The sequence below is a fragment of the Beta vulgaris genome, chromosome 8, assembly GCF_026745355.1.
Source record: "Beta vulgaris subsp. vulgaris cultivar EL10 chromosome 8, EL10.2, whole genome shotgun sequence".
Classification (NCBI taxonomy): domain Eukaryota; kingdom Viridiplantae; phylum Streptophyta; class Magnoliopsida; order Caryophyllales; family Amaranthaceae; genus Beta; species Beta vulgaris.
In genome coordinates, this window is record NC_079209.1 from 5,700,408 (window position 1) to 5,754,689 (window position 54,282).

The following is a 54,282-nucleotide window of genomic DNA, read 5'->3' on the forward strand; positions in this document are numbered from 1 at the left end:
ATTATTCTTAAATCACCACCACCACTCACCTCCTGCTAGCTGTCACCACCACCACTCACCTTCTGCTAGTTGTTGCCACCACCACCCACCCACCTCACTCTACCACCCTCACCTTCATTGAAATCACCCCTCATTCTCCTTCTTCAACACCATATGCGTATTACCACCCACCCACCTCACTACACCACCCTCACCTCCACTTCCTTCATCGCACACAACCACCACCACTTCCTTTGTCGTGCGTCACCCTTCCTGTAACCGCCACCACCTCCACGCAAAAGTTGCTGATTTTTTTTAAAAACGTGAACGTCCGGTCAGGACGTTCGAACCATGGGGCGAACGTCCTAGTCGGACGTCGTTGTTTAAAAAAAATTCAGCAGCTTTTGTGTGGGTGGATGTAGTGGCCAGGACATCGCGTGAGGTAGGTGATGACGGTGGAGGTCGCAAGTGGCAGTGGGAAGGTAGGTGGTGGTGGTGGTGGTGGTGGGGTGGTGGGTGGGGTGGAAAAAGGAGAGGGTGAAATGGTTTGGGAACTGGGAAGGTAGGTGGTGGGGGTGGTGGGTGGTGTGGAAAAGAGGAGAGGGTGAAAGGGCAGTGTGGAGGTAGGTGGTGGTGGTGGGTGGTGAAAAAGAGGAAAGGGTAAAATTGTCTATAAAAATAAATTTGGGGTAATTTTAAGTAATTTCAGTGAGATGTTTAACAATCACCTTTGTCATATGAGTGTGTGGGATTGCCTATTCTTTGCAATTTATTTTTTTTATTTAAATTTTATTTTAATTTATTAGACCTTATTTATAAATATATTAAATTTTATTTTTTCGTTGAATTGAACGTTGTAAATCTTATTAGTTCTTATTAGACCTATTTCTTAAAAGGTTTGGAATTACGATCAAAAGAACAAACATGTGTATGTAGCATGAAGGGAGAGGAAAAGACACGAGTACTCAGATTCTGAATTTAAATTGATTATTTTGCTTAATTGAACTGATTTTTGAACGTTGTAGCTATTTGAAGTTGAAATCTCCGCATTAGACATATCACTTGCCCATGCGTGTTGTAAATGTGAGTTCAAGCTCATGAAGTTTGGGTCTGTTTGGTAAAAGTAGTTGTTGTGGTAACTGTTAGTGATAGCAATTGTTGTTAGTTGTTAATGTTATTAGTTGTCATATATTAGTTAATTGTTAGAGTTTGACTGTGAAAATTGTTTTTATGATACTCTCTCCGTCTCAAAATATAGTTCCCATTTTCATTATCGAGTATAAACAAACTTTATAAATCAATGACATTTTTCATAATAAAGGATGAAACATTATGCAGTTGAAATGATTAAACATCCCGTTTGTAAGTTAGAATTCTCCTTTTTTATAAAAGAGTATTTTCATAAGTTCAAATATATATACATCATACTTCCTCCATCCTAAAATATAGTTCTCATTTCCCTTTTTTCGCGGTAATTTTTGCAAGTAGAATCTAAGAGAGATAGTAAAGATTTTTTGTTTATTTAAATAAATGTTGTATGGGAAAAGATGATTTTAGGAGAGAGAGTCGAGAATAATTAGTGAAAGAGCATTAATTGTAACATTTTGGTTGAATAAACAAAGGAAAAAAATAAAATTCAAGGAGCAAATAAATGATGGGACACGATTTTTCTAGACAAATTACGTAAAAACGTGGAACTAAATATGGAAATGGGAACTATATTTTGGAACGGAAGGAATAGTTGTTTAATAGTATATACTAGTAAATGTTGAATGCAATGATATTTTTGTGATATGTTTTACTTGAGGGTTGTTTGCTTGATATATAAATATATGAAAAGTACTAGAACTTTCGAGAAAGTAAAATAAGGTGATTATTTTGTTGGCAAAAATATAATAGTTGGACTTTTTAAGAAGTTATATTTCTCACAAAATAAAGAAAATTGCTTATACCTAATGAGACCTAGTTTAGTAAAACTTTTCATGAGAAGTTTTACTTCCCAGGAATAATCGAAAATTTTCATCACTTCCTAAGAATTGAAATTTCAAGAGAAAAGCAATTTTCTATATAATGCTACTTTTTACCTTCAATCAAACAACTGGTATATCTAGGGGATTAACTAGGCAACTCTCCTTAGGAATCCAAAGAAAAGCCAATATATGAAACTTGAGTAGAACACTCTCGCCTTATCTTTCCAATATTTTTCTTAAGATAAGATGAATATCGCTTGCACAAGTAGGGGGAAAATTGAGGATCTTATTTCGCAAGCATAAAGAATTGAATCTTTATCACATATGTAAAAGGAGGGATTCCAACCAACTAGGTCAACCTTGATTCTTCTTTACCTTTCCATATATAATAAAGGATCTCAAATTCCCATAGATTTACGCCTTTAACATATGCAAAAGTATAAAAAGTTTACTCCCAGTAAAACCTTGCATCACTAACACTATAACCATTTTAATTAACTCTAACATTATGGTAGAAGTCTTTGTCTTTTCCGGACTTCCTATAATGTCATATAACTATTCATATTCTATATAATGTGCTAACTATACTTTAATTTGATTCCTACCCTAAACAGATATTAAAAATGGATAAACACAGAGAAGCAATAAGTCCATAATAATGCAAATTTACACTGGGCTTTGGATTCGATATGGTCAAACAACAAACTAAACATAAGACTCAAGTATTTGCTGCTGAATTATTGTTTTTACACAAGTATTATATTTGTCTGCTAGATCTGCCATTCTGTTCCTTGTCAATTATCATCATTTTTGGGGGTATAATAAGAATTTAACTAACATTAGTGGCTGGTCTCTTCATGCATGTTCTTCAGAATCTATAAACTGACGCATCTGTAATGCAAATGTTGCATGTGGACCCATTGAATAAAGCATAATGGGCATCAACTAACAATAACAGACAAAATACTACAAAGGATATGCATATGATGTGTATGTAATCCTGCAAAGGATGATGCATGTTTTGAAGGTAGAAATTGACTCATCTTTTCTTTTGAGTTGAGTAATATTCATCCATGATTCTTCTTTCAGACAGTGACAAATTTAGAAATTTTCTTTCAATTGTCAAATTAAACAGACTAAAAGTGAAAAGAGGATAAATTTATATTATTAGATGTGGTAAAAAAGTATTATTTGGAGTTTAAACTCTACAAGAAGACTTGAACTTTGTTACGTTCAAGTTACAATTATATTGTAATAAATACTACTTCCTTTCTGTTTCTTTTTAATTTACTCACTTTATTTTGGGGGAAAACCAAAGAAGAAGTACAAAAGTATGAGAGAGAAACTGGAAAGGTGGAGACATAATCTTAAAAGTGTGAGAGAGAAACAAAAGAATGGGTTAAAATATTAAAAAATGAATGATATAGGTGGAAAAAGAGGAGAAAGTAGATGTGATATGTTACCAAAAATAGAAAAAGCAACAGTGTGTAGATTAAAAAGAAACGGACTAAAAAGGAAAGTTTGTAGATTAAAAAGAAACGGAGGAAATAAGTCATTAGCCATCAATGTAATTACTAAAAACTGTTATGTATGATAAATTATACTACCTCCGTTTCATTTTAATCTACACACTTTGATATTTTAAACTATTCATAAATTTCACTTTGACCATCATTTGTGGTTTATACACAGATGAAAATATAGTCATGTGAGATCTTGTTAGATTCATTATAACATATATTTTATTAATATGTACTTTTTATAATTTTTACAAATACAAAACTAAAAATATATATCCTCAAAATTTTACATTGACATGCATGAAAAGTATAAGTGTGTAAATTAAAATAAAACGTAGTAGTACATACTTTTATAATCAGTCAAATAGGGGCGCCAATTACATAAAAGCCATGGCTTAGTTAGCCAGCAACGGTTGAATTATGCTCTACAATATCACAATATATATTTCATAGGCCATTAGGCATCCACTAAACTTGGTACAATTAGAAGAAAAAATATAGTAGGAACAATGGTCTAGTCATATATATATCTAATTATCTACTAGTGAATCTTCTTTTGTTCTAGTCCATCGTATGTTCCAAAGAAAAAAAAAAACACCTAAGAATAAGTTTATGGCAAGTCTTAAAAGGAGTCTTGACTTGAAACTTTTGTGGATTTTGTACAATAAACTACTTTAAGACTCCATAAAGTCTTAAAGTGAGTTTTGATTTCCAAAACTCAACTCAGGGCTCCTCTTATGAGTTCACTCATGGTACACCCGGGTGTACCATGAGCATGGTACACCCAGAGGTATTTTTGTAATAAATTAGAACTTCGGTGCTCATTTGACACCAAATTTGCTCATATGGGCATTTTGCTCAATTACTCATTTGCTCATTTTGCTCATTTTGTAATAACAGTTTTCGCTCATTTTCTTAAATGAGTAGAAATGTTTGCTCATTTGCTCATTTGTTCATTTTGCTCATTTGCGCATTCGCTCATATTGCTCATTTGGAGAAAATAGTCTTGGGTGTACCATGAGCATGGTACACCCAGGTGTACTATAAATATTCTCCTCCTCTTATCACATGTCTCAATTCTATTAGAATTTTTTTAAGTGATATTGATGATAAACGGACGAAAAAAAAAGGAGTGGAGTATGAGGGAAGAAAAGTGAATTATAAGTTGTTACATGATCACCATAAGTTATGGTATAATAGTTACAACATAAGTTATAATGGTGTAATAGTTATACAATAAATTATAATGGTGCAATAGTTACATCAAAGAATTTATGTTTATTATATCAATAATACCTATATAATCACGACTAAATTTCAAATTTCCAACCATAAAATGTACCTTGGCTTTATTTTTTTTATTGCTTAATACTTACCTTCTAAACATCAGGTGCATTTGTTAATTAAGAATGCTCATGTTGAACTATATGCTATTAATTTAAATGTATGTCATCCTTAATGGTCAAAACTTATTATACTTTGTTTGTCCCACATTAGTCGCACCATGTGCATGCTTTGGAGTATATATACTAAATGAAGCTTGCTAGTTGCTATTTAATTTTATTTTAACCTTATCTTTACCTTGTTTACTGAAACATTCAGACAAACAATCTGACTTATGTGGACCCGGTTCACGTTAACATTAGTGTGTCTCAGGCAAAACAACATATCATTACTGACAATATATTATGCGAAAACTCATTATATTATGCAGAAATCCACTATATCATTCAGACCCACACTATATCTTGCAGAAAGTAACTATATTATTCAGACATACTCACTTACTATATCATACAGAAACTCATTATATGATTTAGACACACACTATATCATACAGAAGCTCACTATATCATTCAGAAACACACTATATCATTCAAACACACACTATGTCAAGCAGAAACTCACTATATCATTCAGACACTCATTATATCATGGAGAAACTAAATCATTCCATATGTTAGAACACGTGTCATGATATATACTACGCAACTTAGATCTTCCTGTATGTTAAAACATTTTAATTAATTTCTCTATTATATTGCATATAATTTCACATTATGTTTTCCGTTAATGAAATATACTATGTTGTATATAAGTTTACTATATTTCTGTAGAATTCATTATATGAAGTTGATATCTTACCAACCCAGTGCACACTAAGTTAGTTAGTGTGCACCAGGTCCATTTGAGTTTTTTTATCAGACAAAATTCAAAAAAAAAAATAGATGAGAAAATATTTCAAAACTTACCTGATATTTCCTTTGTTTTTCTAAGTTTACTAGTGTTAATTAATGGGATGTTTTATTGTTTACTTATTACTTTTTTTTTCTTTTGAAGACATGAACTCCGCCTCTTAAATCTTCTCTTTTATTTTCTCTTCTGGTCTCTCATCTACTTTCTATATTTGTTGTGGTTCAAGTGAAAGTATCTATCACAAATTAATAGAATAACAAAAATAAACACATTTGCATTTTTTCTCACTTTTCACACAGAAAAGACTTTTCACGTAAATTTCTTTTGAATCTCTTCGTAAAATATTTTTCATTTACTTATTTGGATTTCAGTAATTGTTTTTTTTTTTGATACATTGAATTTCACTAATTGTCATTGTTTAATATTTATTTATTTATCGGTAGAATTGTTATGTTTATTGTATTTTATTTGAGGGGAAAATTGTCATGTTTATTTGATGTAGGTAGATGACTCTCATAATCTCATTAGTCATTAGAATAGAAACTGCCAAAAAGTGAACAAAGATTTTTTCAAAAATTGAAGCTAGCTCTTACATATGTGGTCCCTTTATAATGTATATATCCTCATCAATGGGTTGTGTCTCATGTTAGATGAGTTTCTTAAATTGGTTGCATAAAGGAGCGCTTCATTTTGTGCGTGGGTGCGCGTCGAAGAGAAAAGGAGGAGCGCTACTACACGTCTACACCGCTCATCTCCGTCTTGCTTCATCTCACTTTCGCCATCTCTAAACCCAATGGTTGAACTGAAAAGGACAAATATAAATGAAAGAGAAAAGTCTTCTTGTTACTATGGTAAATTGATTAGGCATTTTCGAAATGGGATAATTAAGGCTCGGTTATACTCCCTCCGTTCCATAATATAAGTCCTGATTCTGTTTTTACATGGGAATTAAGGTAAACTGGAATCTTGGTTTTATTTAAATAAAAAGATTCATTTTTATTGGAAAACACTTACATTGTTTTTTTCTTTTTGACAAAAAATAAAAACTTAACATTAATATTGCATTGTTTAATGTGTAGAGGAGTTTAATGGGTTATGAGATTCTATTTTATCATTAATAATGGTGCATTGGAAACTGAAATTATGAGGACTTTTTGGGAGTTAAATTATTTTCATGAGGGTATTTTGGGTATAATTATTGATTGAAAATAGAAACAAGACTTATATTTTGGGACACTTTAAAAGGAAAGGGGACTTATATTATGGGACGGAGGGAGTATTGAACTGAGAGAAATTGAATTACATTGAACTGAAATTAACTGAGACAAACTGAACTGAAAATAAGTCCAAAAGAACAGGGCCTAAATTTGTCACATTTTCTAATATGCAAACAACATGAAATGACATATAACTGTTGAAATACTAGAATCTACACTATTATCTAAAGCAAAATAAAAACTCCTATGTGGCAAACTCACAATCACCCAACAATTCTGGAGCACAACCAAATCAAGCCAATCAAATAAGGTGTTCACGTGGCCTTGAAGTTTTATTGCACCCCGAAATTTTAAAGTTTAAGGGAAAAAACTTAATGTGTGTTAATTATGGTATAAATTAGTCAATTAATATGATGATCCCCAATCCCCATATAGATTTGGCCGGAAATCAATCAACCCCATATTGATTAATATTCATATTTCTTAACAAGTCAAATATGGTAATGCAAATAATTTACCAATCATCCATGATTTATGCCTATGTAAATGTTAATTGTCAATCAATCATAATTTCGGGTTTTGAAATTGTCCATTAACATAAATATCTTAATATAAAAATTATTTTGCAAAGCATTTTTTAAGTATATAAATATTAGTTTGACTTTGGGCATAATTATAGGATCAACCATAGAGGTAATTTTTTTGGAAATAATAATTTTTTTCCACATTACTTAGGAAATCATTTTATGGACTATTAAATCACAATAACTGAAAATAATGAAAATCTTAAATCACGATAACTGATTAGAAAATAAGTTTATAGTAAGAAGTCAATAATATTCAATTAGATTGATTTACCTTGCACTAAATACCTTTAATAAATCACTAAATTATAGGCACTAATTATGGAATTCTTCTAAAACAACATGTCAAAAATCGTACATGACCTAAATTTATAAGCCTTCACCCACCTCTTATAAAACTGATCAGCACCTACCCTGGTATATCCCCACATAATGCTCTTTATATATAGATTCATGAAAAACACGTGTATGGTGTATTAGCGTTCTTGAATAGCTCATGTTTATAGATACTTCTTCCATTTAGAAATAGTTGTACCATTTCATGTTTTCACACTTGTCGATGTATGGTTTCAAATATTAATAATATCTTCAATTACCAATGAGTAAAAATTATAAAAAGTTAGTATTAAAAAAAATATACATTAAGACGAATCGAACAAGATCGCATATGATTATGTTTTTCTTAAAATATAAATCACCAAAGATAATCAAATGGTAGGATGTGAATAGTAAATAAATACTATGCAAATGGTGCAACTATTTCTAAATAGAGGAAGTATATATGAACACCTAACTAATCTTTATTCATTGTTTTTCCATAAAAAAACACCTTATTCATGAATAATAACTTTTTTTATAAGAATTTGTCTTGATCAATAAACGATTAGAACACGAGCTGAATGTGAAGGCACCAAGTTTTAAATGAAATTAATCGATATATTTCTTTGTTTTTTCAAAAAAAAAATGAAATATAAACAATGGATTAACTAAGACTTTTTGAGTTCTAACTTAATTAAGAGTAAGAACGAAAAATCTCATATATATATGAATACTAAACTATTTATTGTAATTTCGTAAAATCCAATTGCAAGCACTGATCAAGTTTGAATAGGCTTTTTAGCCAATTAATAGCTCGACTTCGACTACATTAAAAGAATTAGAATATATAAATAAAAGAAAATTGCTCTAGCTATTTACTTCTACTAAATTATACTTGTGGCCATGAAATGACTGACATAGTTAGGAGTTGTAAATTTTCCAGTTTGCTTAATCAGAATAAGTTTTTATAAAGAAAATATATATCTTTTGAAAATATAGTACATGTTAATTTGACTTTTAAAGTTCAGATTTTATCAACCCACCCCACCCTAGTAGGTGATGGTGCTATCAGCCATGGTGGATGTTCTCATTCTTTCCCTAACTTGATGAACCATGGTCACCTTTTAAAACATGCAAGATATATAAGCGCTACTAATTTGTAGGGAAAGATTACAAGATATAAATAATTATTAGTTAAAGTTTAATTAATTACACTTCTAATCTACTCTAAACTAGAGTTATGAAATAGGATGAGAGGTTGAGTGATGATGTATTTATTTCTTTCCGCAACCAACAGGGCAACATGTATCATGTATCTATGTCAATTGTCACATGCAAACCCAAATTGGCATGATCTGGTGAGATTTATGACAAAGATAACTTGTGTATAAAGACCAGTCAAACAATAATAACACTGTCTGAAAGGGAACCTGAACCTCCTCAGCTACCAACCACTATAATGGCTTCTGTGTGCTATATTATCATTCCTCATTTCGTTTTCTTCATGCCTTCATGGTCCTGCAATCGTGCATTCTGTATCCTTTTCTGTACAGCTTCGGAATAAAACTTGTCAGCCAACATATTAGTATATCCTCGCATGCATGTTCACACAATTAACGTAATAAAAATTACGGTTTTTTCACCAAATACCCCTGAGTTTTCGATTTATTCACAAGGTACCCTCACACTTTCCAAAATACACGGAGTACCCCTCAACTTCATAACAATACATCCAAATACCCTTAATGACTAACGATGGTTAACTCCTAAGTCCTAACCCCTAACCTTAATCCTAACTCCTACCCTTAAACCTAACTCTAGCTAAACTCACAACCCTACCTAACACCAATACACCACCCCTCCCCCACCCTCCCACCACCCCCGCAGTCCCCTCTCCCTCCCACGCAGCCCCCTCCCCTACCCCCGTCGATTTCCAAAGCCTTCCCCTCACCCCCATCGACTTCCGCAGCAAAACCCCCACCCCGCCGATTTTCGCAGCCCACAACAGGTGGGTGAATCGACTTCCACAGCACACAGCTGGTGGCTGCATTTTAGAACCGAGTTCTGCATTGTGCATAAAGGAGAGAGAGAAGAAATTTGCGACAACCGCCGCTGGTCGAGGGGAGGGGATCAAAAATATGGGAAGCGTTTTAGAATTGATTTCTGCAGCGTGAGTAGAGGAGAGAGAGAAGAAAGCAGTGCCAACCAACGAGGGTCGAGGGGAGGGGATCGAAAATCGACGAGGGTCGGGGGAAGGGAGCGAAATTCGACGGAGTTGGGGGAAATCGATTGGGGTTGCGAGGGGGTGAGGGGAGGGGAGGGGGTTGGAGTGTTGTGGTTGGGAAGGAGGTGGGGGAGGAGGCAGGGGTAGTGGGAGGGTGGCGGAGGAGGCAGGGGTAATAGGAGAATGGGTTAGGGTTAGGGTTAGGGGTAGGAGTTATTATTAGGGTTAGGATTATGGATTAATTAGGATTTAAAGTACAAAATTAGAGTTAATGACTAACGACGGTTAAGCAATTAGTCATTAAGAGCATTTGGGTGTATTATTGTGAAACTGGGGGAATACCTCATGTGTTTTAAAAGTGTGAGGGTACCTCGTGAATAAACCGAAAACTCGGGGGTATTTAGTGAAAAAACGTAAAAATTAAATAGCCAATTGCGGTAGATGTATAATACTTCCTTCGACCACTAAGGCCTTGTACTTTTGAATTTATTTTGAATGAAATGAAATTAATTAATTGAATTGAACTTAAATTAACTGCAATTTAAATGAATTAAACTATGAGAAACTAAAGTGAATTGTATATTTAATTTTGTAAAATAATAATAATCAATAAGTTTTTTCACCAACTACCCCCGACAAATTAAAAAATTTACCATATACCCTCAATGTTCCGAAAATTCACTATATACCCTTGAGTTTTCGAAAACGTTCACCAAATCCCCTTTTTCTAACTTCCGTTAACTTACCGTTAGCGTTATTTATGATTTTGCCATCATTAAGTCCTAACCCTAACATGTAAACCCTAACCCACCCTAACCCTAAACCACCCAAACCCTAACCCCTTGCCAGCCCAACACCCACCCTCCCCCCCACCCCACCCTACCCTACCCTTCCTTAGTCCAACCTCAAACCGCCACCACCGCATCACCTACCGCCAGACCAAACCGCCACCTCCGCAGTAGACCAAACCACCACAACATCATCATCTACCGCCAGACTAAATCGCCACCACCGCACCACACTTCTTCTCTGTCATTTTCCCCAACCTCACCCTCTTCTCCACTCCATCGTCGTAATCCTTCTCTCACCCGACCCCCTCCACCGCCGCTGCCCGTCCCCCACTCCCTGCCCATCGATTTCCCCATCCCTTTCAGCCAACAACAACAACAATGATAACAGTCCCAGCACCACCCTCGAAAAACAGAGGAGAGAGAGAGCGTGAAAATGGGCGTAGTTGCCTTGATTTCGGCGGAGGGAGGGGTTGGTGGTGCGGTGGTGCACCGACTTAGTTGACTCTATTTCGGCGGAGGGAGGGCGAGGGGTTGGTGGTGCGGTGGTGAGGTGCACGATTTCTTTGGGGAAAAAAAAGGAGGGGAAAGATTGCGAAAATGGGGGCAGCATTTTTCCGGCGAAATGACTAGGCGGTGGAGGGGGAGGGATGCTGTGCGGTAGAGGAGGGGAGGAGGAGGGTGGTGCGTTGGCCTGAGGTGGAGGGGAGGAGGAAGGGTTGGGGTTTTGGCTTGAGGTGGAGGGGAGGGGAGGAGGGAGGGTTGGGGCGTTGACCTGAAGTGGAGGGGGAGGGGTGTCAGGGGGGGGGCTGGGGCTGGGGCTGGGTGGGGTGGAGGGTTAGGGGTTAGATTAGGATTAAGGTTAGAGTTAGATTAAGGTTAGGGTTAGATTAAATTTAGGGTTTAGGTTAATAATGGTAAAATGGTAAATAAAGCTAACATTGAGTTAACGGAAGTTAGAAAAAGGGCATCTGGTGCACGTTTTCGAAAAGTCAAGGGTATATGGTGAATTTTGTATATGGTGAATTTTTTAATTTGTCGGAGTATTTGGTGAAAAAAATGTTATTATTATTGTTAATAATAATAATAATAATGACAATAGAAAAATTAAAAAATAAATATTACTGTTATTAAAATTATAATATTGATAATAATAATAATAATATTAATAGTAATATTAAGAACAAAAATAATAATTAAAATATTAGATAAGATTTAACTGAAACGAAATAAACAGAAATTAACTGAACTGAAATTTAATTACTGAATTACATTGAAATTAACTGAACTAAATTAAAATTTAAATTAACTGAACTAAATTGAAATTTAAATTAACTGAATTGAACTGAAATTAACTGAAAATAAATCCAAAAAAAAACAGGATCTAAGTCACTAACAGGTTTCTATATTTTTGCATGCATAGTATTTTTTTTTTTTTTTGGATACAAGCTAGATACATAATACATGCATAATTTTCAAAACACATCTTTGATTGTTCATATCTTCAACCTTATATTAGTAACAAGTCGATATCTTATGACTGAGATACAAATTATTACATTAGACCAAGCAATACTTAGTTGTAACTTGTAAATCAAAAGATATACAATTTGCTTTTTTGATATATATACAAAGAGTCATAATTAAGGGCAATAGTCCAAAGTCAATCACATATTTAGCTATATACTATCCCAAATTTTGCGATTCTTTATTAATTAATATCCATGGATAGTGGTGGATCCATGAATATATGGACGGTGGCTCGGTACTGAAGACTATCGTTCACTTTGTAACCAATCCATGAATTTTGGAAAAAAAACAAACAAACATAAAAAATCATTTTTTATATCAAATACTTCATCCGTTGTTTAATAATCGCAGCATGTAGGGGTTGCACATTTTTTCAGGAGATGAGAGAGATAGAGAGATGAAAAAAGGGATCCATGTGATAAGGAGGAAGATAAAAAAAGGAATTCGTGCGAGAAGGAGAGAGATAAAGAGAAAATATAGTCAAATTTAGTAATGTTGCAATTAATATGAAACTTCCAAATAAGGAGAATGTTGCAATAATAAAAGAATGACGGAAGTAATATACTAATTATTGTCAATTGATACTAAGAAACAAATGATGCATAATTAAAACAACAATTCTCAATTGGCAAATGAAGTAGTTTGAATTCAGAATGTTAATATGTACAACTAACTTATCAATTCTCAATTGGCAAATGATTTCAATTGAAAACTTAATTAAGTACAACTAGCTATCAATTCTAAAATATTAGAACTTGATAAATTAAAATAAGATAAAATTAGCAATCAACTAATACAAACAACTTAGCAACAAGTAATTAACATTAGGATTAGGTATTTAGGTTAAAATTAAATTACTCAAATTCAAATTTTGGACTTGCTATGAAGAGAGGTGGGTGGTGGAGTCCAGCCTCCAACAGTCAATGTACATAGGCAAAACAACAATGTGCAGTGCCACAATGGTAGCTTTCATGACGGCGAGTCTGCGACGCGTGGTCCTTCAGCCCTTCACTTGCTTAGTGGCTGCTAGAACTGGTGGTGGCTCACTCGTACAACAGCTTAGTATATCCAAGTCTTCAGCATTGAGGCCGTTCGGAAATACAAACAATAGGAAAACTTGAGAAAGGAGATAATTGATTTTCTTATTTGATAACCCTTTTGTATACAAGTAACGTGTGTATTGTTTTGATAAGTGTTTATTTTAAAGAGCTTCATTTTCTTCGAAGAATGTGATATCTCAGTAATTTTGATGCGCATATATGTCATATCTGTATAATTATAGAATGCAAACACAAACATTCTAAATAATTGTATGCTGCGAAACGTTCCAACATGTGACATGGAAAAACCTCTGAAATTATTTCAATATTACTACTCATACGTCAAGGAGTATAATTGAGATTATGAAAAGAAATGTTGGAAGATGATGACCCACTTCATGTGTTTTAACATAGAGATGCTGCATATGCATTTGGTCCAATCAAAATAACCCTACCACTACCATCATAGGATTTCATGGCAAAACTAATGGTAATGTCTATATGCATAACTAAAGTCTACTTCTCATTCTCTATTGTGGTATCAAGCTTACTTATAAGTTCTAACAAACTAGTATCAGATTCAGAGTCATAATATAATTTGAACATGCTAATTTCTTAATATCCTTATATCTGCAACATATGATGGGAAATAGTAATACAAATTTGTGGTTATACAAGTCAGAATTTTATCACAAGTTTGTATATCAACAAAAGTTTATTGATTGTCATGATTGAATTTTTTACCCTCATCTAACCACAAACTGACAGTAATACAACCCTTCTTGTGAACCCCATTTACCACAAAAACTTCATTTTAGCAACTACTCAACCAACACCATCATCACAAAAGGGAAGATTTATCCAAACCCACCCAGCATATTCAACATTTATTTAGAACATGCAATAGATTCGACTCTTACTGCAAATACTCATCCTATATAAACTTTTGGGCGTCAAATCGACCAACATAACCTCGATTTACATGGCTGTCAAATTAGACCACCAAAAGCTCAGAAAAAAGTCTTAATTCTTTGTACTCCTACCTCTGACAAATTTTTCCTAGCAGGGGGGGGGGGGGAGAGAAAACTCTAACCAACATTCTTGTAATAGAATTCCAGTCCTAGTCCTAGAAAATCGTCCATTAAGAGCTACCCACAACCACCACCCATTCAAAGACATTGCTACAACGTCGCAGTAGTTGTTTCAGGTGAGAAAATCAGAGTAGAAGGATCACCTTCTGCTTGCAAACTGTTTCTCGAGAAACATACTTGGGCACTAAAAAGTAAAAACTGGGTAAAAACTTGGAAATCAATTACCAAGGCAAGGGACCCAAGTCACCCAACTAGGACTACTATATGGAACATTTTGCACTTCAAAGAAGATAAATAGCTTCAAGTCCTCCACTTCATCAAACACTCCACGGTATGATATAGCAGATATTGGTAATAGGACCCATGTTTGTATCATTCCTGCGTTGTTCCATTCGGAGGATGAAGAAGAAGACCAAGCCTGCTTTTGTATCTTTCAATTCGTTGCAATCTTTCTTCCCTCAATCTGCAAAAGGACTCGTGTCATTTCCAAATAAAACTTAAATACGTTCCTCCATACTGCACATGCATGTCTCCAAACATATTTGTAAGCATTGGACAGCTGGAAACTCTAACCAGATAGTCGTGATAAGCTCAAAGTACAAATGCTTATAAACATTAAAACAGAGCAAAGCGACGTCTTTAAAATGGAGGAGAAGACTAATAATTACTACTTATTGAGAGTTGGGCCTTGGGTGCCTATGTGTGTGCTGTAATATGTTGTTAGCAAGTCCAGTCTAGAGCAAACTTTATTGCTTAGTCCTTTTCTAGTTTTCCCGAAAGTACTTGGTTGTTACCTACAGATAGTGGGCTGTCACTATTTTGTCCTTTGTAGGAATATTGGTGGAAATTTCCTAGGATCTAGGTTTGGCTGCTGTCGCCCTATCAAAGGAAGCCTTGTTTATTGCACATCAGAATGACAATGAATGAATGAGAGGCTACAAAAGTTGAGAGAAATGTGCAAACTAAAAATCAGACATTGTTACAGACTTGCATATTTACAGTATGATTAAGTAGCTCTCAGCTGTGTGCTTAGTAAAAACAAAGTCTTGATTTTTCAGTATAGATTTAAGCTTTAAAAATCGTCTGTAGTCTCTTGTTTGGTGATAAAATGACAACAATAGAAGAGACAAGTCCTCTCTATTTACATCCATCTGATGGGAGTAAATCTATGAGTGTAGAGAAGCTCCAAGGACCAGGAAATTGAAATCAGCTTAGCTTCCAAGAGATAGCTAGGGTTTATGACAGATGCTGTTAAAGGAAATACATCAGATAAAGTAAAACAAGAAGCATGGGATACATGTAACAACAGTGTTGAAATCCTCTAGAGTTTCAAAATAACTCTACACGGTAGAGTTCGTTAAATATCAGGCTTTGATTAAAAAAATCAAAGGCTTGTATTTTCTTTCCCAAAAATCCCCCTATTTTCCCCCGAATATCCTATCCATATCTTTTCCTTTCCCACTAATCATGAGCTCTTGATTTTATAATACATGGTCAGGATTCAACTCTACTTTGTAGAGTTTTCATAAAACTCTAGAGGATCCGGACCCGTAACAACATGGTTATCTCATGGATACTTGGAAGTGTAAGTGAACTTATAAAAAAGTCTCTGATGTTTGTTGAAAATTGCTGAAATTTGGAAATTATTGAGCAAAAGATAATTACTCACTAATGGGTCGAGAAAGTGTAACATAAACAAGGAAATATATGAAACTAAACAGGGAGGCAGGAGTATAAGTGATTACTATACTGAGTTAAGAGGACTATGGGAAGAACTGCATTAATAGATGCTTTGAACCTTCAAAAGGAGGAACTGGAACTCTTTCGATCCCTTCATGGGTTGGATGAAAACTACAACTCTCAGAAGACTAACCTGTTAATGATGAGAAGATTACCTACTGTTGAAGAGGCATGTTCAAGCCTTCATCAATCAGAATCTCATATAGAAGTGCTCAAACCTGTAAAAGAGGTTGAATCTCTTGTGATGTTCATAAAGGGAGAGGCAAGCTGCATAGCGTGTGGGAAAGTAGGACATACAAAAGGGAACTATTGGTTTATTGTAGGATTCCCACCTAAGGGTCAAAAGGACCAAAGAGGAAAAGGGAAAGATTACAGCAATGCCAAGTCTCAGAAGTGGCAGAGGAGGAAAATCTGGTAGAGGAAGAATGGTTGCAAATGCTCACAATGTGAGTGAAGTTGGGAGCTCTGCTATCACAGCTCGTGGTGCAATCACACCTCAACAATTTAAACAGCTAATGAAGCTGTTGCCAACACCATCAAGGGATGGTGGGTCTAAAACTGAAGATGAAATGGACTTTACATATGCAGGAATGGTGAGTTGCTGCTATGCAGACACTTTGAACACACCATGGATTATTGACTCTGGCGCCCCCTCACCACGACAGGGAGTGGAAATGTACTGATTGATGCTGTAAAGAGCAATGATAACCCCACAACCAACCTACCTACAGGTGATGCATCTGTAATCTCACATTATGGGAATGTAGGTGATACATCTGTCATCTCACATTATGGGAATGTATTCTGAAGAATAACCTGCTACCAAAGAATGTGTTGTGTGTGCCTACCCGCAAAAACTTGCTGAAGACGTTAAATGCAAGGTGAGCTTTGAAGCTCGAATTTGTCTCCTACAAGACATTGAAACCTCAAAGATTAGAGCTATTGGAAAGGCCTCAAATGGGTTGTACTATCTTGTGAATGAAGAGGTAGGGAAGATCATAGATAGGCTTCACAAGAAGAAGTGTTAATGCTGAGACAAGAGTGAATCTACCAGAGATCATTACTGATGTTCCTCAAGTAAAGATCAAAACATTATGGCATCAACGGCTTGGTCGTGCACCTCAGACCAAGCTTAGCAAAATTCAGAAATTCAATGGGTTCAAGAAGGAGGAACTGATGTTTGCCTAACTTGCCCAATGGCAAATTTACGAAGCTACCATATAAAACAAGCAGCAGCAGAGCTGGTGATGTGTTTGAATTGATTCACATAGACATTTGGGCCCATATAAGACTGCAACAAGAAATAACCACAAATACTTTTTGACAATAGTGGATGATCACTCAAGAGTGACATGGGTGCACCTGTTGAAACACAAGTCTGTTGCGTTTGATGCTATTGGAAATTTTGTGAACTTCGGAAAGAATCAGTAGACAGTGAAAGTGATTAGATCTGACACTGCATTAGAGTTCGATGACAAAAAAATGCATGCATTGGGAATTGTGCATCGAACTTCTTGTGTAGAAAGACCACAACAGAGTGGCAGGGTTGAGAGGAAGCATAGAAACGTTCTTGAAATGGAGAGAGCATTAAGGATTCAATCGCCACTGCATCATTGGGGAGATTGCATTCTCGCTGGAGTTCACATAATCAACAGGCTTTGTGTGCCTCTACTTGGAAACTAAAGCCCCTATCAGGTACTATTTCATACTAAACCTAAATATTGGGGGTGAAAGTTCGGTGTGGGGTGAAAGTGCTTACGAAATTATGTAAATCTTAGTGGTACAATGACTATTATACTAGTAATCATACTACTCCTACCACTATTCATTCCCTAGCCAACACTCCTGCAAAGCCTGAATTCACCTCCTTCCTATCTCACGTCACTAAAGAAAGTGAGCCTAAACACTTTAAAGATGTTGTAAAAAACAAAGAGTGGGTTAGTGCTATGAATGAAGAACTTAATGCCTTACAAAGCAATAAAACACGGCAAATCACCACCTTACCCCGGAAAAGCATGCTATAGGGTGTAAATAGTTATAAAATTAAATAAAATCCAAATGGAAGCATACAGAGGTATAAATCTAGACTAGCTGTGATGGGAAATAGACAAAAACAAGGAATGGACTATGAGGAGACATTTGCTCCTGTGGCTAAAATGGCCACTGTTAGGTCGCTACTTGTTGCTTCAATAGAACAATGAATAGTGCATCAAATGGATGTTAAAAATGCCTTTTTGCATGGTGATTTGCAAGAAACTTTGTACACGACTCTCCCACGTGCCTTTGTGGGTTTACTGGTGAAGTAGAATAGAAGTCTAAGGCTGAAGGAGAGCACACTGTTGTCAAGTCACTCTATGGACATAAGCGAGCTCCCAGACAATGGTTTGCAATACTCAACACAACTTTAAAAGAGTTTGGCTTCGTTCAACCAAATTTAGACTACCATCCTTGTATATGTGGATGATTTGGTGATCACTAGGAATGACATGGCAAAGATTGCTTAAACCAGAGCTTTCCTTTCTGGTCACTTTCACATGAAAAATATGGAAGAGCTCAGACTTCCTTGGGATTGAGGTGGATAGGCAAGCAAACGGGATATTTTTATCTCAAAAGAAATATGTGCTTGACCTGATCGAAGACTTTGGAATGAAACATTGCAGAAAACTCAAGCTACCTATGGAGACTCACTTAAATCTTACCTCATAAGTTGGCACTCCTATTCCTAACCCTGATATTGCTTACACTGTGCATGTTCGCATGTTCTTAGCAAATTCATGCACAATCCTATTGCAAACTGCAAAGAGGTTGATTAGATACCTTGCAGTGTGTCTCAGACAAGCTATACTTCTTGAAACAAGTCAAGAGCTCATACTCATATTGGGCTGGCTGCCCCTTTACCAGGAGATCTTAGGATGTGTCCTTGGTCACTCTCCTATATCATGGAAATCTAAGAGACAAACTGTTGTTGCAAGGAGCTCTGCTGCGTGATCATTTGAGAAATCACGTGACTTAAACAACTCCTCAAAGATTTGGGAGTCAACTCAGTCAAGCACCTAGGGTCTACATCTTGTGTACTTTGACAACCAAGTTGCCTTGCCATAGCCGCCAATCCAGTTCACCATGAAAAAACTAAGCATGAGAATATAGACTGCCATTTTATCAGAGACAAGCCAAGATGGTGTGATCTCACCTAAATATGTTCCATGAACACAACAACTTGTTGATATCTTCACCAAACAACTTCCTGTCAATCCTTCTTCTAGTTTTTCTTAATGTATTAGGTTGTTACCTAGGGATTAGTGAGCTGCCAATATTTTGTCCTTTGTAGGAATGTTGGTGGAAATTTCCTAGGATCTAGGTTTGGCTGATGTCACCCTATAAAAGGGAAGCTTTGTTTTATTGCAAATTAGAATGACAATGAATTAATTAAACGGCTACAAAAGTAATTCTTTCAAGTATTGTACGCATTGGAAAGTTGGAATCTCAAACTAGATTAGCTATGGTACAGTAAAAGTACATATGCCCATAAACACAAATTGGAACAGAGGGAAGATGTCTCTATATGATCAATGAAAAGACTTACATTTACTACCATTTCTTGACATTCCACTGAAATGTAATTTTCCTTAAAAATTATATTTTTAAGGAAAAAGGATCGCCATGTAATTAGAGGTTTACATTTACTCAAAAAAGGATCACTATTTCATTATCCTCACGTTCTAAAGACCTGAACTTGTAACATATATATCTACATAAGGGTGGTTTATGTATATATATGGGTGTGCATGCGTGTGAGTGTGCGCATGCGCGTAGTACAGTACACAGATGTAGACCCTATTATAATTATTAACCCCATGGTAAATGCCTTAATCCCGTAGATGTTACCCCTTAGAATTTGTCTGGCCCTTTACACTCAAATTCAGGCAGGGCCTAAGAAAAAGTGCTGATGAACATTTCTATGAGATGCAAATTTCACGGTGGATATTAGATAAGGTAGAAGAAAGAAATGTGGCAGCACAACTTAGTCCCTGTTCATTTAACCTGAATTTTACTGATTAAAACATACTTTTGCTGATCTATACTCACTATTTTTGCTGATTCTCTAGTATTTTTAAATTCTACTTTTGTCCATTTAGCTCGCTGGTCTTTTCAGCGTCTAATATGCCATGAATACTAGATTGAATATTAACCATTGGATAGAAGATCTAAGGGTTTGTAAGTCATAATCCTTCTCATCATTCTCGCCTTATCTCTATATATCTACATATATATTCTTCGATCCAAATTTGTTGCAACTAGGGGGAGGAACAAGTTTTATGGAGGGCATGTGAAGAGAAGGGGGATTGAGAGAAATAAATGGTGGGGACTGTGTGATGAGGAGAGCGATAGAGCGAAGTCATTACCAAATAAAGTAACGTCGCAACTAATTTGCAACGGAGGAAGCATATATCAAGTACAAAATGTGTATGAAATCCCAGGATGGCATCCAACATATTTTAGGCTCTGTTTCGTACCTTAGTACGCACCTTCCATAGAATTCTACAGAGAAACTAGCAGACTAAATAATAATGTAACATGCAGACTTTTTCTCTCTTTCCCAGCTCTCTTTGTCAAAAGCTCTCGCTAGACCATATCACTAATAAAACCTCCAGTTTGCCATTGATTGCAAACTCAAGAGTTATCTCAAGAGAGGGGGGGGGGGGGGGGGGGTGTTAAAACCTAGAGCTGTCAAAAGTTGACACGATAAGAAAACACGACACGAACCGGATACGAAAAAAATGGCTTACTATCAAGGATTTTCAAGATGTTTATATAAACGGGTCATCACATACTTTACCGTTTAATAAATGGGTTGAGTCAGTGTTAGAGATTTTCAAACCAAAACTGACATAACTTTCCATTTTTTACTTAAACATATGGGAAAACTTTACATTTTAGCATCATTTACGGTGTAAGTTGGCCAAATATTAAGCAAGTTATTACCTAAATAAACATGGATAATACATATTGGACATAAAAAATCAGATAGGTTAAAAGAGTCGACAAGGATAACCGCTTAATTAAGCGTGTCGGGCTAGTGTCAAGGGGTTTCGAAATGATTAGTTAAAATAGGTGATCAAGACGCGGTCCGGCTTCGGACCGGGCCACCACTAAGGGCCGGCAAAATTTCGAGCAAGACCGATTTTTGTTTGCCAAAGCTAGTTTTTCCAAAAATAGTGGGCTTTTCAAGCCAAAATCAAACTAACAAGTACCGAAAGCCCTTCCCAAACCAATTAAGGGTCGGGCCTAACAAATCTGCCCAAGCCCAGGAATTTTTCGGGTCGAGCTACCTTAGATGAGCTCACAGTTAAATAGGACGGGTTAGTGTCGAGACTTTTTAAGACGCTTAGTAAATGACACGAACTAGACACGCTACGGCTTAAACAGTTAAACACGCTTTAGATAAACTTGATTCAACCTTAAAGAAAAAGGTGGATCATTTAAATGTGACAATAGGATTGCTTAAAAATATATGTACTTGTAGTGTATGTATGCATGCAAATATTTCATTTATGTTTCCACAGTTTCCTACTTTTACAACATAATTGTTTCTCTTTACCCATGCTACATAACAATCAACATTGGGCCCATACAGGTGATCTAGAGACAACAAGTGATGTAAGAAGTCCATCTAAGAATTCAAGCATGCAAATCAACCATTTCAGCGGGGATGAAAATCACAAGAAACGTTGACATACCTTGTTCGAACTCTCTTAGCTCGCCTAACATGCATTGACAGCAGCTCTTCAGCATTACCTAATTTCTCAGCCTGCAAGCAAAAAAAGGAGGTGAATGAACACTTCTTAAAAATGTGACACGACTACAACAATTGAAGCATTTGTAGGCTCTCAGCACAGGAATCCCTCACCTCCCCCCCTCTTCCCTCTCTCCATCTGTGTATCTTCTATCTATAAATTTGTATGTGTGTGTCTTGAGCTGCCAGCCTGCCAGCGCCACATCACAAATCTGAGTATTTCATGCCCAGTAGAGGTGTATTCACCTGACAGTACCCAAAGCCCAAGAGAATCTCATAGCAGACTCAATTTCAAGCCTTACCCTACTATTAGACGGGTAACACAAAAAGAAGAGAAAAAGGAAGATAATTCAACATCCCCAAGCAAGAAAAGAATGGAAACAACCAGAGTTTTCCCCCTATTTATAAGCAAAAAAAAGATGTCAATAGTGCTCTTAGGTGCCATTTTGTGCTAACTTTCTCCATCTAGTTATGGTTTTCTATTTTTTTGTGCGCTGTTGAGGACAGTTAGGCGGCCCGATGACATTGGGCGGGTCTAGCCCAATGACATCGGGCGGGTCTAGCCCAATTGCATCGGGCGGGTCTTGCCCGATTGCATCGGGAATTGGTCATTTTGGGTGGTAATGCGTTTATTAAGCCCGATGGGGTGATTAACTCGACACGCATGGTAAATACTTTTCCTAATGATATTATGATTTGGCTATTTATACTTTTCCTAATAGCCCGGAAATCATAAAATGCCCGATGTAGTACTTTCCCGGGGTATTTTTGTAATACGTTTCCTAATTGTTTTAGGTGTAGTATAAATAGCCAAATCATAATATCTTTTATCCATCTTTGTTATACCCTTTGTTTTTCATAGTTTTCTCTAGAGAGTAATTCAAGAACCCTAGTTTATTGCTTTTCACTTTGGGTTCAAGATCAAACCTTTGGATTATTCGCAAATTCAATATAGTTCTTCTGTTTGGTAATCTTCTTTTATTGCTTTCTCTATTATTGATTAGATTAATCTCTTAATCAATTGCAATTATTTCCTAAGCATGAATTTTTATATTGATTTTGTTATTGTTTTCATAAATATGAGTGAGTAGTTCTATTTCTAGGATTGTGGGTATCTATGTACGCAATGAGGAATTGATAGATTTGTATTTCGATTGTTTCTTGTGGTTATTCGTTCACGCTAGATTTACAAATTAGGCCTGATTTGTATTTCTAATATCGCAATACTAAATCTGCTTTGAGAGGAGAAATACCATATAGGCTTTCAATCATTAGGGAGAGTGATACTTGACCATGCGAGAGCGGCTAGGTGATCTTTGAGGGATGTAATGTTCGAGAGAAATTATGTGTGCCCTAGATAAATTGACTTATTAGGTAGTTGTTATTCGTCCTTGATTTCTCGAATTGTATGCATAGTGATCCATAATCCTAGATCTATATTAACTGATTCATTCCCTCGTATTTAATTATGTTATTTGCTTAGTTTAGTAACACAACCATTTTCATCTGATTTAGTTAGTATAATATTAGAATTTAGATGCGATAGTATAACTTTCTCCCTATGGATTCGATCCTGACTTCCTTGACTACTAGTTAGTGGAGCTTAGGTTATTTTTTTTTTATTAGGTGATACGACTTTAGCCTGTCATAGTTTCATCAGAGAAGACAAATGGATCCCTGGTACACCGACCTCACACCACCGAAACAAAAGCCTCAAAGTCCTCGTCCTTCACGCGACAAATTTCACCATTAATTTAGAGATCTAGAGTATTCCCTGAAATTCTAGATAAGATAAATATCTCTCCTTTTTTTCCCCCTATTTCCCTTATTGACTTGGTAGAGGGAAACATGGGGTATCTGACATGGATTATGTACCTAGATAGGAGTTTGTTGTGCTAACGGACGGACACGAGCATTCTTGATGTGCCAAAGAAAACTAGAGGCCACGCTAAAAAAAGATGGTGAAATGTGAACCACACTGAATGCTTAAATGGTGATCACAATCATTTTCCACTACAATGGACAAGGGTCCACTCCTATACTTAGGTCAATTTTAGGACGGGAATTATTAGAGTAATTTATGAGCCTCCCATCTGTGGAGTCCTATTAATGCCCCCTCATTTGGTGTCAGAAGACGAAGTCCCAAGTTCTCATATTGTACTATGTTAGTTCCTCTCTAAATTTACTCTCTTTCTATCTCTTACCTCCATACTTAAGCATCAGAGAGACTATCAGCCAACAATCCCAAGGGTTGTATCCGCTACTAGGTGCACATTATATTAAACTCTTCTCAAGTTTTTTTCGAGATAAGAATTACAATAAAAAAGATATTATAAATATAAAGGCACCTCATTTGTCATTTTCATTAGACCTCATGATATCTCACTAGAAAATTTCACTTCCTAATTCCTTTACTTCCTATATGCCCTCCATTTTGCCATTTAGGGGTTTTTTAAGGGACATTTGACCATTTTTCCTTGTATGGTAGGTTGATTCGCCTAATCAATGCATCTGTCACTTAATTTTACTCTCCTCTCTAACTTTTTCACTTTTTCATTACTTTACTCTCCATTTCTCTACCTTTTTCACTTTTTCCGTTGTCCATGTAAAATATCAAATGTCCTTATTACATAAGAAAAAATTCTCACGATTGGGAAAAAAAAATCAGAAAAGAAATTCAGGAAACAGCATTCTAATAATTAAAAGCTACCCACCAATCCGCAAGTTTCATGAATATTCAAACGCCATCCTCAATTGGCTAAGGACTAGCTAACAAAACTGAACCAACATAAATAAATTATTAAGGGCTTGTTCATTATCATTTTTCATTTCAATTTTCAAATTTTTCTAAAGCCTGAAACAAAATATGAAAACCAAAAAAAGTAGTTTCCAGTTTTTTGTTGTCGTACGTTAAGTATAAGTATGACTAATTTTAGGTTTATTATACCCCTTATATCATATAAGGTTTACATTCATAAAATAAAATACTGAAAACTGACATTCACAGTGATGCCGAAAGGTAAGTTACTATTTTGCAGAGAAAAACTATAGAAAAAACTCAAAGTGACAATTTACAGAGATAGAATGCAAAACCAACCTCGTCAACTTCTGTTTCATCATCACACTCCTTTCTCTTAGGTGTAAAAGATTCAGGCAGGGGCAAGGGTTTTGGAAGAGATCTACTAAAAATATCACCATACTGTGGCTGCAAATTTCAAAACAATTAAGGAAACAGGAGAGGAAAAGGTAGAAACGAAATGTGAACAAGAAAGCATACAGTAAAGTTACAATGCTACTTAAATGTCCAACAAACTGATTGCTCTACAGCCAAGGATTGTGTAAAAATTATAACTATTAGCTAGTTGACAAATAGGGAATCAGATGCTCTGCCTATGATGATCTTCAGACAGCAAAGAATCTACAAAAGGGTAAGTTATACATATGATAAGAGTATCCGTTGTTATCTGAATTCTCATTTTCAAAGTTCACTTTGTTCTTGTCACTTTATCTTGGAAAAAAAGATAAAAATATGTTTTTTCAGAATGAAATCATCCGATTTCTGACAATTAGAAAGTCAACAAACTATGCATGTGCATGTGCGCGCATGTAGCAACTGAAATGCTACAATCACCACATAGGCTGATAATATAGAACCAGCCTCCCTCATTTTATATCCTGGACTGGAGAGTCAAGGATTTGATCAAACAAAGAGCACATTTAAGATACATAAATCTTTTTAAGTCACCTACATATTGTTGTACATGTTTAGATAGGTCCATAAATGAACTGTGTTTTACACTTAGCAAAAGAAGCAGATATACCAAGTGCTACGTACTTGATTTTCTTCGACATAACCATTCCTCAGCCACGACCGACAGAGAGCATAGAAAGAAGCCCCATCTGTTATCCTCACCTACATAAAGTAACCAAAGACAGACAACTAACACTTAGACTAATAAAATATGCTGAAAGACCAAAAATATGATATTGTTACAAGCTATAGTCGCAGCATAAGACAAAGAACCAAAACGTTCATTATTCGGAAAACTAGAAGTGGAGTCTCAGCAGTTGACAAAGTCATTCAGACAACATGTCAAAAGGATTTCTAGCTCAGTGTGACGAAAATTAAGCCCATAGATTACTAATTATGCTGGAAGTGGCACTCTTACACTGACAGGAAAAAGCACACTGACAAGAAAAAGCAGATTCCATAATAACTCGAGTCCTGTGATTCTTCCCGATTGAGCTAAAGCCCAGAAGGCAGCAGTGTTAGCTACAAAGATGCTAATAAGTAATAATATCTCACAGAACATCACTGGATAAAGAGGCTCCTGAATAAATTGGGTGCACCAATTCCTTAAAAGCCTCCTGCCAAAGCAAGTTGTCGTTTGCCCCTCCAAAGCAAACAACACAAACCTGCAGCAGCTCCAACATAGGGAAAGTAAATGGGAAGACCTGACATTCACCATGCACAACAAATAGACATCTCCAGAGATAACACGCCACAACACAGTGAAGGATGACGTGTGAGCACGACTCATTATTGGCTTGCCACAGAATTTACATATCCGGTGAAATGGTCATCCCTGGTCTTCGCGTTCCAGCAGATCATTAGTTTAATCTTGACCTAACACCAAAGCCCAAATGCAAGCACTCACCTAGGGCGTTGTACAGCCATTTTATTCAAAAAATACATATGTTTATGTGTGCGCGTCTGTGTATGCGGGCATATCCGGTGAAATGGCCATCCCTGGTCTTTGCTTTCCAGCAAATCATTAGTTTAATCTTGACCTAACACCAAAGCCCAAACGCAAGCTCTCATCTAAGGCGTTGTACGGCCATTTTATTCAAAAAATGCATATGTTTATGTGTGTGTGTCTGTGTATGCGGGCATATCATACGGCTTCTAAAATCAATATTTAAGATGGACCAACCTCTCTCCTAATCTCCTATAATCATCACCCAACTCACTTACTCCGCAAAAGCTGTCAGATAACAGAAATAAGTACCATGGCTAAGCTATGAAACGAATTAACGAATTCCAACAACTCATAAGAACACAATGTTTTGATGAGAGTAAACACAAAATTTAATCAATGCATCATGAAGAGTTACATAAGAAGAAAACCATACGGCCCATACCCTGTGGTATTATGGTTTCAACACCACTCAGCTCATATATACGGCATCTTATAGCAAAAAGAACACACTATAAGCTTTACCCTTAGAAGGCAAAATGAGGAAAATGAAAACATATCTTACAAAGTGACCAGAAACTTGGTCCCTTTTTCAATAACTGATAAAAAATTGTATCAGAAAAACACCAAAGAGAGAACTTACAAAAGGAGAGCTACATAGTATCTCTATTCTATATGTCAAGAGGGGTAGGACACCAAAAATCTAAAAACCCCTATATTACCCCCAACTAATGAAGCAAATTACATCCAATAGAATAAAGAGAGATAGAAAAAAAGGAGGAGAAAAAATTAAAAGAGATACGTTGATTTTTCAAATCAGCAACTTCCTCAATATCATAACCGTTTGGTTTTCAACAGAAGAAAAATATACAATGAACGTTATGAACAATTTTTCGTATATATTATTACGCAGTTGACCTTTTATTTGTTTTTTCACGCATCGCGTGCATACCGGACTAGTGTAATATATCTTAGGCCATGATTGAGGCACACATCTTGACAGAAATTCACCTTAAACAAGACATTTGTGGTTATAATGGGACAAATAGTCAAAAGGCTTAAAGTTCTACATAAGAAATTCTTCAGGGCATTCTTATGATTTATGAATGACCTGGCTATATAACGATGTAGAAGTACCTAAACCTCATTTGATTAGATGACATGGTTTATATGAAAATTGGAAATTAGTAGAAACTTCTGTTTTCGGTGATCCCTTTAATGGTAGTCTAACATTTATAGAGGCAAAACTAGTCAAAAAAAGGAACAAACCCTCAACTCAAAAAGGCACTAAGCACAGACGGCATCATGAGATAGAAAAGCCTTGAAGAAAAAGAATCATCTATAACATTATCTGAAAAGTCAAAGAAAAACAAGCAGTGCAGTGCTCGAGTACTTAGCTCCAAATATACAACCGTGTCAAAGTTGATCAACCCTTCTATCATCAAATTGATGTACAGAGGTACGTTATTATTTTCAATAAGCTCTTTGTCAATAATTTTCTAACGCCATTGTGGGTGACTAAAGAGTGATAAAACATTAATAAGTCGCATCCGTGAGAGGCTGAGAGCATAACAGCTGCATTTAGTTGATAAAGGATTTCAAAAGAATGAACCACGCCTTAGCCCTTAGGCACATGGATTACTCACCGCAAATGACAAGGTAAAATAAGGTTAATTAGCAGAGCAAAGTACAATATATCAGACATTACAAGCATGATATAATTCATATACATCCGAACTATCAGTTAGTGCAAATTAAGTCATGCCAAAAGGCATGTGGAGCACAAGCTGAAAAACTGCACATAATGTTCTGTGCAGAAGTACTCAATGACACATGTGTGCACCTACATCAACATATTTCATGCATCGACTCAAAAGTATATATAAGCAAGTCTCTCTAGGTTTTATGAACCTTGCCTTAGTTGGTGTAATGAGTTTCAGTTCTATCAAAACAACGGATTTTCAGTTCAGCAAATTATTAATTCTTTCATCAACAAAAGATGGCAACATTGAGGTTTGCAAATCCAAAAAAAAAATGCCATATTTTCCATTATTTGTTGAATTTAGATTGAGAATATGTATAGCAAAGATAGCATCTTTCTGGGGTTGGATGAGTACCCTTACACGTAATTTGTAAGAGAACAGTCTACCTTACCTTTCGATCTCTGAGAGTGACCAACATATCATCTGTACCTTTGTCCCTGCACAAGTCAAAACGTAAATCATAACTATAACCAGACAACTAAAGTTCACACACAACAAAATAGGTCAGAGACAGAGGGATTCCTCACAGCGGATCTTTAGAATCACTACTATCAGCGATAAAGTAGGGAGATGAACCAGCCTGCATAAAAGAAGTTTTTGATAAGATATCCAAAAGTCAAGCATGGAACATTCACATGCAGAACACACAGCATTTATCATAAAAGGCCAAGTAACCACCTTTGTGGTTGGCAAGTTCTAAAGAGGCCGTAAGTATGCAGTGTACCCACAACACTCTGAAGCAGTATGCTCTCAATGGATATTAATGATCAAAATTGTGCAATTGATTACCCACTTAATCAAACTAAGGCTGACAAAACAAGAGCATTATGCTATCAATGGAGCGCATGACAATACAATACCACTATGTTACGCCGACACCTCCATTTACCTCAAAAACCTAGTGCCGTGTCGATACTTCCCTTAGATACTTCATTGTAAACTAAAAACTGGAATTTTTTCTACAAAATACCCTAGTCGGACGCTTAGACACCGGAATCCAAGTAGACACTAACATAGCAATACCACACCCACAAATCATAGCCAGGTAACACACATTCCACCCACATAAAGGTGCAAACTTCAAAAAGATAAAATAACAGAAGGGTGTTCTTCAAAAGATGAGGAACCAAACAATTCTATAGAAAACCCTTGAACATTAAAAGAAGGAAGAGATAAAACCTTAGACTGAGGAGGATTATTCAAGGGAATGGGTCTAGCAACAGCAGGAGCAGGTGATATATGAGCATTAAGAGGTCGAAGTAAAAGATGAGCAGACGATTGATGCTGATACTGCTGATGCTGAGAAGAATTTGGACGAGTGCATCCAATTGTAGGAAGAATTCCACGTCCCGAAGAAGCTAATGGGTACCGAATAGGCTGAGTTTGGCTTTGAATCGAAGTTGGTGCTGTAAATGGCACAGGCTGAGGATGATGTTGGAAAGAGTGTTGAATTTGTGGATGATGTTGGAGAAATAATGGGGTTCTAGGTTGAGATATTGGTTGTAATTTTGAAACACTTGCTGGGATGGTAAGTGTAGCAGTTGTTGTGACAGGATTCTTTGTTGTTGGTGTTGGATCTTCGTGACTAGAGTTGGTGGCCATCACTATTCAGTATTCACTGCCAAAAAAAAAAAAAAAAACTTCAATTGGAGGTTCTATTTATTCGATTTTCGATTCGATTAACTCAACCCTGAACTTCGAGCTTGGTAACATTGAAGAGAAGAAGAACAACTGAAGCAAAAAACAAAAATTTACCAAGTGACAAAAATTCCAACTTGCAAACCTTAAAAATTTTGAATTTTTAAAGTAGACTGATAAGAACCTGGAGACACAAAGAGGCGATAGAGGGAAAGAGATAGATAACAATGAGAGGCGACTTAGAGAGAAACAGAGATTCGCTGGTTCAGGCAGCGTCGCAGTGACGGCGGTCCGCGCCCCTCACTGGTTTCGCCGGAAGTATCTCGGTAAGTAAGTCGGTAGTCGCCGTTCGTTTATGTGTGAGAGAGGAGAGAGAGAAGAGAGAGGAGTTTCAGCGAGAAAAATGAAAGAAGAAACGCGAGCGTGCTGGTGCTGCACGAATGAAACTTCCTTGAGTATGAATGACTTCCTGCATAATTACAATATTATCCGTAATTTGACGACCGGGAACAAAACTTCCTTGAGTGTTTGAGATGAGGTTGGGTAAAAGAGGTTTGATAGGGTTAACAATTGCCTTGGTGATGATTTTGTAGGCAACATTGCACAATCCAATTCGGCGGAATTGCGAAGGAGCCTTTGGATGATCCACTTTTGGCAAGAGGACAATGTGCGTTTCATTAAGCTGGGGGGTAGACCCTTGCCTTCCAAAACATGAAAAGCTAAGTCATATACGTTATTCTTAACCAACTCCCAATTCTTTTGGTAAAAAAGCGGTTGAAATCCATCGGACCCCGGAGCTTTAAGAGAACCCATATTCTGCACGACTTCGTCAATTTCTGGTTTTGTGAAAGGGAGATTAAGCGCATTCCATTCCCTGGGAGGTAACTCAGGGAAGATACCAGTTGGGATATCAAACTCTTCATCAACACCATCCTCGGTGAATAGTAAAGCAAAATAGTCCACAATCCTCTCTTTGACCAGCTCCTTGTCACGCAACAATTCACCCTCAGGTCCACGAATGGCTACAATTTTGTTTTTCCATTGTTTAAGAACTGTACTCAAATGAAAGAAAGTAGTGTTCTTGTCACCATATTCAATCCAGTCGAGTCTAGCCTTTTGATACCAATGCATCTCTTCCTGAGCAAGAATGTCATCTAACTCATGTCTTAATTTTGATTCGAGTTTAATCAAACCCCTGTGAGGATTGAGAGCAAGAACTTTCTGGATCCCTGCAATACGCGCTAAGAGGTCGCATTTTTGTTTGAAAATATTCTTGAAGACATTTTTATTTCAATCAAGCAAAAGCTTCTGAAAAGTGAGCAAGTGAAGACATGAGAGGACTTGTTTTACACCAATTACCTTGGATAAACTCCTGAAAATGCTCATGTAGGAGCCATGCAACCTGAAAACGAAAGGGGAGATTATTTTCATGCAGTGGAGTAAAACCATTAGGGGATATAAGAAGAGGACAATGGTCCGAGGCCACTGCTGGTAAGTGACGAACTCTGGCACTTTGAAATCTGAGGCTCCAGACTCCATTGCATAACGCACGATCGAGTCGCGCACTTTGGCGAGTGTCAGGCGTATGACCCCGAGCCCACGTGTGAGTCGCTCCAGCGAATTCTAACTCAATCAGATGCATCTCATCAACCCACTCATTAAAATTAGATTAGGTCCGCCACTGTTTCTAATGGACGTTAAGTCGTTGTTAGCTTTATTTACGATATTGTCATTATTAACCCTAACCCTAACTTCTAAACCTAATTCCTAACCCTAATCCCTAATCGTAATCTAACCTAATCAAACCCCCAACCGACCCCCACTCCCACCCGTTCCCCTCCACCCTAGCCTAGCCCCCACAGCCCACTAGCCTGACCCCCCCCCCCCGCAATCCCCTCCCCCGTCAGACTCGCAAGCCTCCTTTCTTTCAAACCTGCAACCCCCCTCCCCCTGCCTCGCAATCCCCATGTCCCGCAACCCCCTCCCTCTGCCTTGCAATCCCCATGTCCCACATCCCCCTCCATCACAACCCCTGCCCTGCAACCCCCTCCCTCGCAAACCCATCTGAAATCGAATAACCCATTTTCGACAGACCCGCAACCCCTTTCTCCCTAGAGGTATTGGTATGAGCCAAACCCACCTCCCCCCTTGGGTTTCTAAACCCCATACCTTATGAGTTTGAGGTATGGGTTTTAAATATATTAAATAATTAAACAAATTAGGTATGGGTTTTACTCATTCTAAACTCATACCTGATACCAGAATCATGTGAACCAAACGCTCCCTTAGTGGGGTTTTGTTCAATGTGATTACCTCTGGTCTGCATGTCTGTACTTGGCAATAAACTGATTGAATTCTACTATTCCATAAGCTGAAAACACTCCAGGGGATCGGTTTTGTGCTGATTATAGTCTCGGTGCTGTGAGCTTCACTTGGATGCAGGCCTTCCCAAACCTCATCATTGAAATAACATACGCATGTGCCAAGGCTAGGATTCCCTCTCAATATTGGTTGTCGTTTTCAACTTCACTTGGATGCAGATCTTTGCAATTCAGCTGATGTTTGTAGAGCAATACTGTAACACCCCGATAATTCTCTCTTTCTAGAAAACACTTTTATAAAAATCTAGAGAATTACCCAGGCATTATCGCCCGTGTGAAAACGTTTCGGCTTACTCAGAATTTTGCAGCGGAAAACTTACTAAAACAAAACCAACTTTATTAAACTTATGAAATCTGAGTCAAACAAAGTTTGAACTGAAACACACCAACTTAAAGCTAAAGTCTGAAAAGATAAATTCCTAGAAACAACTTAAATACTACTAATGTCACAAAAGCCTCTCCATTCCAGATTCCCCCATGGTATGCATCTTCGAACCTGTAATGTCAATGCTTTCTTGACTCTGCTCCCCCGAAGGATCACCACAGGATCAATAGGCAAAGCCATGATCACAAACACAGACAAGCACGTAATCAGCAAAGCTGAGTACTACATATCAGACAACAATAATCCTAAACATGATACTACAACACAACTTGTAGAATAAATTAATAATAACATAACAACTGCAGATGACTCTTACTGAACTAGACTCTAAACTTTTATTTCTTCTTTTAAATGGAATAGTTATTGGGACGAGTTGACTTTACTGAATAGAGAGAGTATGGAGCTCCACATATTCCAATTGACCTGCGATATCGAGGAACTTTTGAGCTAAAAAGGAAGGTGATCAATCCAATCCTAGGAAAGCATGGGCTACCACCATGTACTCCAACCCTTAGTGTCCAACTCTAGACGTGCACCAGTCTAAAGTCTATAACCTATTCTCGTTTCACTTTACGTTGCATTCATTTTATACTTGTGTTGACACCAACCAAGCACATAATACTCACAACTAATAATCACATAACATCACAAAACTCCTTTTTAATCTTAGAATCAATAAGTGTTCACAACTTAGCATTCAAGACTCTTTTAACTTCTTTTATTCTTTACTAACTTGCCTGTTGAACCTAGCCAACAGTAAACTGTACCTTTATATAGGTATAACTCAAATTACCAAATAAGATCCTCGGTTCTTATAAGATAAATAGATAAACTCAAAGAATCCATGATTCCAATTTACTTACATTAATTCACTCACGAATTAATACCAAACTAAACTTATTGCTTGCATCAAACTTCCATACAAACAATCTTACTTAAACATATTCTTAGTTTACATGTAGCATACAAGCAAATAACATGTAAAGCCATCTCAGTAAATCATAATTTGAACTACAAGGTCCTATACATGATACTACAAATTAAAAACATCCCTAGAGCATGTTTCTAACCATTTAGCACGTAGACTATGTACGTACCTCGTATAAACGTAACGGTAGGCCACTTTTAAGCACTAAAAGTCCCCTACACATGAATTCTCCGCCTAAAACAACCAAGAAATCTAGTAAATACTTGTACTAAAAAAAATACAGCAACTTTAAAACGTCCCAAACCCTTTTTAAACTTCTTTAAAAATCGTTTTTATAATTTAAACTCTCATTATTTTTAATCCCTAGTATAGATCAACTATTCTAGTGATTAAAAACCATTAAAAACCTTAAAATATTAACTTTCTGAATTTCCAGCAACTATAAAATTTTCTAAACCTTCTGAAAATATTTTAAATGAATATAAAAATCGTATTCCAATCAAAATTCATATTCATACTTTAAATATACGATTTCTAGTGACTTAAAACCCTAAAAATCACATCTTTCATGATTAAAACTAAAAATAATAAATCTGAAATTTTTCCTTTTATGCATATGAAAACCGAAACTAAGTTTTTCATAATAAATAATAATTCAACTTATAATCATGTAAATAGAAATAAAATAACAATAAAAATTAGGACTTTAATGGAATCTTAAAGGAGAAGTAAAGAAAACAACCAAATCAATAAGGAGGAAAAGAATCAAAAGGAAAAAGGAAGAAAAAGAGCAATATACCGAATTCGCGAGTGAAATATGGCAGCAGAATTGCGAAACTTGCAGAGGCCATAACTAATAGAATAAGAATCGGAATTGAGTGATTCTTGAGCCTAACTTCAATAACTTTTCGAGATCTACAACTTTCAAGAAGGAAGTTTTGGCTAAAAATTAACGGAACTATGAGAAATCTGGCCAATCAGATTCGGGTGAAAGAAAAAAGACAGTGAAGAGAGGAAAAAGAAAACCATGAAGAGAGAGAATAGAAAGTGGCGTGATTCTGAAAAAAATAAGTGTTAGGGTGAAATAATTGGGTTTTAGGATATTTACATAAAGGCTAATCCTTCTAGGTTTAGGAAAAGAGATAAGTTTAAAAAGATTTGATGACTAATAAGATGATCAACTTAGGACTTTAATCATCAATAGGACTCTTTTCCTTTTTATCCTTTTAGGAGTTTCGATTCCATTAAACTTCTTTTTAAATAAATACTTTTAATACTTAAAGCTTTTATTAAGACATGCTTAATTAAAACATTTTCAATTTTATTAAGCCATGAAAATATTTTTAGTTGACTTTTAAAAATAGTCAACCCTTTTTAAAAGTAAAATCATTTTCCAAACTCATTTGGATTTAAATATAACTACATAAATATTTTAATATATTTATGAAAATCCTTTAAAAATGTGGGGGATTACAAATACTCCCTAACTGACCCGCAACTTCTCTATATTTATGTTAAATGGGCTGGGCCGGGCTTAAAGGACATTGATCCAGTACGGCACGTTTAATTAATACAGCGGACCCAACCCGGTTAAGTTAGGCCCGACCCGAACCATATCCCGTTGGGCACCTCTAGTACTAGCAATTAAAACAAAAAGTAAATTTGGCAATGCTGATTACACAAAATCTTGATTATAAAAGGCTATTTGGTCGGCACAAATTTCAACACTGTGATTTACTGTGCCACTGACAAGAAGTTTCCATCAGGGATTAGTATCAGAACTTACACCAAATAAGGTAATATCAAGAACCATGATATATATTGAGATAATTATAACAAATTATCTTTCAGTTTGCGAGCCGCAACTTATTAGTACATGTAGCATACACACTCCATAAGCTGAAAAATGCATTGAAAACTAATACTAGTAGAAGACAACGTGCTAGCTGCTGATTCTTATCTTCACTTCTTGTTGGCAATGAACAAACCCCATCTTTGCTCACCCACTTTAGTTCTAATCAGCTTAGCTTTCCAACCATCAACTATGTCATTATAATCTCCCTGAAAATCATTGCACCAAGAAAAATATATCATTTTCAAGATCATATATCCTAACAATTGTCGAGATTAATGCAGACGAATGTGCAGTGTATACGAACCTCAGAGAAATCAGCAATGAATTTGTCCTTCTCTTTCTCAAGAGAGTCTAGTTCCTTCTGCAGAACTTGAATAAACTGAAAGCAAAGAAATTAAGGGACAAGGGGACTCAGTATTGAGTTTCACAGTCAAATACAGCATGAATGTATGTAGAAGTAAGTACCTGATCAGTCTTATCCTGGGCAATAACATCAACAAATCCAGCATCTTTAAGCATCTGATAAAGATAAATTACATGATTGTTAATATTACGAAATCATAAAAACTACAAAGGAAAACGTTAAGCAAACTGATTAAACTTGCCTGCCCATACGCCTCTACATCGTGGAGATCATATCCTCGTTGCTTGATGTACATTGCAAATTCAGCTGAAGGTGGGCCAGAACTCTTGCAGTAGTCACTAATTAGAACTTTGCCTCCAGGTTTCAACCATTTGTAGAAATTTCTAAATAATGCTGGTTTGTCCTGATATTATGACAAAATGCTCAAGCATTAGTTAGTTTGTTGGATAGTTTTATTTGTTTCATTTTGATATGTCATTTGACATCAAATAAATAAAGAAATCTAGCTTTTAAAAAAAGCTTTCTTTCCTGCATTCTGTTTTTAGTAAGCTCCTCCCCCACCCCACCCCTTTTTGTACATATGAACTCCTTGATGCTTCTTCAATTCACTCTCTGTCCCTTAATAATGTTCCTATTTGACTATTCAGTCTTATATTGAATTTCGATCATTACAGTCTCTAGACATGAAATATTCAATTATGCCAAAACAAATAGCCTACCACGGACTCACTGTCATAACCATTTGGTTCCATGCTATAAAACCAACTTCATAGAATGACATGAATGTAATATTCACATTCCACCATTTTGATTAATGTATCTCGACTATAAGTCCTCAGTTGTGGAGCAGATTACTTGGGTACGTCAAAGCAGTTACTCAAGGATAACTTAAGAACTCTAAGGATCCTTTTGGCAATTAATTTAAGATCCTAGCCAACTATTGGAGCACGGGAAAAAAAGAATAGTTTCAAGGAACATGTTATAAACAATTCACACTGACTCAAACATTTCGATTTCATACCATTACTTTGCCATGATAAGCAGCAATTGTCAACCAAAAAAGAAGCCTCGAAGGAGAACTCATCAGAGCTAGCATATTACCTGAATATGCAAAATGGTATCACGGCTGTAGATGACGTCAAAACTCTGTTCAGGGTAAGGTTTCTTGGTGCAATCTGCCACCTCAAACTCAACAGCACATTTGAGCCCAATAGAACGCTCCAGGGCAAAAGAAATCATATTAATGGAGAGATCAATTCCAACAACCTCTACATCAAAATTCTCTGCCATGTAAAAGTCGCCTCCCCCTATGCCACAACCCACATCCAGGACCTTCTGGCCAGGCTTCAAGTCAAGCTTTGACACAAACTCTTTGGTTGTTTCTGCTCAAAAGCAAATATTTCAGTGCCCATAGCAAGAGAATGCAAATTAAAAAGGCATGGAAAGAACCCAAACATGTCAAATTTCTCAAACTTACTCCCCCCATTAACCTCAAGGGAAAATAAGGGTGATGAATTGACATATTTTAAGGGGGTATGTTCGACAAAAAACAGCAGATGAAGAATTCAGAAAGCATTTGTTTGAAACATATTGTACCATATCATTTCCTTTTTGTTACTAGGTTTTAGCAATTCTAGAGCATGTATGATATTATATGTGGTCTTAGATAACGTGCTCTTGTGTTGAATAGATCAAACCCATAAGAAAAGGTTGAGTTATGAAAACACCCACAAAGAAAAGAGTTGAACATGATCAGACTTGCTTTCTAGTATAATACATCATATATAGTCAACTAGTAATATAGCTTGCTTCCACATTAGATTGTATGTTAATTTTTGGGACTTCAGGTGGTAGTGCAAATGTGCCCATAGAAAATAATTTCTCTCTGGAAACCTCCAACCATATCCACCCCAACCCTAATAAACAACTAGCAAAGAGGTAGAAAAGAGAGAATGTATGAATAAAACAAAGTTCTTTGGGCTACTTTCTATTCCTCCTCTTTCTCTAATATTTAAGATAAGAACACAAGCATGTTAAAATTTGTTAATCGACTAATTATATTTGCTTACTTGATCATCAAATAGAATGATAACTGCTAGCACTCAAGGTGATAACCAAATGTTAGATTATCATCATATCTTTTGCAAAGAGCTAAATTATATGCATTCCATGTATAGAATTTCACAATTATCAATTATACTCCTAAATTACTAAAATGCTACTGATTGATTACAACACAATAATAATAATATGCAAAGGTGCTAGGAACATAAAACCTACCAAATCCTCCAGTGCTAACATAACCTGGGCCGAATACACGCTCATATCGCAGAATGCTGTTACACTTATACTGGCTAGAATCCAAAAATCGCTGAAACCCCTTATCATCCTCTGAATCAACTTTCTGCCATAACCATCCAATCTGCAACAATAACACGGTTGTCAACACATGTGGCTCAGGCTCACTAGTTTGAATCCACTATAAACAGATAGGTGGCAGAACATCCATAACCTGGTTCTGATTCTTCTTGTTTTTCACATAAGCTCCAATACACTTGCAGCCAATTAGGGAGAGCTCATAAGGGTTTCCAGATTCATCTAGCATATGGCATTCTTTAAAGACCTATAGTAAAAACAGGTTTAGAAATGTCAAGAATTAAACAAATTTGAGGTGAAAGACAGGCTAAAATTATTAAATACGACACTCTACCAATGTGAGTAGAAAGAATCCTAGCAGTAAATGTTATACAAGGTGCAGAAGAACATCATGTTTAAATTTTCCATGAGACATAAGCCAATGTAGATTATTGATCTGGCTGACATCTGCAGCCTTGATTTTTTTTTTCAATTTCATATAATTTATAGCAATGCTGTGTTGAGCAACTGACACTAAAATAAATGGTGAAGAGTTCCCCTTACCCTAGATATGACCAGTTTTCCCTAAATGAATGAAATAACAACTTTTGGCACTAGATTCTCGAACTACATAAGAGAATACAAGTCTGTCTTAAATGGTACAGTCCATAAAATGATTTTGCCTGTCCAAATAATTGCTTTTTGCTATGCATCATCTCTGAAGTTCCATACCTTAAAACATAAAACTTCATTGCTTCAATGCAAAGATTGTCAACTACACCATGGTATTCAATCTCACTCGTATCTCCTAGTCATGGCCGCATTGTAAAGGTCTCAAGCTCACCACGATTGCGTTGGGATGCAATTGCATCCGCATCATGAAGTGATAAACAACCCGTATTGCAACCGTGACAGCATCCGAGATTTAGAACCATGGATGGACAAGCAGTGACCTCATATCTCTGCCAGGCTCTCCGTTTTGTGTGTGTGTTTGTGTGTGTTCATGCACAGATAAGATAAGAGGGATACTAAACCAGTTCATTCCTAATGGAGTTGAAAGGTCCACATCGTTTCATTATATCTTGGACTGTAATGGACAGAAACAAAATGACCTACTCAACTACATGTGATCTTTGTTTTACAATAGCAATGGTTTAACCAAAGGAGGCTCAATATTGTTCTAGATATAAGGTTAAGAAGACGAGAGCCTCTTCAGACATACTGGAGTGATGTTCAAGATGCATATACGTAGGCCTTCTAATGGTTTCCTAGTGTAGCATACAGGTCATTGAGTGCAGAACATGTATAATAAGAACTTCCACCATAGATACAATTTCCATAAACAACCACATGATTATTAGCAGTTCACAAGGTAAACGGTTCGTTCTGAGCAAATATGACATTCATACAGATTATATTCAGTGATAACAAGTTCTGGGATTTGCAATAAAAGCAATACAACGTCAAAACGATTCATAGATGGGAATGCAGAAAAAGCATAAAAGAAAAATGGAATCATAACCTTGTTGTAGAACCTAGGTTCACGGTAGTGTGTTGGGTTGCTTTTCCGCTTGTGATCACCAGATTGATGGAAACAAGACTCTCTGAAGAAAATGTATCCCCCAGGCTTCAACCATTTCAACATCCTTTCAACCAGACGCTGAACCTGAAGTTACAGAAAACCGAGAAATCTTCATTGGATATTTGGCAATCAGAAGATTCCTAGTTGGAGAAAATTTGGTAGATTTGAGCACAAATAGTAGATTTTCCTGATCAGAAAATTTACAAATGGACAAGATAAAAGCACAACTCTTTACAAAGTGACTTATTTATGTTATAACGGTGCTAAATTGCTAATAAGAAATTCAGGATACTAGTTAGATAATAGAAGTAATTTTGATGTCAATTTGACTACAAATCTCTTCACATTCCCATTTGCCACCATATCAAAGGTAAAGACATAATTGATGATATACCTCTTCATCAGAGAGATACATGAGCAACCAGTTGGAGAATATGATATCCACAGAATTTGGAGAAATGTTGAGACTGGGAGATGTCACATCAGCACACATGAACTTCACATTTTTGTAATGCCCATTTACGCATTCATTCTGCAACCAAACAAGGGCACTAGAAAAATTTAGGAAGTATCAACATTAGTACATTTCGAACCAACTCTGACATAGGCTAACTGAAGTGTTTTTTTAACAAAGGAACAAAATTGCCATGAAGGCTAACAGACTCAATTTAACAATTCTCTTAAGTGGCCTTCTTCTTCTAGCACCTTGAATGAGTGAAACTTGATGAATGCATGACAATTGACAAGTAATTACAATGGTAGTAGACTAGTAATGTCTCCTATAACTTCAGATAAAGTATGCAAGTTAAAGAGATCAAGAGATCAAGAGACAAGGAGAAGCAAGAATCCCACATCACCTTCTTTATAGCACTCTCAATGAAATCCAGAGCAATCACCTGGCCAGCTTTCTTGGCCAAATCACCAGTAAAACGACCGATACCTGCACCGAGTTCTAAGACAGACTTTCCTTCATATGGTGGAAGCATAGAAAGCACCTGTACCCATGAAAAATGATATGAAAAAATGTCCTATACAATTTTCCCAAAATATTGGAAGCTCCCTAATAGCACCTTAAAAGTCTGTCATCAGTCCTCTTTCCATGTGTGTGTGTGTGTCTTTGTATGTATACATATATGAATCTGAAAGTTTCTATGCCAAGTTACTTGCTCCATTGCTAACCAAACTGATTCAGATGCAAATTTGAACTTCATGGAAACTTCTACTTTCTATGAGGACCAAACCGCAAATTAGATGGTAGACTCAAGTCTACCATCTAAATGGTGCACAACATTCAACGCAATGCAAAACAACATTTTCAATGAACAAACTAAGCAAAAGAACAACATACGAGACTCAATGAACATCTAAATCAGCAATGAACAACAAGAAAAAAAGATAAACATAAGAGGAAATATCTTATGTACAACCACTCAACCTAATGAACAAACAAAGAAAACACAATGAACAAAGATATATCTACCATAAACAAACTAAGAAACATAAAGATATAGGTTAACAAAGGAGAATCGTCGAGATCGATGTTCATTGGAGAACAGTTAATGTACATTAGTTTCACGCGTTTTATGTTTTTTGGGCTGCGTTTTGGCTCATGTCTACCATTCTAATAGTAGACACTAGTCCACCATCTAGCAATTGGGACCAAACGACCACTTATATAACAATAAACAAATAAAGATTTATCTGTTAAAAAAGTGAAAATTTGTCCCAATACTAAAAATAAGTTACAATTGGATGTTTTACTCCAATAATTAGAAATAAGTCTTGAGTGAAATTGTCTCGTACTAATTAATTGTAAGAAAATAATCTATGTTCACATAAATAATAAGCCACCCTAAAAAAGAAGGAAAAGGCTATCCTAATCTCACAACAAAGTATGGCGAGCCAATCTTATAGAAGACTTTATCATATTTTGTACATTATTATTTCTGGACCACACATTTTTCCGATCCCTAGTTATTTTCTTTTCATGGGGGGTTCTATACTTCTATTTAGGTAGTCATGGAACAAGCTTGTCAGTTCATGGTAATTTCACAAAAGTTGTTACTTCTTTTAGCAACTTATCTATGCTAATATATTAGAAGACGTTCCTAAATAAGAAATAGTGTCACGTCGCATTTTCTCTAAAGACGTTTTACTTGAACCACTAAACCAAGTAATGTTTAGTGTTATCATCTTAAAGTAAAATATAAATAAATAAAAAATTTCTTCTAATAACTAGTACTTATAAACAAACTAGTGAACAAAAACTCAAACTAATAAATAATGTAAAAGGTTGTCTTCTCTTAATAAGAGTTGTTAGAAGTCCAGAGCTCTTGCAGAAGAAAATTTCTCCCTCCATCACATCACGCCATAATATATAACACCGAATTAGAGGTTATTATTTTAAAAAATCTTGTTGAAAGAAAAATTAATTGTCAAAATCATGCTTCATAATTTAAAGTTTCATAACTGCACCATACCAAACGTTAAATCTCTATAAGAATCTTAGTCAAGTGATCATTAAAAGCATAATTTTGAATGTTTAACTTACTAAATTAAAAAGCTAGTCAATTATTGTGAAATGACATGTTATAACGATAAGGTCGATAATTTAAGGACGAAAGTAGTGGAGTACCGTTTTAGCAATTTTGCCTAATTTGTTTTCTTTTGTCGTGTCTATTTTTTTGGCATCATTTTTTCACTGAATTGATTTATGTAATTCTTAATTTGTTTACAAAAAGATCGTCTTCTCTTATCATTAGAGCTAAAGAGATCAATTACTAATTAAAAAATTTGTCATGACTTGTGAATAGTTGCAGAACCTTTCACCAACTTTTTTGGAGTCACAAGTAAAAAACATTAAAGAAACTACTTTTTGAAGAATGATAAAATAGGAACTCAATATTTTTACAATTAGAGAGGGAGAAGTGGTAGCTCAGTAGAGTACCACCTTGAATTTCAGGATATTGTGCAGGATTTGATCTTCATCCCAACAATATATTGGACATTTAATTTTGGATTGTTTAGCTTTATACCCAACTTTTGAGCTGGTGTGTCCTGCACATTAATAGTCTATTAGGAATCGATCTTCGGATCAATTATCTTTCCTAATTAAAAAAAATACTTAGTACTATTAGATCTATCAGCCCATCTAAACCAAAATAAAATCATGTATGCAGCAAGTGCCTTGTATGGCTTTGTCAGTCCATGTGAAGTAACACAGTTTACTATACAGTACACAGTACACAACATTGCTTTGGGATGCACGAGGCAACTAACGAATGAAAGCATATACTATTGTCAGCTTGCCTTGGGGAAGATATAACCTCGATTTTCGCAAAGTAGACGGTGAAATTTAAGAAGTTAGTAAAATTAAGGTGATAAAATAAATAAGAAAAAGTGTATAAGATAGTTATTCTTAAAATAGGTAAAATATAAGGTGAGTATTATCAAAAATATCTTATAAAATTAATCATCTTAACTTGTATCTATATGAGAGTCCGAATAAAATTCGAAATGAGTAAATATTATTAGGAATTTCTAACCTATGTCTTGAATTTCAAGGTTTTATTAAGAAAAAATTTAAAATACAATAAGATTTTATTTGAAAATAATGTAAAAAAAATTTAATTTAATTGAATTATAAAATGTAAACTTTTTGTATTATGATATTTTATGTAGAATATTTTGATACTCTTAAGTCTTACCTATGCATTATTGCATACTGCATAGCAGCATAGGTTAGAAAAATCTATATTATTATAATAGATTCTATCTGTTGGAATTAAATCAAAGTCCCATTATTTAATTCATATTTTGTATCAACCACTTCCTTAGTGGAGTGAGTATTATATTTTAATATAGGCTTTGTCTTTTTCAAGGGCAAAGATCAGTCCCATTTAATAGTAAAATTTGTAACTTATAAAATGGGACGGATGGAGTAGTATATTATTCGTCTGGTAAAAAATCAGTCTCAGTCCGATTAAAAATGGTGTCACAATATGATCAATTTTCCGACGTTCAATTGAATCGAATTGAACTATACAATCAAAAATCACCAAAAATAAAACAAATACCTCAGGTCGTTCTTCTTTGTCAAGATCGGACGCTTTGGAATCGAGCATCATAGCCTCAACAGTTAAGTCAACAGAGTGTTCAATCCAGTATTTCTTGAACACTTCTCGCTCTTGCATCACTCCCATATCTACAATTATACATACATAAACCAACCAACATTACTATTATTATTAATTTATTATTATTAGGGAAATTAAAATCTATATATAAGTTCATAAAAATGGAAAAAATATGTATTAATTTATCATTTATTGTAACTTTTTTAAAGTAGCGTATTTATGTCTATATGCAATTCTTATGGCTTAAGAGGAAAGAAAGTCCGAGGCGAAGAGCCACCCTAAAGCATCCTTGCAAATGATCACCAACCAATAACCAATATTATTGTTGTTATCTATTATTGTTGTGTTGTTTTGTTGTTGATGATTTGTATGATTAAGAAAAAAAGAAGATGAACAAACCTGAAGCAGCCATTGTAGGATCTAAAATGTAAGAAAGTGATAGAAAAAAAGAAAGATGTGGAAGAATGAGATGATGTGGAAGAAAAGAGTTGGAGATTTAAGAGCCCTCAATAGCAAGGCGAGATCTGGAGAAAGTCCTTGATCTACGGTTAGAAGCCCTTCCTCTTTGCCGCATGAGCAGGAGAAGAAGCGCGCAATAATAACAACCACCACAACAACACAAGGCACAATCAACTATTCAACTAAGTAAATGTTGAAATGTTATGTTGTGTTGGTTTGGGTAGGAATGCATATGGTGCGTCTTCTTTTTATAGAGGAGTTTGTATGATAGGAGTGAGAAAATGTGGGGTTCACATTATTTCTATTTTATATGAGAAGAGGGATAGGATATCAAAATATTAGAAAAATTCTATTTAACTTTCATTACATCTCTATTTTAACTACTTACTTTAATTTTTTTTTTAAAAACTACCTAATTTGTTTACAAAATAATAAAAAAAAGACATTACAAAAAGAAAACCATCAACAATTCAAATATCCTTGATTTATTAGGGCCTTGTTTGGTTGACAAAATAAATCACGGGAAGTGCAAATTCCTAGGAAGTAGAAGTATATGAAGTTGTTTGGTTGGCAAAACCATAGAAATTTGCACTTTCTAAGAAATTCTACTTCTTCCAAAATGGAGGAAGTTACTTACCTAGGTCCCCCTAAGTAAGTAGAGCTTCCCATAGGAAGTTCTACTTCCCATCATCAACCAAACACAATTTTACACTTTCTAGGAATTTCAAATACATGGAAAAAACAACTTCTTAGGAAGTATGACTTCCTATATACAACCAAACAAGACCTAGATACAATTAACAATTTATTTAATTTTTTACAACCCTTAAAAAAATAAATTTTCTACGTGTTTTTTCACGCATTGCGTGCATATAAAAACTAGTGTGATTTTTATTGTAACTCATTTTGCTCACCCTTACGAGGCAGCAAGCGGTCTTCATCATTGTTGTACATGGGAAGGGTGGGGAGAGCCGAGAGGGGGAGAAGAGACGGGGTTCATTACTTTTTTTTTTTTTTTTTATGTGGTGTTGGAAGAAACGAACAAATCATAATCAGTGACAAGAAAAAAAATAAGAAAGTGATGTTGCTACGTGTCTGGTGATGGTTTTTTAAATACACTAGTGTCCTAATGATAACAAAATGTTAATGATCGACTGTGGTTCTACCTTCCCATTATTTGTCTAAGGGAGTGGGGTGGACATATTTAGTACTGCGTGTTGGATGTAATATGTTATATTATAATTTATTGTGTAATAATATTTTACGTGTGTAAATTAATATTAGTGTTTATGTTGTTATAGAATTATATTACATCATTATTGACATGTTTCATATTATTTTGGAGTTGTTTCATGTTATCCTTACTAACTTTTATATCATTTTTAGCAAACTTGTATCATTATGGAGTTTTCATATGTCATTCATTCATAATTTATAATTATTTTTCAATTCGTTGTGTACCTTATCATTATTAGTCAAATATATATCATTTATAAAAGAAATGATGCTATCATTCTTACTCACTTTAAGTCATTTTCAGCACACTTGTATCATTGTCCTTTTATTTCATTAAAAAAAAAATCAACATTTTATAAACTTTATTATTATGTAACACCCCGATAATTCTCTCTTTTCCAAAAATACCTTTCAAATATAACACTTAGATAATCATCAAAACATTATCTCCCGTGTGATAATGTATCGACTTATTCAAAATCTTGCAGCAAAAAACATATAACTAACTTTATAATTGAAATTTAATAAATAACCAAGTTAATTATATAACAACCAACAACTTTAACATTAACTTCAAACCAAACAAAATATAGAGTGTATCAACTAAAGTACGATAATTAATCAACAATCTACACAAGCTTTCCATTCCCGAACCCTATGATGCATCATCTTCACACCTAGAAATAACAATGCACTAGAGAATCTGCTCACCAAGAATGGATCATCATATGATCAATAAGACAAAGCCATGATCAACACAGACAAACAAAGCACGAAATCAGCTTAGCTGAATACTACATAATAAATAAATAAACAATTTTAACATGATACTAATAAAGAATAAGCAGTGATATATGATAACATAATAACTTGCAGATAACTTTTGTTGTACTAAACTTTAATAAAAAATTTATTACTTCAAATGGAATAGTCACTAAACTGAGTTGTCCAACTAAAACCAGTCTTCCCTTTGGAAGACGAGATACGGGCGCGACGTATTCCCATGACATATGATATCGAGGAACCTTTTAAACAAAAATAGGACACAATGATCAATCTGACGACCGCAAAAAAAGACATGGCACGCTCACCATGTCCCCCAACTTCTGTTTGTCCAATACTTCAGACGTGCACCAGTCTAAAGCTTATTGCTATTCAAGTTTCACTTTACATGATTTAACATTTATTACTTGTTATGACATAAAAGCAATACAAATAATACATAATCAAACAACCACAACTTTTAACCTAGCCAACAACCAACTTACCTTTCAAAGGTATAAAAATATCAACTTACCAAATAAGGCCCTTGGTCCTTTTAAAGTAGAGAAATAATAATAAAAAGGAACAACATGATTCAATCATGATCCATACCAATAAATATATTAATTTTCCCATGTGAATCAATAAAATAAAGCTTCCAACCAACATGCTTGCATCAATCTTCCATACAAACATGATATAAATCTCATAATTACATGTTCGCACAAATACATAAAACATACAAAATCCGACATAATAGCAATCATATATGAACTCACATAGTTCCTATACATGATACTACATAATTTTCCTTCTTAAAAACATGACACTACATCAATCAACACATAGGTATGTACGTACCTTGTGTAGACAAATTGATAAGCCACTTTAACTAACAATCTTAAAAGTCGCCTGGAGAAAATTTTCCGCCTAAAACAACCAATAAAAATTCATAATCAACACTAAAGTTTTTTCCATCACTAAAACTTCAAGTACTAACACTTCCTAGCATAGTACTACTATATTTGTCATAAAAATATTTAAAACTCCATTGATAATATCCTTTTTAAAATTCTAGCAATATATAATTTATTAAAGTTCCCTTTAAACATGCTTAAACATACTTAAAATTATAAGAATAATCGATCACATAGTTTATAAGATACTACTATGATTTTCCAATCTTTAACACCCTAAAAATCCAATCTAAACATAATAAATAAATCTGAATTTTTATTTCTTCAATCATAAATTATTTAATCTTAGATTCATAATCAAATCATCAAACTAAAGCTTAAACATAATCAAACTAAAAACAATTCTTAAAAATACAATCTTCAAATAAAACTTGAGGAGGATCGGAAGAAAGGTAATCAAACCAAAACAAAGGAAGAAAAGAGCAAAGAGGTCGTCGGCATGTGACGTGTCAGCGGCGCACGGCGGTAGGCGGTGGTTTGATTGAGGAAGGGAGGTTTCTTGTTGAAGAAGAAATCGTTTCTCGGAAGAGAAGAAAGAAAGAAGAAGAAAATGTGTGTGTGTGTGTGTGTGAGTGAGAGAGAGAGAGAGTACGGGAACCGGTTTCTAGATGTGTGGAGAGAGGAGAGCGAAAATTATGTGTGGGGAAAATTTTGGCCTCAATGTATTTATATATGTGTTTTCATTGTGGGCTTAGGAAAAAGCAATTGTGCTTTAAATAGAGTTTAATGATGAGTAGATATGATTGAAATTCCTAATACAACTATAAGTCATTTTCCTAGTCCAGTTAGTGTTTGGGTTCCTCAAGCGTCAAGCCCATGTAAACTCCTTTTTCAAATCCAAAAAGTATTGCAAAATATTTTTCAAAGCATGTCTAAACGAAATACTTTTAGCTTCTTCAAATTCTTAAGATAATTCATTTGACTTTCAAAAAGTCAACTTTTTAAAGAAATAAATTATTTTAAACTAAATTATATTTAAATATATATATTTATATTTAAATAAATATATATATATATATTTATTTAAATATATTTATAAAATATATTTATAAAATCCACAAATTTACGGAGGATTACAATTATAACACAAACTGATATTATTTATAAGAAAAATAATAATATTATTACCCACTTTTATATAACTTTTCAACACCCTTGTATTATTATTTCTATCCTATTTCATTATCATTTGTCAACTCTTTATATACATTGTTAGTTGATGCCTTGAGTCTGGGATAAGGAGATAGAGAACGTCGAAGTTTCTTGCTCACCGGTCGGGTGTGGGTTCGCCAGCCTGGGCGGTGACTGGGAGAAGCTGTTTTTCCTTCGAGTTGATTTATGCTCTCGCGCCTGCTCGGTCGGGTTTTGGCCCAGGCGACTGGGAGACGCACTTGTTCATGGGTTATTATATATTTCAGTGAAATTTCCTGAGGTACCCCTCACGTTAGGTGTAATTCTCAAAATACCCCTCTCATTTTTGGAATTTCTCGAATACCCCTAAGGAAGTGTATTTTGAGAATTATGTCAAACCTCAAGGATACCTCAAGAAATTTCCCTATATTTTAACCCTGGGTTTTTAAGACGTTATTAGTGTGAAATCACTTTCTGTAAATCTGGAATTCCTCAAGATCAATAAAGTTTTTTCTCTCGTCTGCCTGTGGATGTAGCCAACACATTGTTGATGAACCACGTAAAATTCGTGTGTGATTTTATTGCATTTACATTCATTATTTTTTCTTTCTCACATCCTTATAACAAATTCGTATCAGAGCTAGGGTTTGATCTGAGGAGAGAGATGTCTAGATTGAATGTGAAAACCGATAAATTCACTGCGTAGAATAGCTTTAGTGTATGGCAGATCAAGACGCGAGCTTTATTGAATCAACAAGGCCGGGTCGTGGCCACCGTTGGCAAAGACGCGAGTTTACATATCTAGCATGTTAAATACTCAAATTTACTGACGTGTACTTCCTTCTTTCTATTTGGCTTTGTCCTATTGACCTTTATGGTAAGCAGTTTTCAAATGAAGATTCTATGTGCATGAGAGCATACTTGAGTGGGGATTTTCACTTATCTTAGGGTGTTTACCTCTTGTGATTTTTGAGGCATTGAGTTATTTATTCAGCAGTACAATATTTTAATTTCAATTAAATCTTCAGCCGCAAGTTTGTTATTTAGTTAATAGTTTAGTTTTACTGAAAGTGTGGAAATCATGTGGCAATAATACTCCTTAATAACTCAAGCATTATATTATTAATTTTGTATTCAAGTGAATGATTAGGAGGTGTTACAGTTAAGGCATTTGATATGGAAGCCCTCAAATTTGAACATTAGTAATTTATTGACTGGTCCAACTCGCCTTACATGTTGTACTCTTGAACATATATAAATACTTCACATTCTACAAGGTAGCACTATACTTTTTGACTTTTCATTTGGTACCCAAAATTATTTTGTATTTTACATAGTACCGCTGTAGTTTGAACCAATTCTCTAGCGTAAGACTCTGTTAAATAAAATCTTAGTTGGAGGTTAATTAGGGTTAAGGATTTGTTTTGTATTGCGTGCTTCAGTTTGCACACTAGCCATGAAAAAGACTGAAAAATGCCTCGATTTGCGCAATAGATTAGAACAAATAGTCTTTCATCGCACTTAAAACAAGGTTCTTTTTTTCTGTCTTTTTGCCAATTTCGAATTCAAATTTGATCCACAAGAGTTAAAATAACCCTACATAACACCTCGATAATTCTCTCTTTTCCAAAATACCTTTTCAATATAAAACTTAGAGAATCATCAAAACATTATCGCCCGTGTGATAACGTATCGGCTTATTCAGAATTTTGCAGCGGAAAACATATAACTAAACTTTTGAATTAAAATATAATAAATAATCAAAGTAACTTTAAACCAAACAACATTGTTAAATTTACTTCAAGCCAAACTTAAATGTAGATGTATTTACTATAAGACAATAAATAGATCAATCTGTTACAGAAGCTCTCCATTCCCAAATCCCCATGATGCAACATCTACATACACACCTATAGATGTCGATGCAATAAAGAATCTACTCACCAAGAATGGGTCATCACAAGATCAATAAGGCAAAGTTATAATCAACACATACAAACAAAGCACATAGTCAACAAAGTTGAGTACTACATAATAATAAATAAATAAATATTCCTAACATGATGTACTAATAAATAATAAATAGAGATAAATAATAACATAACAATCTAACAGTCTGCAGATAACTTTTACTGAACTAAACTTTAACAATATTTTTATTAGTTTAATGGAATAGTCATTGGACCGAGTTGTCTCATCTAAAAACCAGTCTTCTCTTTGAAAGATGAAATACGGGCGCAACTCCATATTCCATAATGACCTACGATACGGAAACACCTTTTAATAAAAATAAGAACGATGATCAATCCAATTCCCAGAAAAAGCAATGGCACGACCACCATGAACCCAAACTCCTGATTGTCCAACTTCAGACGTGCACTACTCTAAAGTTTATTACTATCCAAGTTTCGATCACTTTACATGATTTACCAATTGTTACTTGTTGGGACGCACAAGCAATACATATAATATATAATCAAACATTCACAACTTTACTCCTTTTTATCTTATGATTAAATAAGTGATCATACAATTTACAACCCAAGATTAATTTCTTCTTTATTTCAAACCTTCTTATTTGTTGAACCTAGGCCCTAGCCAACAACCAACTTACCTTTCAAAGGTAGAAATTATCAACTTACCAAATAAGGCTCACGATCCTCATAGAGTAATTAAAATATTAATATAAGGGAATACATGATTCAATCATGATCCAACTGATAAATATATTATTTTTCCCATGTGAATCAATAAATAAAGTTCTCAACCTACATGCTTGCATCAATATTCCGTACAAACATGATATTAATCTCATAATTAAATCTCATACTTCACATGTTCGCACGCAGGCATAAAACATGTAGAATCCAATTATAATAGCAATCGTATATGAACTCACGTAGTTCCTATACATGATCGATATTACATAACTTTCCTTCCTAAAATGATACTACATCAACACATAGGTACGTACGTAACTTATGTAGACAAACTGATAGACCACTTTTAACACTTTAGAAGTTGCCTACAGAGTAATCTCCGTCTAAACAACCAATATAGTTTATAATCAATACTCCAAATAAATTCCAGCAACTTTAAAATACTTTAAATTTCCTTTAAAAATATTTAAAAGTTGTTTTTATCACTGAAACCTCAATTACGCATGTTACTTAGCATAATACTACTTTACTAGTTATGAAAATCCATTAAACTCCATTAATAACAATCTTTCTAAAATTCCAGCAACTTATATAAACTCTCTTTAAACATATTTAAATATGCTTAAATTCATAAGTTAAACCAATTAATTTCATAGTTTATAACATGCTACTATGAAATTCCAATTTTTAACACTCTAAAAATCCATGCTTTGATAATTAAAAATCCAATTTCAACATAATAATCAAATCTGAATTTTTATTCTTTCAATACATAATTTATATAATCCTAGATTCATTATTAAAACAGTAATCATAATTAGTACTAAAACAAAACATAAAAACATAATCTTTAATCAAAACTTGAGGAACAAGAAAAGTAATCAACCAACACAAGAAAAAGGACAAAAGAGAAGATCGTCGGCGAGGACCGATAGTAGCGGCGGCAGCAGCAAGTCGGCGGTGGTGGTGGTGTTTGTGGAGTGGTGGTGCTTCTTGATTAAGCAGAAAGTGTTTCTTGAAGAAGAAAAAATAACGTGGAAGGGAGAGGAGAGAGGATTGGTTATTATGTGGGAGGAGGAGAGATAAATTTTTTTTTTTTTTGTAGGTAAATATTTGGACTTAATGATATTTATAGGCAAGCTTTCCTTTTGGGCTTAGGAAATGGTAATTGGATCCTAAGTAGGATAGAATAATGAATAAGATTGATGAATAAACTCCTAACATTACTAGAAGTTCCTTTTCCTAGTCCAATAAGTATTTGGATTTCTCAAGCTCATTTAATATCATTTTTCAAATCCAATTAGTATTTCAAATATTTTCCAAAGCATGCTTTAACAAAATATTGTTACTTTCTTATCTTTAAAATAATTCTTTTGACTTTCAAAATAGTCAACCTTTTAAATAAATAAATTATTTTAAACTACTTTATATATATATATATATATATATATATATATACTTTAACCGAATTTTTTTCAACACTAAAACTTAAACACGCAAACCGAGACATCCATACGAGACAACCCTAATCCTATATTTAAACTCCAACTAACCTTTTTTAAACGGAATGCTATGGTAGAGAATTAATAGAAACTACAGTGGTACCATAGAGAATCCAAAGTAATTTTTGGTACCAAATGAAAAAGTTAAAAGTGTAGTGGTACCTTGTAGAATTCTCCTTTATTTGTTAAAGAAATCCATATCTACCATAACAACATTGTGACGGTAAGGAGGAGAGATTGTGTGAAAGTGAATTCTTTTTGGTTATTTAAGTTAAAAAGGGATATGCTTATGAAAGAGTGTATGATTATGTGGCTCAACAAGTGAGGTAAGGTAGTTTGGCTACAGAATAGATCCTCACCAAAAAAGAAGAAAACAAAAGTAGGGGATATGTACTTGGAAAACAAACTTAACAAAGGGAATAAGAGTATGATCTTTTCAACATATTTATACTTATTTTCAGAATAATTAAGAAACAATATGAGTGATCGAAAGAAGTTCAAAAAGTTTTGGTAAAACAAGTTAAATTGATTTTTTTTTCCCAGAGAAGTAACAAAAAGTTTAGTAAAATGATTACAGTTTAAAATAGTTTAAAAAGTTCAAAAAAGAAGAAAAGAAGTGTAGGAAAATTAACAAAATTCAGAAAATTTAATTTAAGTTCAGGATAAATATGTTGAAGCGAGAATAAAATTCTAATAATCTAATAAGAAATTTTATTTAAGAAGGTTCCACTATTCATATTAATATTTTAGTTTACTTACCAATTATAAGTATTTCCCTCTATTTTTTTTTTAATAGTTACACTTTACCTTTTCTAGCTTCTCAATGTAAATGTTTGAACATTATATTTCTAAATTTGCATTTGTAAACATTAAATAGAGTTGATATTCTAAAAGTGCTTATTGATAGGAATCAAACAAGATCCCGCATAATTATATTATATTTTTCCTTATCCTAGTTCTTGTCCCAGGCCATACGGCCCAAATTATTTAATGACAAGCATTTGAAGTCTTTAAAAATAGAAATATCTCTATTATATAAGCCAAGGGAGGAGGTGTGGTGTCCTTATTTGAAATGACTAGAATACCCTCTAATAAATTAAAATATGTTTTTATATTAAATTTAAAAATGAGAATCAATGTAACTTGCCATATGGAATAAGTAAAAAATGAAATATGCAATCACCATTAATAACTTGACTAGATTGACACAATCAATTTACAAAATTAATTAAAATCTTCAATTTAAAAAAAGTTAGTGATATATCATGACAACATAATACTTCGTATTTACAAAGTTCAAACAGTATGCATGATTTATTAACATTTATAATCATTAAAGAACTATACTAAAGATGCTGACAAAGAATTATTAAATCTCGACCAAGATTTTCTAACAAGTAAAAATTGGTCACCTTTAGTTAAAAAAGATAATAACATCTACAAAAAAACTCAATAATTTAAATCACTACCAAATAATTTT

At 34.8% G+C, this 54,282-nt stretch overlaps 3 protein-coding genes across 14 annotated transcripts; all 3 read right to left on the reverse strand.

The window, feature by feature from the left end:
- Window positions 1-14,282: 14,282 nt before the first annotated feature.
- LOC104900777 (hypothetical protein) lies at window positions 14,283-30,691 on the reverse strand. Of its 12 annotated transcripts, XR_007269173.2 has the most exons (9): window positions 30,207-30,650; window positions 29,631-30,069; window positions 28,979-29,031; window positions 28,843-28,888; window positions 25,827-25,904; window positions 25,089-25,196; window positions 21,936-22,006; window positions 16,923-17,105; window positions 14,283-14,920 (listed from the first exon to the last, which is right to left on the reverse strand). XR_007269173.2 is itself a non-coding variant. In XM_057391631.1 (8 exons), the coding sequence occupies exons 2-8, from the start codon at window positions 30,051-30,053 to the stop codon at window positions 14,830-14,832; spliced, it is 870 nt and encodes a 289-aa protein (XP_057247614.1). In that variant the 5' UTR covers window positions 30,054-30,069; window positions 30,207-30,643; the 3' UTR covers window positions 14,283-14,829. The 12 variants fall into 12 exon arrangements, 9 of the variants coding, with proteins under 9 accessions (XP_057247614.1, XP_057247613.1, XP_057247612.1 ...); XR_008967477.1 differs by lacking the exon at window positions 16,923-17,105 and having other exon boundaries at window positions 25,813-25,904; XM_057391631.1 differs by lacking the exon at window positions 16,923-17,105 and having other exon boundaries at window positions 25,827-25,899; window positions 28,838-28,888; window positions 30,207-30,643.
- Window positions 30,136-31,731, reverse strand: LOC125492925 (uncharacterized). The gene is made up of 3 exons (XM_048635676.1): window positions 31,449-31,731; window positions 30,791-31,318; window positions 30,136-30,182 (listed from the first exon to the last, which is right to left on the reverse strand). The coding sequence occupies exons 1-3, from the start codon at window positions 31,729-31,731 to the stop codon at window positions 30,136-30,138; spliced, it is 858 nt and encodes a 285-aa protein (XP_048491633.1).
- A 3,849-nt stretch (window positions 31,732-35,580) lies between these two features.
- Window positions 35,581-44,764, reverse strand: LOC104900778 (phosphoethanolamine N-methyltransferase). Its single transcript, XM_010688285.4, has 12 exons — window positions 44,475-44,764; window positions 44,016-44,143; window positions 40,797-40,934; window positions 40,334-40,471; window positions 39,880-40,023; window positions 38,515-38,625; window positions 38,283-38,424; window positions 37,104-37,384; window positions 36,244-36,405; window positions 36,104-36,157; window positions 35,943-36,017; window positions 35,581-35,844 (listed from the first exon to the last, which is right to left on the reverse strand). The coding sequence occupies exons 1-12, from the start codon at window positions 44,485-44,487 to the stop codon at window positions 35,746-35,748; spliced, it is 1,485 nt and encodes a 494-aa protein (XP_010686587.1). The 5' UTR covers window positions 44,488-44,764; the 3' UTR covers window positions 35,581-35,745.
- Window positions 44,765-54,282: the final 9,518 nt, after the last annotated feature.

Excerpts from the sequence above, each read along its gene's own strand:
- LOC104900777 (XM_057391631.1), bottom strand. The coding sequence starts at position 30,053 with ATGGCCACCAACTCTAGTCACGAAGATCCAACACCAACAACAAAGAAT. Across the intron at positions 28,889-28,978 it reads AGTGATTCTAAAGATCCGCT|GGACAAAGGTACAGATGATA; the intron begins GTGAGGAATCCC and ends TGACTTGTGCAG. Across the intron at positions 25,197-25,826 it reads GTTATGTCGAAGAAAATCAA|CCACAGTATGGTGATATTTT; the intron begins GTACGTAGCACT and ends TGAAATTTGCAG.
- LOC125492925 (XM_048635676.1), bottom strand. The coding sequence starts at position 31,731 with ATGCATCTGATTGAGTTAGAATTCGCTGGAGCGACTCACACGTGGGCT. Across the intron at positions 31,319-31,448 it reads TTTTCAGGAGTTTATCCAAG|GGATCCAGAAAGTTCTTGCT; the intron begins GTAATTGGTGTA and ends CGCGTATTGCAG. Across the intron at positions 30,183-30,790 it reads AGCTTTTCATGTTTTGGAAG|TTGTTCTTCTTCTCTTCAAT; the intron begins GCAAGGGTCTAC and ends TTTTTGCTTCAG.
- LOC104900778 (XM_010688285.4), bottom strand. Across the intron at positions 40,935-44,015 it reads ACAAAGAAGAACGACCTGAG|GTGCTTTCTATGCTTCCACC; the intron begins GTATTTGTTTTA and ends TCATGGGTACAG. Across the intron at positions 38,425-38,514 it reads ACAAGAAGAATCAGAACCAG|ATTGGATGGTTATGGCAGAA; the intron begins GTTATGGATGTT and ends TTATTGTTGCAG.